Here is a 72,089-nt window from a genome sequence, read left to right on the forward strand (position 1 = left end):
ATCATTTGTTGTGAGGAGCAATAACATTTTATCCAGGGGATTCTAAAGAATATTAAGCGACTCTCTGCAAAACTTAAATACGTCTCTTGTAAGAGACAGACCCGAGCGGGAGAAAGTTCTAAATATTTCATATCAGCCTTGTTCTGCGGGGGCATCTTAACCCATTTATGATCCAGGAAATAAAGTTGACCATGCTATCCCTTATAGGAGTGCCTGCCACGGGATTACAGACCTTTGGTGCTAGCTAGACGAGCATTTCCTAAAATTGAGATGAGATGAGATATTTTTCATTTTATCCACTGATCCCCACCCAGTACACCCCACCCTTCTGCCCTCCCCCCACCCGGTGACCCCTTTCCCCATGAGGAACCCTCCCTTCCATTAGGCTAAGCCTATTCGATCTCCACTCCCTCGGGCATTATAAGAATGCAGATGAATCTAGGGACTTGCTGCCTGAGTACCCCCTTAACTTCAACGCTCTCCATGTCTACATATAAGGGCATCCACCTCTTCAGTCGTGGGGAACTGGTACATATGATTGTCCCACATTACGCGTAATAGCACAGGGAACCTCGACTGAGCCTTGGTTCCCAAGCTATTTAAATCCTCGAGCCTCTTCCCCAACTGCCACGGTCTTGTTGCAGTGATATGAGAAATATCAGATCTTATAGAAAAGGAGAAGGGGTTTTGACCAGTGGATGTTATGATGCCTTCCTTGAGAGCAGAGGATAAAATTAACTCCTTGACAGAGTATGACAAAAAGTTGACCAAAATCTTCCTGGGTTTTTGCTTAGCAAGATTCCTCTTGAAAGGATTGCGGTGCACCCTTTGAATCTCGTGCAAAAGGTCTATGCTGGGCGAGAACTTTAATACTGTTCCCTTTAATAAGGAAAGCACAAACCCCTTTATGTCCGACCCCTCAAGGGCTTCAGTAATATTAAGGAGCCTCAAGTTATTCTTTCTAGAATGGTTTTCCAGACGTTCAAGATCACATTTTAGTTCTTTATTCTGGGCCGCTAACTTTGGCAAATCAGCTGAAGTGAAATGCATAGCTTCCTTAAGTTTGGGAATCTCCAACTCTATTGCATCTGTTCTTATGGTGACCTCTTCCAATTTCCGAGCCAACACTTAACAGGATGCTTGAATGGCAGCCTGGTGCTCCTCTGAAGTGGAGAACCTACTGGCCATCTCGGCCTGGTTTGTCGCTGGCACAGTGAACCTACTTGACATCTCGTCCTTCAAGGCAAGTAATATATCTGCCAGCGAGCATGTCGCAGAATCCGATGCAACACAATCATTTGTGACTGTGTCATTTGTGACTTTAGTCATATTCTGATGAGCTTCCTGAGTGTCTTGTATTGCCAGGACAGAATATCTGTTAGAGAGGCTCACTGCAGGGTGGATAGCAGATGGAGCTGCTAATGAACCATTAAGACTCTCAACTGGAACCTTCAGAGGGACCGGTAGATTTGGCCCCTTCAAATTGCTCTGTGAGGTGGTGTGAGTAGCTTCTGATGCTGCACCTATTCCATCTGGAGGCTTACTTATGCCGACAGCTGGACTCTGTAGATTATGCACCCCCCTCAAGGGGCTATCCTGGAAAGCATACTTTATGGACTCACAAGCAGTTGAAGCTGAAGTAGACATGACTTTATAATATGTTTTCAATGAAGGGGTTATTTTCACTTTTAGGCATGATGGCTTCTTGCCCCTACTTCTTCCCTTGCCCTAACCAGCCTCTCTCCCCTTAATGATGGTTATAGGAGGGGAGACTCAGGGGGACAGAATAGGCTGAGTAATATCAATGTTGAGGAAGAGTGGGCCACTCTAGCTCGCAGACCATATCCGCTGATTTTTGGTGGTGAGGTACCCACTTTCATTGCGTCGCTTGTCTCCATAGAGTAAGATAGTACCTCTCCCCCCACAGGTGGCCTGGTGATTACAAAAACCTCTTAATGTGAGACAAAAGAACGCTGCCAGTAGAGCTGCCTGAGAATAATATATGACCCCTCTTACCTATGCTGGGGTCTCTCTTACCTTAACAGTGCTGAGGTCAAACTCCCTACCTGAGGGCCAGACTGGGGGCCGGACTCTGCTGTGCATTCAACTTTGGTCCCAGAGGTCGCGTAGACGCCATCACATGTGCTGACCCTACCTCGAGTGATGCGGAGTTGGAAGCGGGTGATGTTGTGGTGCGCCTCTTTCTCCTACCGCCAGTCTCCTGGCACGGTCGGTTCACTAAGAGGATCCGGGGCCATATGCCCGCCGAAGCCAGAAAATGAAAACTCGCTGCGCATAACAACCCCTAAGGAAGGAGTGGAGGATGGGGGAATATTAACTTAGGCAAGGGGATATCGGGGCTCCAGCACCAAGCCCCATTGAAGAACGCGAGGGAGCGGGACCGCAGCCGTTTAGCTAGCGCCCGCCATGTTCCCGCTTTTATCTGTATTTTAGACTTTTTTATTTGAAGCCACTGTCTCTCATTCAATACTCCTGCAGCACCTCAAAGCCAAAGGGGTCTGCAGTTTTGCTTTGTCATGGCTTTATTTCTTTTTGACAAACAAGTATCAGCTTCCTTACGGGCAGAACCGTTTAGGTCTTTTCGTCTCTTGCGAATTCTAAATTTTTAAAATCCCCCTATGGTGTACCACAGGGCTCGAACTTGAGCCCTATGTTGTTCAATCTTTATGTAAGCCCTTTGGCCACCATTGCAGAAGAAGCTGGGTTGTCTATCTTTTCATATGTGGATGACACCTAGCTTCTCTTCTCTCTATCTGCTAATGATGCTTCTAAACCATCATCCTTACAGACTGGATTGAATAAAATAGCCAGTTGGATGCATACCGACTGGCTACAATGAAATGGTGAAAAAACAGAGGTTTTAATCTTGGGTAAACATAAAAATCTCTGGGGCCTACTTTATTGGCCTCGAGAAATGGGTACACTTCCCCAGCCAGTCCAATCAGATCGAAACTTGGGGATAGTGATCGATGATCAACTGCTCATGTAACTAAGACAGCTTCGATCTGCTTTATCATTCTGCGGTGGCTCCGGAAGATACTATAGATGTTGCCAGGTCCTACTCAAAGAACTGTAACCCAGGTCCTGATCATATCTAGATTGGATTACGGCAACATCCTGTATCTCAGAGGTAACAAGGATGTGATACGCAGACTACAAGTAGTGCAGAATTCAGCTCCAAGATTGTTATGTCACGTACCCAAAACATCTTCTATTTCAGGATTTTTGCGGGACTTACACTGGCTAAGAATCGAGAACCGGACTAAATTTAAGGCCTTATTCTACATGCATAAAATTAAATCAGGTACTGCTCCCCGTTACTTATGTTCTTTGGTCCAGACATATCATCCAACTCGTTTGCTTAGATCCTCTTCCCAAGCCAAATTTTCAGTCCGAAGATTTAAATTAGCACGCACAGGAGGACGCTCTTTTTCTTATCTGGCCCCAGTGCTATGGAATTCACTTCCATGTCCACTTCGGCATGAAACCAACCACAAAAGCTTTCGTAAAAACCGTTAGACCTGGTTGTTTAATCAGTAAATCTTGTCTTTCTGTTGCATTTGCCCTTGGCGCTGGGAAACCTCCGGGTAGCTGCGCGCCCTATACATTTAATTTAATAATAATAATAATAATAAACAGTCAGTCTGGATGGTCCCATTTGCCTCTGATCCTAAACCATTGGATTATGGGATCCCAAAGGGGTCTGCACTAAACAGTACATTTTTTTCAATGTATATATGACCCCCTTTGGCACCCCTACTCGAATCCTTTGGAGTACAGACAATATCTTATGCAGATGATATGCAACTGCTCCTCACCCGTAACAGAAATTGACCTAATGCACAGCGTAACTTCCTGACCTGCTTGTCATCTGTGTTTTAGTGGATGCGCAATAGTAGCCTCCAATGTAGTAGTAACAAGACAGAAATTCTGCTCTTTGGGTCCCCCTGCACAGCTGGGACAGATGTCCACCTGCTATATCCCCCCTACCATGCTATAGCGCAATCTTGGAGTAAAATTAGAAACTACTGCTTCTTTTCCACCCCCCAGGTAGGTGGGGGGGGGGGTGTGCACCTAGTTTTGTTTGCTAAAAACATTAAAGTTCCTCTAACACCCCCCCTCCCACTCAGCAGAAAACCATGATCAAGGCCTTGATAACCTCAAGGCTGGATTATGTCTGTACTGGGACCTACTTGCCTATCTCCTGAAGAGATTAAAGCTGGTGCAGAATGTTGCTGTCAGCCTTCTGCTACGCCTTCCCAAGGGAGCCAACATTTAGTCAGTCCTAAAGGAACTGCACTCGTTGACTATAAAAAAAGTGTGAGGTTCAAAGGTTTCGTTCTGGCACACAGAGCTTTTCACCACAAAGTCCCTTAGTATTTGTAAACAGATTAACACCTTACCAACAAGGTGTGTCTCTTCGGTCATGCAACTGCTAACTGGTAGTAATTCCTCATTTTAGATTAAAAAAGAGGAGCAGCAGCTCCTTCTACTATCTGGCCACCAGAGCCAGGAAGTAAAATGCCCTCCCAGTTCAGCTCCCTGCATCCTGGGACATTCTGACCTTTGAGAGACTTCTTAAGACCTGGCTCTTTGGGTTTGCCTTTTACTACCTCTGTTATTGAGGGATCAGACTTGACACTTAGTGCTGGTAGGCTCTATTGAGTAGCAGTTGCACTTCACAAATCTTTAAATAATAATGAGCAATTGCTTCAGCATAAGGTTAGGATTGAAAAAACATTTTGTCCTTGGAGAAGAACAGGATGAATTATTATCTTTGTGGATTTAGAATGAAGAAGTTCTTTAAATGTTGTAAATGTTTACAAGTGCATAACAAGTATGTCCAGTGGTAAAGATATGTTATGGTAGATTAGGGTGTCATCTAGGTATTGTTGGACGGAGACATCTCTTTCTACCAGTTACATAACACAACCATGGGCCCTAAAGCAAACATGTAAAATGAGACCCCACTCCACCAGATACCTTACCCAAATCCCCAGTGCACTTTGCTACTCTTTAAATAATCTCTCCTCAGAATTTTCCATACAAGTCTGTCACAGGAGGTAACAGCAGTGACATACCTTTACTTAAGATTAAATAGTAGAGATGTCACTGCTATCATATCACAATGTCTTTGCAATTGGTGTTCCTGATGGCTCATGTTAGCACAAAACTCAAATAAATACAATCCCCATTATTAAAACATCATTTTACATTCTGAACACAGTCAGAACAGAGTTTCCATTGACACTTCTGGGAGTTTCCCTTTCTCGTTGCTGTTTGAGTCTGAAAATGCTCTGTTTAATGAAAGGAAAATACAAGGATTTCACTACAGTCCGTGTGAGGGTGAAACTTGTTATTCTAATTCTGGTTTCCCTTCCACCTCCACTCAAATTAATGTGATCCTTGAAACATTGTTTAATCTAATTTAGCTTCAGGCACTGCTAAACTATTAGAAAGTGGCTACTAAAATGTACATGTAAAGTATCTTTTAGCCCTACCTTACTTACTGTTGGATGGTGTCATTGTCACCTTTTTTTCTTCCTTTTTAGTGATGAGCGCATCTCTACGCATGCCTACTTCACTATATCTCCATGTTTTTGTTTTCTTTCCTGCAGCATGGCGCAAGTACTGTTTCTCAATGACTTCTTATACCTGCTTCACCTACCAACAATTTTCTTCTACTTCAAAGCTGATCAAAAGGCAAATACAATTATTTTGCTTCCTATGCTGGATCTCCCTCTTCACACTTCCCAAAAGCTCCAGGTTTATATATATATATATATATATATATGTGATATTTACTTATCGTAAACTTGATGTACATTATTTGTAGCACAAGACACAATCATCCGCTTAAGTGCAGAACACACAATTCTACAAAGGGGTGTTTAAATACCATGCCTGGGTGGAGCTCGTGGAGTTCTGCTATGCAGAACTCTGCAAAGTGCAAAAAAAAACTCTGCTGTGCTAAGCGGACCTCTGCAAGCGGCGGAGTGCTTTGGATAAATGCTGTTAGCGGTGATTTTCAGTGCCAGGTGCTTCTCTGCAACATGCAATCATCGCGAACGGCACCATGCACAGCGCAAGCGGGTGTAGCTTCCTTTCTGTCTCTCGAGTAGGTGTTTACTTGAGCGGCAGCTTTCTCAACGCGAGCGATGGCAAGCAACTTGCAATGAGAAATCTGACCAGTAAGCATTGAGGAATCTTGCCGGGAGATTGATTTTCCACACTCGCCAACTTTATGTTGATGATCGGGAACAAGGAAAAATCTTGCCAGGAGGTGGATTTTCCTCACTTGCGCTCGCAAACTTGATGTTGACCAACACGAGAAAGGAAAAAGCTCGGCGCGCTCCGTGTAATGAGGAGTTTGGAAATCTCCACGATCGGAGCGTAGTTCACCCTCCTATACTTATTAAATACATGAAGCCCTAAAGTACTGCAAGCCACAAATGACAAGTTATTCAGTTATTGTATCTATAATGCACTTTTCCATAAAATATGGGTAATAGTGTTTCACAATAACATAGTGAATCAGTAACCCCTCCATGGCTCAATATTTTCCCTTCTACCAGATCAAGGGCACCTTCACTCAAGCTTCTCCCGGCAATGAAGACATGCATCTCTAAATTCTGTAACCTTTGGACAAATATTATCCTCAAGGAGACCAGTCACCAATAATCCCCCCGTCACATCTCAACATTGCCAATGTTATCACACAAAGGGTGTGTTTTTCCTCTGAGATTCTTAACATAAAAGCATATATACCAATCAAGCATATGCTTTGAGAAAATTATGTCCGTATCAGAGCTACCAAACCCGGGCACTCCTTTTCTTGGTAACAATAACTTTTCCCCAAAGATTACCTCACTGGTAATAAGCAACTCTCCAAATCTCACTTTAAAATAAATCATCATAGTCTTAAGCAAGACCTCCATGAATTCAATCATTGTTTCAATTAAATGCTCAATATGTTGGCTTCAATAATCCTAGCACAAGACATATTTGCTAGTTTTGAATATTTTACAGTTTTTGTGAGCCCATATACCAATGTTTTTGTGGTTTAGTGCATCCAGGTGTTACTGAGTTATTACATTCCACCCACTGTATTAATTTCCAAGCTTCACAAATAAACACCATGTTACTGGTGTTCATCACCAACACCTCGTATCTGAGCTTTGCCCACAGACCTCATTCTACATATCTCAATATACCTATCTTCTGTGAGCATCTCATATTTCTCGCTCAACGGGCTATTTTTACATTGAGAAGTATCGCTCTTCCACACAAACACTATACATTTAATTTTTGTCAGCATCCTGCACAATGCTAAATCTTATTGCAAATTGATCTTATAGGGCTTTTATATTTTTGTGCAAGATAATGTTACTTTGAGTACACTCTCACTACTATCATCCATTTGGAATAATGATTCTCATAAATTAGACAACAATAGTTTCTGTATTGTGTTAATTTGTGATGCATTAGTGTTTCTCCACCCTCCAGCCAACCGAATGCAGACAATAGACTTCCAGTGTTTGAGAAACTATTCTCACACTCCTTCTTGTGCCCTGGTAAACCAGGTGCTTCCAAAAGGGATCTGACTGACTTCAATACTCCAACAACACACACAGAATCCTCTACCATACTGTTAGACCGCCAGCCTTCGGGTCGTCTTCCACCAAACTTTTTGCCTACTTACCCCCTCTTTTTACTGATTCTTTTTGTTGGCCTTAGTGCTCTGAGTATTTTCCCAGTGCCGAACAGTGCTAAAGTACATGTGCTTCTCCCCAAAACATGATAACATTGATGTATACACAATTTAAATATCTAGTTTACTTGTAACTTCAATGTACAGTGGTATAGCATATTAAATGTTACTACTGTGCCTGCAGCACTGATTATGCTACTCACACAAGTTGCCCATTAAACATATCTCAGGCCTGTCCCTGCAGAGCCTGCGTGTGCAATTTTACTGAAATGCCAACTTGGCATTAAAAACCCCTTGCCAAGCCTTAAATTTCCCTTTTATTACAAATAACTAGCCCCTAAAGTAGGCACTAGGTAGCCCGTAGGACACGGTGCTATGTAATTAAAAGGTAAACCATGTACTTTTAAGTTTAGCATGTCCTCATATTGAAAAATACCCACATTATTTTTCACTACTTTCAGGCTTGCTCCTCTCATAGATTAACTAGATTAACATTAGGAATTCCTTAATACGGGCAATTAGGTCAGAAGGACCTATGTCTGACCGACGATGCCAACAGGATGTCCCACCCTCCCTCCCCCTGATAATCGTATACCATAAATTTCTCGCATGGTGCTCCCCCCTATGATGCTAATGGACCTCATCACGTCTACCCCCAGTGTCACCTAAACCAGTCAGCACACCCCAATACACACCAGTTAATACCAATACCAATGCACTCCAATATACACCAATACCCCAATATATACCCACCCCTATCCCTAGTCCATCAGTAAAGAAAAAGGGAAATACATCAAGATTTTAGCTTGCAAGGCAAAAAAGAAAAAAAAAGTAAATGTTTCAGAATAAATAAACAAGTAACCAAACGATGAACACTGCTGTTGCCTAGTGTAATATTGTCTCTTCCCTTTCTACTTCTTCCGAGGAGTGTCTCTGATAGCCACCACTTGGGGATCATGCTCTACAGGCTCTTTACCCTGTGCCTTATGTTTGCTTCTAGTCTCGCGCAAGAAGCTTAGGTACTCTTGCGCCATAATTTCAGAGTGAAAGACCCTAAAATTTCCATTTAATCCAACCTTCAATCGTGCTGGAAACAGAAGGTAAGCCTCGCAACCAATGTTCTGAAAGGGAGTAATCATTTGCCTCATCCGCCATCGCCTTTCCACTGTGGTGTGGCAAAAATCAGGGCGGGCAAAAAAAACAACATCCTTATAGGTACGCTTAGCCTGTGGTTTTGCCTTAGCGATAATCTCTTCATGCAATAGAAAGTTCCCTACATAGATCAATATTGCGCGAGGCTTGCCCTGTGACTCTTTCCGCGTCATCGGGAACCGGTGTGCCCGTTGTACCTCATGTTCCCAGTCCCATGAGGCCATCTCCGGAAAGGCACCCTTTAGTAACTCGACCACAAATCCTCGTACGTCCCCCCCCTCCTTTCCTTCCTGTACACCAAGTAACCTGACATTATTACGCCTCTGTCTGTTTTCAGATTCCTCCAATTTCCAAAGTATATCAGTAGTGGTCTTGTCCTGGTCTCTCTTAATGTCCTGTAGTTTCACCACATCGTCCTCCAATTTGCCCGTTCTGACCTCCACCTCGGATACTCTCCCGACCACTTCATCGTACATTTTATTTATCTTATGGAGTGAGGATTGAATTTTTTTATTAGCATGTCTGGCTCTTCTACTTGCCCTTTGGCTCTCAACTCGAGCCTCATCCTGTATTTGTTTTAGGGTAGATAACAGAACTTCAAAGTTAGAGGCATTTCCCTCAGGGCCCTGAGGATTAACATCTTTCGTACCCCTATTCATGTTGACGGGCTCCGCCGTAGATGGTGTGTGGCTTTCCAGTGTATTGTACTCAAGTTTCTTTGCGACTGATTTCTCCGGAATCCCATGAGTTGCTCTGACCGGGTGCTTTTGCCTAGAGATATTTCTTTTAGTTTTACTCCTGCGCTTGGTTCTGCTCTTCAGTACTGGTCTAATCGTCTCCCTGAGAGCGGATTTTTGAGTCACCTTAGGACCCTTTTGAACCTAATTGCCCGTAGGGGGGTGGGTATCTGTGGGAGGGCAGTCATGGGTGGGGGAGGGGGGGAAAAGGGGCAGGGCACATGAGTATTGGAGAAGAAGAACTTGATATAGACTGGATTTATGAGTATATGTCTTGGATTGAAAGGCACAAGAGTGTCAAGATAGCTTCTGAAATTGAAGTAGGGAAGAACAAATTTGTTAAGTTAGCTACTAGTAGTGGGCAGTCATCTGATAGCTTTTTTAAATCTAGATATGTCACTTAGATTTGTAACATGGAATGTTTGTGGGTTAAATGACGTCCAAAAAAGACAGAAGATAGCAGTTCGATTGCGTCAGATGAATGTAGACTATATATTCTAACAAGAAACCCACGTAATGAGCACCCAGGAGTTCTGTCTTAATCAGCTGGGGTTTCATTTAATAGCAAGATCTAAGCTGGGGGCGAAAAATAGAGGGGTAGCTATTCTCTCAAGAAGTAAAAATGTGGTAATTGGAAAAAAACTAGAGGATCAATGGGGTAGATGGGCAATGGTCAAGGTTTTAATAGATGGTGTATGGACAACTTTGGTTGCAGTATATGGCTCGACCCAGGATGACCCAGAAATTCTGCAGTTTCTGGATGCAGAGTTAGCAGGATGGCCATCTCAGGTTATTATAGGAGGGGATTTAAACATCAATGGGGCAGACGGGTTGGGGGTAGGGTCGACTAGAACCTATAAAGGTAGAAAGAAAAGAGTATATAAGGCACTGGTCAAACTTTTAGAGAACAATATCCTGCAAGACGTCTGGGACAGCATTAGATCGGACCAAACAGGATTTACATATTACTCTGCACCACATCATATTTGTGTTCGACTAGATTACTTCTTGATATCTAATGATCTATTGACTAGAGTAGAAATCGATAGGCTCCCACGAATTTTTAGCGATCATAATCCTTTAGTTTTAACAATGAAGTTAGAAGGGAGAACTAGATTAAGTAGGACCTGGACTTTTGAAAGAGGGCTCCTTTTGGACAATAATTATATACAACATATGTCCAAATGGATCAGTGAGTTCTTTGAGAACAATAGAGGGAGTGCTCCAGTCGGAGTTGTATGGGACGCCTTCAAGGCTGGTGCCCGTGGAGAGACATGTAGTTTTAGCGCATACAAACGGAAAGTAGCACAACTTAGGGACAGTAATCTAGAGAGGGCCGTATTCGAGGTGGAGGAGCAGCTCCATAAATGCGTAATAAGGGGTGAACCGATTGAACAAGCAATTGTAGAATTGATGAAGGTAAAAAGCGAAGCTGAGGAGGATTTGGCGAATAAGGCAGCACAGTACTATACTATTAAAAGGGAGAGATGCTACGAGTATAGCGAAAAAGTTGGACATGTACTCGCCATGCGGACTAGACAGATAGCAGCAACTGGGACCGTTAGGGAGATTAGGGATGAATATGGAAGGTTACATTCAGATTCAGAGGAAATAAGGGAAGTTTTCAGGAAATTCTATCAGAAATTATATGATCAACAATATTCCAGCAATGCGGAAGAGATAAGGGAATATCTTCAGAATATCCTGGTTGAAAGGGTTTCTATTGAAGATGCAGAAGGGCTGGAGAAACTGTTGGACCAAACTGAAGTTCAAGAAGCCATGGGCAATCTCCCCTCTGGAAAGGCTGCCGGCCCGGATCAACTGCCTCTAGAGTTCTATAAAACTTTTTGGGGGAGTTTAGGGCAGGATCTAATTAGAACGATCCAAACTGCACAAACCGGGGAGTCTATCCCCAAATCTTGGGGTGGCGCAGATATCGTTTTAATATTAAAAAAGGGGAAAATGGCGACTGAGCCAGGGTCTTATAGACCAATCACGTTGATAAACAACGATACTAAAATATATTCGAAAGCACTCGAAACGAGATTTGCAGGAATAATTGGTGCCTTGGTTAGCAGTAACCAGCATGGTTTCATTCCCGGTAGAGGGACGACACCCAACACCCGGAAAGTTATAACCATGTTTGATGCCGCCGAGGTCACAGGAGACCCGATGGCTGTAATGTTGTTAGACGCTGAGAAGGCGTTCGATTGGGTCTCCTGGGATTATCTGTGGCACATCCTAATAAGAGCTGGCATAAAGGGGGGTTTTGTGAAAGCCCTACAGACCTTGTATAGGGAACCGGTTGCAGCTTTAAGAGTCAACGGGGGGATTACGGGTCAATTTCAGATCAAGAGAGGCACACGGCAGGGGTGCCCTTGCTCGCCGCTTTTATTTGCCATGTATATGGACCCACTAATCCGCAGGATAGAGCTATGCCCAGATATCACCCCACTAAATACACTACTGGGTCCCTGTAAGATATTCGCTTACGCTGATGACGTGGCGGTGATAACACCAAACCCCACGGAGGCGATAGGTCTGTTAGAGGCAGAGGCTCTTAAATTTGGGTATGTTTCGGGCTATGCCCTGAAGACCTCAAAGACACAGATTATCAAAAATTCCATAACTATCTGTGATGATAACCGAGTGGTTCAGGAAGGGTTTTATTTAGGTATTAATATTTCAGCTGACCTTGATAATCTGGTGGAAAAAAACATCGCTCCAATAATAGATAAAGTAAAGAAAGATCTTGACCGATATGAGAATCTCCATTTATCTTTAGTAGGACGAGTCAACATTATTAAAATGCTGGTTTTGCCAAAATTTTTGTACGTCTTTAGAGCAATTCCACTGTCAGTCGACAATAAGTGGTTTAAAATTTGTGAACAAATGGTCAATCGTTTTGTTTGGGCAAAAGGCAAGACGCGGAGGACATTGAGATTTATGTCGCTGCTGCGGGAAAGAGGAGGTTCGTCACTGCCAGATTTAAAGCTTTACTATTGGGCAGCAGCATTGCAATATATGGTAGGTTTGATTGGAGGTGCCGAAGTGGAGGGTTGGGATAAGTTTGGGTCGCTCGCTATTTATGGCCTGGTTCTTGGCATGAACGCTGAAAATGTATTCTTAAGATTTACGGAGGGTAGCTACTTCAAAAGAACACGTTTTAAGACAGTAATGGCTGCATATAATATATGGAAAGGGATCTCAAAGAAGGTGGGAATTGGGAAGTTTAATTTATACACCAGATTAAAAGATAACCCTTCCTTACCTAGCGAGGTTTTCTCTGGAACTGTTTTTAAAGAGTGGGATAGTCGGGGGATAAGAAAAGTTGGAGATATGATGGGCCTTCACGGTATGCTACAATTCACGGAATTGCAAAACAGCTTCACTTTGGATACAAAACACTTTTTTAAATATCTCCAAATAAGAAGCTGTCTCTCGAAAAAACAAGGGGGTGCACTGGGCTTTGAAAGAAGTATATTGTTGGACCTTATAGAAAGTGGTTCCGATTGTACCATTAAAAGGTTTTATTTAGAAATGACAAATCTAAAGAAAGATGATCTAGAGAAATGGGTAGATAGATGGTCTTCAGATCTAGAAATGGGTAGGGACATCTTCACTGACTCATTGGAAATGGGGAGAAAAATGTTGTGTTCGTCGTCCTTTCAGGCCCAACATTATAAGATATTATACCATCTATACTATACGCCTGCGAAGATTTCTCAGTGGGGCGGTACATCAGGCACTACCTGTTTTAGATGCGGAAGCACAGATGCTGGCCTGATACACATTTTTGCAATTTGTCCCCACCTAGATAAACTGAAACAGGATATTGTGAACTTCTTTCAGGTTGCAATGTCAACAATATTAGAGTTAACACCAGCCATCATGTTATTGGGGATAAGCGCTGGTGAGCAGTCGAACTGTAAAAAATTTATATTTGTGGCAATGGCGATTTTGAGATTGTTAGTGGCCTCTACTTGGTTAGACCCTAACACCCCATCATATCACCAATGGTTAGGAAAAGTAATGTCAATACAAAAATTGGAAACAGCCATATATGCTAGAAAGGGAAAAAAGGGTAAGCAGTTGGGTATGCAAATCTGGGAACCTTTCATCCAATGGAAGTCTGGAATAGATCCTTAAAAGACCAAAAACTTGTCTAGATTTTTGTTTGAATTTGTATGTATAATTAAATGTCTCAATGTATTGTAATCATTGTGCCCTGCTCATGTTATAAAGAAAATGGGGGAAAAATTTTCATTAAAAAAAAAAAAAGGAATTCCTTAATACACTCTTTTAGGCTGCAATTCCTGGTTAGACAGAAGTTTCTGATTCATGTTTTATATCTTTGGAATGGTAATAATAAATCATCTTTACTGGTTAGGTTTGAATTCACAATCCTATCTTACATATGCCACTTTTAGAAAGTGGACATTTCTCTGCTCTTTCTGCGTGTCTGCAGCCAGTCTCCAATACACTCCAATATTAGTTCATTCGCATTTTGGGGTTTACGCATGTCCCGATTAGCATTCAGTTTATTCTTCCTTTTTTTAGTCCCACCTTTGTTTGCTTGGTGCATGAAGATGTAAGATTAAAAAACATGTTTTTTCACATTTGGTCTAATTACTTTGTGAATGTAAAGAAGAATTAAAGTATACTTGCAACCTGTGACTACATGCCTGCCTTTATCAATGTTTCACTACAAAACTATGTGATGGTATTAGTTTAACGGAGCGAACACCTCTCCGACAGTGGGCGATTTGTATAGGGGCAGTGGAAAATCCAAAAGGTTGTCCTTGTCCCCATCAGAAATTAAGTGTCTCCTATGCCCCTGGATTTAAGGGCAGTGTGTCTGAATTCACAACTGCCTGGTACTCTGTAATAAGCTTTGCCTCCCAACGGTGATTTGCATCCCCTTGCTTTCACATTCGAAATATGTCAGCTGAATAGAAAATGAATGGATCCAAAAAAGTACAAGGTAGCAACAAAGCTAAGCCACAACTTTGTTATTTCAGATTTAAGTGTGAGGAGTGGGATAGGAATTAGTTCTTCTCTTAGACATAGTTGATTGTGTTACCCATGCCCTAACAATTGTTGATGTTAGGGTCTCATGAATTGCAGTAAACGTCCGCTTCTCTGCTCTTTGTCCTTAAAATAAAGAGCTATGTTTGTGTCCTGGTTCTGGGCTATCTGGCAGTGCCACAGATTATGATGGATGAGCACCAAGTGGGTGGCAGTAATAGAATTGAGGAATACCGAAAGTCTTAAAATTAGGATTTTTCTCAGTTTAGTAGCAGTAAAGTTAGGACTCCTAACTTTAGGACTCCTAAATGCCTTCTGTGCATAAGGATTGTCTTAAAATTAGGATTTTTCTAAATTTAGTAGTAGTAAAGTTAGGACTCCTAACTTTAGGACTTCTAAATGCCTTCTGTGAATACCGAAAGTCTTAAAATTAGGATTTTTCTCAGTTTAGTAGTAGTAAAGTTAGGACTCCTAACTTTAGGACTCCTAAATGCCTTCTGTGAATACGGATTGTCTTAAAATTAGGATTTTTCTCAATTTAGTAGTAGTAAAGTTAGGACTCCTAACTTTAGGACTTCTAAAGGCCTTCTGTGAATACCGAAAGTCTTAAAATTAGGATTTTTCTCAGTTTAGTAGTAGTAAAGTTGAGAAAAATCCTAATTTTAAGACTTTCGGTATTCACAGAAGGCATTTAGGAGCCCTAAAGTTAGGAGTCCTAACTTTACTACTACTAAATTGAGAAAAATCCTAATTTTAAGACTTTCGGTATTCACAGAAGGCATTTAGGAGTCCTAAAGTTAGGAGTCCTAACTTCTGTGGATACCGAAATGAGTAAGTGCCTTCTGTGAATACCAAAATGGTAGTAAGTTTAGGATTTTGTCTTAAGTTAGTTCTGTGAATCGGGCCCACTGTGTTGTACTCACTGCTAACCAAGCAGGTATCTGTGCTGGTTAACCCCTTCCATGCTGATGACGAGCTCAGCTCGTCATCAGCGTTACCTACCGTGTGCTGAAGACGAGCTGAGCTCGTCATGTAACGCGGTAAATTTAAAAATGCCGCATACCGCGGGAAAAACGGCCGCACGCATGCGGTTAAGAGCAGTGTTCATTGAAAGAATAGTGCGTAGGTTCCAGTAGGGAAATAAGATGTGATGCTGCTGTTCACAATTGAGGTGCATTAAAATAGCTCAATGTGGGTCCTGACATTTAGAATAGTAGAAGATGCAAGCAGCAAAGAAGAGCGTGAGGTTGCAAAGGATGTGGTTTATTGGCAAAACTTTTGTGTTTTCCCTCATGCCAGGGGCTGCTGTAGGTTAGGTTTGGGTTCCTTGGACAAGCTGCTTATGGGTCCCAGCGATGGATCTGCAGAAATGATGCAGGTTGTTTCAAGTACATTGGGGAAACTAAATACATTGCTGGGTGTTGTCCCTAGGTCCCATAATGATTTGTGTGGGGTGCCATGTATTAGTTTTATGGGGCTTCCATGTAGTATTACGTGGGTCTTTGTGCTTAATTTGTAAAAACATAAGAGGCGCCACTTCATGCCTCTTTCTTCTACCACCCTATATTTCTTCTCTCTAAATCTCACTCTTGCAGGGGTTTGGGTCTATAATATTGCAAGCACAAATGTAATCTGACAATTGAAAAATGAGAGTCCTAAATGGTGTTTACAAACCTAGTCCCCCATTAAAGTTAATATGTAGGACACCCTGTTTCTGTCTGATGATATTCTGGCATGCACCTCTTGCATTTTCTTTTTAATCTTTCTCTTTTGGTTGCTATTTTCTTATCTTTCAGAGCCGCCTTCTTTTTCCCTTTTGTGCCTTTCGCTCTCTTCTTTTGAGTAAAAGTCTGATCATGAAAATTAAGTCCTGATCCCTAACAAATCAATGCAGGTGACTACCACCTGCAACTGCTGGCACCAGCTGACACCAATTAAGTGCTGATTACCGGGAAGCATGGTGTGTTTCAAGGCAACTTTTGGGAGCAATGGCTGAAGGGTACAATGCTTTCAATATAGGCACATGATGAGGTTCTACAGTCACTTGTAGAGCTGTGTGTTGTTTTCTCTGTGGAAAAAATCTGTCAAGAACAAGGGAGGGGGAGATGTATGGCATGTTGGAATAGTACTGAATTTAAAACACATTGTCTCTTAAGAAATAGCTGCAGGCCGAGATTGAAGAAACTTCAAAAAAGACATTGTATAATTAAATGATTTTAAAACCAGACAGATAGATGAAGAAATGCCTTAGGGGTTAAAAGCAGGCATGGAGTAAGTGAGACGTGTGAATGTATCACTCACAAAGATGGTGAACTGAGCTTGATAATTGAAATGAAGTTGGAAGCACAATGATGGTGAATGGACTCTATGTAGGCCATCTTCAATTATAATGTCTTTCACTAACTGTTCTGGAGCGTGTTAATGCACAGCTACAAGACCAAGAAATCCAGAGTGTAGTTGGCTAGAACTAGCTGTAGAGGACCATCTTGATGCATGGATAAGCTGAAATTATGCGCATCTGAGATGAGGCTTGGGGTATAGCTGATTATGCCTCCTGCTATAGTCTGGGTATGTGTCTAGGGTCCTTAAAGGGATAGGTGGACAAGAGAAGGCCATCTTTTAAGTGAAGCAAGGGGAAGATGCATGGAGGAGGGTTGTAGGTGCCACGAGATCCTGTCTTTTGTGGCTCCTTCCACCACGCCTGCCTTTTTCTCCCTCAGCACTCTGTATGCTGGGATTTAGAATCCAAGACCCATGCTGAAGAAAGGGAAACCACAAGTCCTAGAATGTAATGAACAGGTATCAGTCTTTCCACCAAAAACACTTGCTTTGAGAAATCTCACAGACATATACGTGCAGCATGTGTCGACTGATTCATGTGTATGAGTTAACGAAGAATACAATCATTTGTTCACCCTTTCAAAGGAAGAACATTGATTTTGATTGTATATTAGGACTATTTAGGCCTTGAATTTCACAGTGTGATTTTTAGCACATGGTTCTGCAATCTAAATACATTAGCAATGCCAGGAGTGACAGAAAAACTTCTAATCTACATCACTATCACGACACCACCGATGTCCTATGGAACTGGCGACAGCTGTGCTACAAAAATAGCCAACTTTACATTCACATATGATGTTATGTGTTATGTTTGACTATCTTTGCATCTGCACATAACACCATGAAAGGTACATTAAAACAAACAGTTTCGAAATGCATCTTCTTTTATACCAATTGTATTAGATATATTGGACATCGCTAATTCATAACATTAATTGTAAGAGGAAAGCAGAAAAAGTTACGTATACCATCTTCCAATAATTATAATCTTACACCACTCCCAGGGCTTTCAATCACAAATGCACCTCAGAAATAAGTACTATGAGCTGTTTATTGACGGCCTAGAAAGAGACCGCAGCCCTTTACGTATGAAGCAGTCAAGAAAGAGACCGCAGCCCTTCATGTATGATAGGGCAAGAAAGAGACAGCAGCCTTTCATGTATGATGCGACCTAGAAAGAGACCGCAGCCTTTCATGTATGATGCGGCCTAGAGAGAGACCGCAGTCCTTCATGTATGATGCGGCCTAGAAAGAGACCACATCCCTTCATGTATGATGCGGCCTAGAAAGAGACCACATCCCTTCATGTATGATGCGACCTAGAAAGAGACCGCAGCCCTTCATGTATGACACAGCCAAGAAAGAGACAGCAGCCTTTCATGTATGATGCGACCTAGAAAGAGACCGCAGCCTTTCATGTATGATGCGGCCTAGAGAGAGACCGCAGTCCTTCATGTATGATGCAGCCTAGAAAGAGACCACATCCCTTTATGTATGATGCGGCCTAGAAAGAGACCACATCCCTTCATGTATGATGCGACCTAGAAAGAGACCGCAGCCCTTCATGTATGACACAGCCAAGAAAGAGACAGCAGCCTTTCATGTATGATGCGACCTAGAAAGAGACCGCAGCATTTCATGTATGACACAGCCAAGAAAGAGACAGCAGCCTTTCATGTATGATGCGACCTAGAAAGAGACCGCAGCCCTTCATGTATGATGCGGCCTAGAAAGAGACCACATCCCTTCATGTATGATGCGACCTAGAAAGAGACCGCAGCCCTTCATGTATGACACAGCCAAGAAACAGACAGCAGCCTTTCATGTATGATGCGACCTAGAAAGAGACCGCAGCCCTTCATGTATGACACAGCCAAGAAAGAGACCGCAGCCCTTCATGTATGATGCGACCTAGAAAGAGACCGCAGCCCTTCATGTATGATGCGGCCTAGAGAGAGACCGCAGTCGTTCATGTATGATGCGGCCAAGAAAGAGACAGCAACCTTTAGATGCGGCCTAGAAAGAGACCACATCCCTTCATGCATGATGCGGCCTAGAAAGAGACCACATCCCTTCATGTATGACACAGCCAAGAAAGAGACAGCAGCCTTTCATGTATGATGCGACCTAGAAAGAGACCGCAGCCCTTCATGTATGATGCGGCCTAGAAAGAGACCACATCCCTTCATGTATGATGCGACCTAGAAAGAGACCGCAGCCCTTCATGTATGACACAGCCAAGAAAGAGACAGCAGCCTTTCATGTATGATGCAACCTAGAAAGAGACCGCAGCCCTTCATGTATGATGCGGCCAAGAAAGAGACCGCAGCCCTTGATGTATGATGCGACCTAGAAAGAGACCGCAGCCCTTCATGTATGATGCGGCCTAGAGAGAGACTGCAGTCGTTCATGTATGATGCGGCTAAGAAAGAGACAGCAACCTTTAGATGCGGCCTAGAAAGAGACCACATCCCTTCATGTATGATGCGGCCTAGAAAGAGACCACATCCCTTCATGTATGACACAGCCAAGAAAGAGACAGCAGCCTTTCATGTATGATGCGACCTAGAAAGAGACCGCAGCCCTTCATGTATGACACAGCCAAGAAAGAGACCGCAGCCCTTCATGTATGATGCGACCTAGAAAGAGACCGCAGCCTTTCATGTATGATGCGGCCTAGAGAGAGACCGCAGTCGTTTATGTATGATGCGGCCAAGAAAGAGACAGCAACCTTTAGATGCTGCCTAGAAAGAGACCACATCCCGTCATGTATGATGCGGCCTAGAAAGAGACCGCAGCCCTTCATGTATGACACAGCCAAGAAAGAGACAGCAGCCTTTCATGTATGATGCGACCTAGAAAGAGACCGCAGCCTTTCATATATGATGCGGCCTAGAGAGAGACCGCAGTCGTTCATGTATGATGCGGCCAAGAAAGAGACAGCAACCTTTAGATGCGGCCTAGAAAGAGACCGCAGCCCTTCATGTATGATAGGGCAAGAAAGAGACCTCAGCCCTTCATGTATGATGCGGCCTAGTAAGAGACCGCAGCCCTTCATGTATGTTGCGGCCTAGAAAGAGACCGCAGCCCTTCATGTATGACACAGCCAAGAAAGAGACCACAGCCCTTCATGTATGATGCAGCCAAGAAAGAGACCGTAGCCCTTCATGTATGACACAGCCAAGAAAGAGACCACATCCCTTCATGTATGATGCGACCTAGAAAGAGACCGCAGCCCTTCATGTATGACACAGCCAAGAAAGAGACCGCAGCCCTTCATGTATGATGCGACCTAGAAAGAGACCGCAGCCCTTCATGTATGACACAGCCAAGAAAGAGACCGCAGCCCTTCATGTATGACACAGCCAAGAAAGAGACCACATCCCTTCATGTATGATGCGACCTAGAAAGAGACCACATCCCTTCATGTATGATGCGACCTAGAAAGAGACCGCAGCCCTTCATGTATGACACAGCCAAGAAAGAGACCGCAGCCCTTCATGTATGATGCGACCTAGAAAGAGACCGCAGCCTTTCATGTATGATGCGGCCTAGAGAGAGACCGCAGTCGTTCATGTATGATGCGGCCAAGAAAGAGACAGCAACCTTTAGATGCGGCCTAGAAAGAGACCACATCCCTTCATGTATGATGCGGCCTAGAAAGAGACCACATCCCTTCATGTATGATGCGGCCTAGAAAGAGACCGCAGCCCTTCATGTATGACACAGCCAAGAAAGAGACAGCAGCCTTTCATGTATGATGCGACCTAGAAAGAGACCGCAGCCTTTCATGTATGATGCGGCCTAGAGAGAGACCGCAGTCGTTCATGTATGATGCGGCCAAGAAAGAGACAGCAACCTTTAGATGCGGCCTAGAAAGAGGCCGCAGCCCTTCATGTATGATAGGGCAAGAAAGAGACCTCAGCCCATCATGTATGATGCGGCCTAGTAAGAGACCGCAGCCCTTCATGTATGTTGCGGCCTAGAAAGAGACCGCAGCCCTTCATGTATGATGCGACCTAGAAAGAGACCGCAGCCCTTCATGTATGACACAGCCAAGAAAGAGACAGCAGCCTTTCATGTATGACACAGCCAAGAAAGAGACCACATCCCTTCATGCATGACACAGCCAAGAAAGAGACAGCAGCCTTTCATGTATGACACAGCCAAGAAAGAGACCACATCCCTTCATGTATGATGCGAGCCCATCAGAATGCAACAGATCTCGAATGTCCCAGAGATGAAGTGGTGGAAGATTCCAGACAGTGTTCCAGCCATGTTTAGGTCCAAGAGGGGAGTCCCGCGTGCCTTCCTGTGTCGCAGTCGGGGTCTTCCCAGCAGCTCTCCGGGTGGCTCTGCAGAGGTGAATGTTCAGTCTGCTCTCAGGTGTCACCGACAATGCACATTTCATGTGTCTATCCTTGAGCCTCGTGCAGTGGACATTTCCGGTGACTGTACGTGTCTCCGACTGTGACGCTGCAGGTGTCTCGAGCAATGAGTGTTTAATGTGACTTGAAGTGTCTAAGACAGTAAGTATTTCATGTGAATCTACAGGTGTCTCAAAAAAGGGACACTTCATTTTTTTCTCTCCAGGAGCCTTATGCAGCGATCATTTCACGTGATTCAGACAGTGGCAATGTCATGTGTGTCTGCAAGTGTCTCACTCAAACAAAGGGCATGTTATGTGACTCTCACATCTAGCTCAGATGATGAGGGATCATTTTCGGCAGAGATGGTGGGGGGTTTAAATAGAAATATGGATTGGAAGTTTCGCGGGAATACGGTTTTGTTGAAGGAAAGTATTCATTGATCAGGATTTTGAGTGAATTTCTAGTGAGAAGATGTTCCCTGAGACAGTGTTTTCTAGTCGAAGCCATTTGTTTTTTGCTGGCTGAGATTTTAGCAGTGCGGGTAAAAAAATGTTTATTAACATGGATTGTCTAGGTAGTTTTTTTGTTTTCAAAAGATATCTTTGGCAGATATTTCAGGAGTATATTGTTAAAGGATGATGACTTTTTGTGAGTATTACAGTATCAGATCTATTTGTTAAAAGGGCTCGTGGATTTTCTGGCAGAAAAAAAAAATTGAATTGTTTGAAAGACGTTTTTTGATAGGGTCTGTACTGGGGGTGCTTCTTAATGGAAGATGTTTTTGAACTGGATTATTTGGTATATTTTTGCTGAAGGAACAACATTGCTGGTGGTTGTTGTGGTTCTATTGTTTTTGATGATGGAAGTAACTTTGTGGCAGGCACTATCGTGGTGTTTCTTCTTGATGGAACGTGTTTGTTGCAAGGGAACGTGCAGGACGAGGGGGTTTCATGCAGCAGAATTACTTTTTACTTGGAACGTACTTTAACAGGTTTGTTTTCAGGGGCGGCTCCTCCACTAAGAAGGAGGAGCGTCCCCCCACTGCTTTAAAGCAGTACAAAGTAAAAAAAAAAAGATAATTAAAGAACGTCTGTTATTATATTATTTTTACTGTTAGAGTTGCACTATATTGGGTTGACGAGTTAATTCTAATGTCTGTTTTTAATCAATGTCGAGATTTTCAGAAAAATGTGTATGATTTAATTAACTAAACAATAAAGATCATTATCATTAGCACCGCAGTGCAGCCCCATTGATAGGGCGTGGCCCCATTGACGTCAATGCCAGAGGAGGAGTGGTGGCTGCGCCTATAGTGTGCATTACTCTTTGGCCGGCCAGCTGGGGTCAGCCAAACCATCATGCGCTCTTTGCATATCCTCCACTGGCTGTATTATACAGCCTCAGTGGGGAATAGGCCTAGCCTCCAAGCCCCTGTCTGAGTGCCAAACCACTGCGCTTAGACCAATCACAACGCTGCTTAAGGTAGCATTGTGATTGGTCAGGGGAGGCTGGGTGCTTTCGGCTGGAGGAGAAGCGGCGGCTCAACAGCAAGGGCAACCTCCAGTTAAGTTTGCTCTTTTTTTTTACTACCCCCTCACCTTCCCCTGCTTACCCACCACTGTTCCCCACCACCCACCACTGTTTGTTTTTTATGGAATCAGTTTCTCACTGGGTTTTGCAGAGAGTCAGAGACGTATTAAGGCATGGGCAAAGTGGGCTCTGGCCCAGAGCCCCAGCCTTTCAGCGGGCAGCCTAAAAGAGCTGGCTCTGTTCTACTGAGAGACTTGCCTTGTTGACAGATTGGTTTAACCCCTTCACTGCAGGGGCTGTTTCCCCCGCTGTGCTGGGGGGTAAGGGGGGGCGCACAACGCCACCGGTGCTCATGACGAGCACAGCTCATCATGAGTCACCACGCTCCGGTGCTCATGACGAGCTGAGCTCGTCATGGCCACACCCGTTCCCATGGAACATTCAGCACAGCAGGGGAATCAGCCCAGCGTGCGAGCGTTCCATTTAACGGGCGCGGTCATGAGCACCGGAGCGCCGTGGCTCATGACGAGCTGAGCTCGTCATGAGCACAGGAGGGGTTAAATACCGTTTTCCTTTAATTTGTTTTAATTTGGATGATGTGTGAGCCTATTCCAGACATTTTGCAGAGAAATATATATGTTTCATACAACACTCATAAAAAGTTTTTTTAATGACAGTAGGACTTCACATATGAAAAAATTGGCGGTGTCACAGAGATTATTTGCAGTAACATTAGTGAGCTGCTGCTGTGTTACAATATTGTGAACACGTCACTATCCCTGATTGTTAGATGGTAATACATTCAGAATTTGAATTAGTGTGCCTGTACACTGTTAGTGGGCTGGCCAAAGAGTGCATGAAAGAGCTGAAATTGAATTATTAATATAAAACTGTTCCGAAAAGGGTCCCCCCAAAATACATTTGGTCCAGGGCCCCCAACATCTTTAAGATATCCCTGCAGAGGGGGGTTTATTGGCCCTTTCTTGTTAATGGGATGCATGGGTGGTGGCTACTATGAGGGGACGCTTGTCACAGGAATGTTGGATATGTGTTTATCTTAAGTTTACTTCCTGTGTATTAGGTATAGATAGTCTGACTTCGTAAATAGTGATTGATATTGTAAATATGGGTCAAGGGGCCATGGGCATTAACATAGGCCTTCCAAACCTATAAATATTGAATTCAAATGTATTTTTCACATATATTTCACACATTCTTTGCTCTCCCCTGTGTTCCTAGGTTTCAAGTTATATGGCTACCTTTGATTACTGGCTGGTATTGGCAATAATGAGTACAAACATATTTCCAGTGGGCACAAGCATGATCCCTAACGTGGTTTATGGAATTATCAGACATGAAGGTGCTTTGTGAATTATCAATATACTTGATGTAACATAAAATGGTACAAAACGTCTTGCAGTACAGCGGTACTTGATTCAGCAGTCATACGACTGAATTTGGTTGAGGTGTCTTAAGTGTCAGGCCAGAGGGCATTACTTCATCATGGGCCAGATGTAGGTAAATGTCATTTATCGAATCGTAAATACCGAATTTTACCGATTCGGTATTTAAAAATCGGTAAATGCTATGTAGGTATATTTACCGAATTTTTTACCGAATCTGTAACATTCGGTAATTACCGAATCGGTATTTACCAATTCGGTAATTGCCATTGATTCCTATGGGCCTTGAGGCCCATAGGAATCAATGGCAATTACCGAATTGGTAAATACCGATTCGGTAAAATTACCGAATTTGTAAGGGGGACAGGGTGTCACTTTGACACCCTGTTGCACCCCTGATTCTGGCTTGTGTGCCATGTGGCACACACACATGCCCTTAGGGAATAACGAATTCGTAAGGGCCTGTGGCACTGTTTCCAGTGCCACCTACATATAGATTTACCGATTCGGTAAATTTAGAGAATCGGTATTTTACAGAATCGGTAAATTTACCGATTCTGTAAAATAAATGCCCCCTATATCTCAATCACCAAATACCGGTCGGTAACGGCCGAAATCGTCCGTTACCGACCGGTATTTGGTGACCGACATCTGGCCCCATATGTTTTATTGCAAGGGGGCCAAGTGCACATCAGCTGGCTGGAGTGGCTATCGCTTGTGTATTTTGTTTTGGCTCTTTAGGAACGGGGTAAAAGCTTGGATTGCCTGATGTAGTGTTACACATTGTTCTAGCAAATGGAAGTAAATGTATGCTCACAATTTAACTGAAAAATCACTCCACTGGATAGGGGTCTGTTGTTGTGGACTCGGCGTTGAGAGACTCCACTAGAGCTGTCAATTGTTTAGTGACTGTGGTATCCTCTCCTGGAGCTGTGGTGTTCTCTGTAGGTGTAATTTATCAGATTAGCTCTTGGATAAATGGGAAAGGAAGCACGCCCCATTCCTCAATGTTATCATTTAGTGTGTCGTGCGATGACTGTGCGTGCTCTGATGAATTTTGGGTGTCCACAGTCACAGATGTGCCTATCTTTATGATTGTGGTGAAACATGACCTGGAGCTGATAGTCGCTGTTTTTGTGACCTGCCTGGTCTTTATTGTTACCGTGGTGGTATTTTAGTGGTCTCCTGCGTGGTGATTATAGTGATCAACTTCCCTCTACCATTTTTGGTTTCAGTAGTTGTTATGCCTTTAGTTTCGGTTTCAGTTTGGAGTTTTATAACAGTGGGTCCTGGTATCGTTATGATACTTGCGTCTGTGCCTAGTGTTGTTGATTCAAATGTGTGTGTGTTTGTTCGGTGATATAGATTGTAGAAGCTCAAAAGTACTTTGCACAAGATTTGGAGGCTCAAGTGTTTGAGGATTGGATGTGGGAGGCTCGGGTGTGGGAAGTGTGTGTGTGGAAGGCATGGGATGTGGGAGGCTCGGGTGTTGGTGGCTCAGGAGGTGAAGGCTTGGAGTGGGAGTCTCAGGAGTGGAAGGCTCTGGTGTTGGTGGTACTGGTGTGGAGGGCTTGGGTGTTTGAGACTCAGGAGTGGAAGGCTCAGGTGTGGGAGGTGCAGGCTTGGGAAGCGTGGGGGTAGAAGGCTCAGGTGTTGGAGCCTCAGGTGTAGAGGGCTTGGTTATTAGAAGCTCAGGAGTGGAAGGCTCAGGATTGGGAGGCTCAGGTGTGGGAGTCTCAGCTGTGAGAGGCTTAGCTTAGGGAGGCTAGGGTGTGGGAGGCTGGTGTGTGGGAGGCTGGGTGTGGGAGGCTCAGTTGTGTGAGGCTTGATTGTGTGGGAGGTGCAGGTGTGGGAGGCGTGTGTGTGGGACAGGTGGCTGTGGGAGGTACAGGTGTGAGAGGCATGTGTTTTGGAGACACAGGGATTGGAGGCATAGGGGTTGGCTGCTTGGTTGTTGAAAGCTCTGGAGAGAGAGTCTCAGGAGTAGGAGGCTAACGAGTGGGAGGCTCAGGATTGGAAAACTCACAGTGTTTGAGGGTCAGGAGTCATAGGCTCAAGTGTGGGATTTGCTAGTGTGGGAGTATCGGGTGTTAGAGTCTTAAGTGTAGGAGTCTAGGGTGTTAGAGTCTCAGATGTGGGAGTCTCAGGTGTGGGAGTCTCAGGTGTGGTAGTGTCAGGCGTGGGAGTCTCAGGTGTAGGAGTCTCAGGAGTAGGAGTCCCGGGTGTTGGTGGAGTCTCAGGTGTAGAAGTCTCAGGTGTGGTAGTCTCTGGAGTGGGAGTTTTGTCTGTTGGAGTCTCAGGTGTAGGACTCTCAGGTGTGGTCATTGTTGTTGATGTTGTTGGTGTGGTAGTTGTTGGAGTAAATATTGGAGTTTGTGGAGTTATATCTGGATCTAAAAGGAAAACAGAAAATGAATCAAAAACTAATCATCACTGTCAAGCATTTCATATAATAAACAAAGTTCATTTCTCTGCATTACTCATCCAAATATGTCTCACAATCAATCTCAAATTTTGCAATTTTTTCATATATCAACAACACTTTGTCATATGTCCCATGCAGGTCCATTGTCGATTTTACTATGTTAGCATGAGCATGCTGCAGTTTTTACTCTGCTTCGCACACGTTACTATGCATGCATATTTTGCTTTGTGCCATGCTGTACTTTCACACAGAATCTACTGTTGTTTTTGCATTCTGTTCTTTCCTGGGATTTAGTCTGAACACTGTAACGGTAAAAAACCAATGCTCCTTGTTATTCTGTTTTGGTCAGGCTATAGCACCTACATAAAACACATAAATGCAGCTATTGTTTGAAAACACATAATCTTTGTCATATAGATATGCAGAGACATGCAACTACATTCTTGGAGAGAGATTTTACACAGACGAAATCGTGACTGCACCTGGGATGAAGAACTTTCATCTGTGCATGCCAAGGTATGCGGTCCACTAAAAACACACAAAGAACTTTTGTTATATAATCATTGTGCTTCTTTAGAAGGGGAGGGGGTTAATTTACCCTGTCTTATACCATGACAGCTCTTTTTTTGATTTATGGATTACTTACTATGCTGACTACGCTTGTGTTAGGCATCTTTCTACTTCTTGTGGTGTGCATACTGCATACTACAGCACAATAGTTAAAATATATATTAAAAATTTTCCTTGCATCTCTGTCAGATCTTATTGTAGACAAGTGTGAGAGCGAAAGGGTGGGTTCTGTCATCTGGGGTATCCGATCACTTGCTCCTCTGTGAGTGAATAGGAGCACAAGTGAGACAGTATAGCTAGCTGGTCGGTCCCGGGCTCATGGGTACTAAGGTGGTACGATGACTCAGTCCCTGTCTACTAAGGGTCTATGGTCCCTAACATAGTTCTGTGATTTCACAGAATCCCAGAAATATGGCGCTGCCAACATTTGGTCTGGTACTTATTTGCGGTCCCTCTTTGTGCTTGTAAACAATACCCTTGCACCATTTCCCAGAGATGTCCATGGTTTGGGGGCTTTACCTCCTCAGTCTGTAGGGACTTCCTCTTGCTGTAGGTTTTTCAAGCTTGAATTTATAAAGGTTTATACCAACTTTTGTGCTACTGTTCGAACCCCTTACATCTACATATGGCTCAACTAGTTGCGCTTCCGGCTCATTACTCAACACTACTTACAGCATGGAATACCCAATACTAGGTCTCCCATTATTTTTGTGTTCGAAGCAGATCCTGCACACCGCTTTGAAGTTTTTTACTCCTGGGTTATGTTCCTCACTGTTGATGCGAATGATAAAACTTTTCATTCTGAAATTGTAGCTAATGTTCATGCGGTTTATCACCCTCATGCTGTCATTGAGCTTCCTCTTATGGCCTGGGAGCACCAAATTTGGTTTAATGGTGCCCTTCCCCATCCTCTTGCTTCTGTTTGCGCTGTATTCTAAATAATTGACGGGGCCACGTGACCTGTCTTGGCCAGTTTTACTCTATATCCACATTATCCCACCACTACTGTGGCGGATGTACGTTAGTTGCACGCACAAGTAGACATCTATATAGACGCTTGATTACGTTTGTTGCCCAGGGTGAGATTGATATGCATACGGCCATTTCTAAACTGGGGTGGCGGAGTGAGCTAAAGAATGATGATGGATTAAACCCAGATCAGGTGACTGGGGGTGAGTGCTTGCAATGTTCAACACTCCGTCCATCATCCCCCTTGGTTTTGCTTTGTTCGCCCTAAGTTGGAATGGTATGCCCCGACGTGGGTCCCTTGCTCACTTTGCCACTGGATTCAGCCTGGCTGATGACGGCTGTTTAGCCAGAAACCGGTTCCAGGATGCTTGCTCTGGTCCAGAGAAGACATGACTTGGCAGTTCAGGCTGGACTGTTCCCATGAGGCACAGGGTCAGACTGATTTGCATATGGCCATGTTGGAACTGGGGTGACGGAGTGAGCTAAAGAATGATGATGGATTAAACCCAGATCAGTTGACTGGGGGTGAGCGCTTGCAATGTTCAACACTCCATCCATCATCCCCTTTAGTTTTGCTTTGTTTGCCCCTGCATTTCTGGCAGCTTTACCTAGGGCTGCGCCTCCAGTGCAGGTTCAGCAAGATGGAGGGCTTCACATTAGCCCTGTCATTATTAACTCTGTTATGGGCAAACGTCCCCTTAACCCTGATCAGCTTGATGCTGTTTTCCCCTTACTGGTCATTTGGAAAAGAATATTATCCTTACTATGTTTTTACCTTGTGGCCTGGTCCTCCCCTTGGCCGACTGCAACACCTGGGGGAAGGTGTTTGTTACAGTTTATACTTTTTGTTATGGCATCTCCTTGATGAGCGTTTTTCCGAACATTCTCAAACATGTGGAGAATGAACATGGGGCAGGTCCTGCCCTAGATTTGGAGATGAAACTAGGGAGTAATTTTCTCATAGTCTTCAAATGATTCTTTCTAATGCTAAAGGTGAAGCAGAGTCCTTTATTATACGGCTGTGACTTTCTGCAGTAGCAGCTGTCGACTGCATGCGCGAGTTGCCAATTATTTCTGATGATTACAGATCTTTGGGTCATATTACTTTGGGGACCAGACCATCTGCACAAGCTCTAGGCAAACCTCCTCCTAAAAAGAATAGTCGTCCAGTTTTTTCTAAGAAATCTTGGGATGAATCTAGGCAACAACAACAGAAGCACAGGTCTTGTGGTGAGTCACCGCCACCGGACGCTTCTGAGTAAAGATTTGATTTACGTGATCTCAAAAAAAATTGAGATTCTTGAGAGTTTTCAGGTTCCTGATTCTCGTTCTCTTTCAGGAATCATCTGACCAACAGTATGACAGAGGCGGGCATCAAGATCACAGACAAGGCGAGTTCATGCAGCCCAAGCAGGATACAAAATGCTCTTTTTGCGCAGAGGTCAAGAGGGAGGAATCTCCTACGTATAGAGCTCCCTTCTAAAATAAGAACATTGCAGCTATAACAGTACAATATTCCCCAGATAGTAAGACCCTGCTCCAGGACAGGAGTTAGGCAGTGACCCTCCTCAAAAGTGTGGATGAAGTCACCGTAGAGCGCCAGACACTCCGCTAGTTTCTCGTGGCAAGAGCAACTGAAGCAGTTGTTATGGTTGAGACTGCGGACACCCACGTTGCATCCCCTGATTTGCCTTCTTCTCTCCAATCAGATGCAATTGTTCGGATTCCTGTGACAGGGTGGCTTCCTAAAGTTGGTGATCTGGTTTGTGAAAAGGTGGCGATCAAGAAGACATTTAGTCCCTCCTACCGTACTCCTGTTCCAGTGCTTGGTCATTGGGGTACCCAGACAGTAATGTTGCTTCACTTTCTGGATACAAAGAAAACCGCTTAATTTCGATTGAACATCTCAAGCTAAACCATATGACCAATTCTAAATAGTATACCTCAAGGTGTCCCTACTCAAAATTTTGCTTTACAGCCCTGGAGCACCATCCCAGCTGATTCTCCCTGGCTGCAGGAGGGGGATGTTGAGACTTCAGTTGACCTGGTACCTGTTACTAGTGGTGGGCGTAGCTCACGGAGTTTTATTATGCTGAATTCCGCGGAGTTAACTAAAAACTCCGCAAGATTCCACGGAGTTCCGCACACCATATGCTTCCACGCACACTTGTAAGGTACATGCTTTACAAAAGGGCAGAGCCTCGTGTCAAGCGGACCCAGTGTGAATAAATGGAGTCCTGGAATGTTGTGAACTGATGCCTGTAGTTTGCAATCTAGAAATATGACATGCAATCAGCCCTGCAATCCAAGGGCTTTAAATGCCTGTGATTTGGTGGCTCTAAAGTAACTTGCAACCTCCGCAGAGAGCGCCCCTGTGATGGATGAGCCTAGGCCTCCCCGCTACTCTCCTCTGCTTGTGACGAGGTGAGAAGGTGCGAAGGAAGGAGAATGTATGAGCTTCTGCCGCATCTTGTTGTTGAGCACGTCACTGGAGCCCGCCTGAGAAGTGGCAGCACATGCTAAGCATAGGTGTTTGTTTTGTTGTCCTAGTTAACACTAACAGAGGCAAGGAGGCGCTGGCATACAGAGATCTCTGGAACTTATCTGACAGACTAGTGCTTCGGTAAAAAACAGATAGAAATGGGGAGGTAGGTTGGAAAAATATGTGTTGTCGATCCAACATTTCGTTACTATAAAAAAAGTCTACTTTATTCCAATTCAATGTATTTGTGCTTTTTGGAATTGGTGACAATCATATTTACATCTATTAACATATTACAGGCCATGCCATTGGGTGGCAGCAGCTTGCCATTTTTCTCATAGTTTTAATGCACAGTGCAACAGACGGCTTAGGAAAGAAGTTCTGAACAGTTACATTAAAAAAAATATATATTTTTGATAGAAGTGGCTCTCAGTCCAGAATGGGAGGAGCCCTTTTTGCCATTATTATATTTAATAAATTAAACTTGAGTGAGCAACACCGTATGTTCTGAGCACACAAAGCACCCAACAATGCATGAGTGCAACACAAAATGCTTTATGCAAGATGTATTCAATAAATTAATAAGAACTGTCCCTCCCCCCTCACTAAATATGCCACACACATTTAGTGTGTACAGTAATTAGAGCTCTAATGCGTTGAAGGCAGATGCCTCTGTCTGTAATGTTAACACTTACTAAACATGCTAAAATAAGTGGTGATTGATTGAACAAAGAAAAAAGGCAAAGAGCTTAAAGTGATTCCTAAGCAAACGGCTAGTGTCTGGCTTCCCTGGATTCTTCTGCCACTGCGCAGTTATGGGAAATTAGGGATTTTAAGTGTCTTGTTCAAAAAGGCAATGCAACAAAATGTGCGAGAACAATTCTAACTCTCCTTGCTCCTTGGCATGCACGCTCTCTTGCTCACCTGAAGCCTCATTAAGTTCATAATTACCAAAAAGACACTCACTTTCTAGATTGTCTTTCCGGAACTAAGCAGCTGCTTGCACCAAAACATCAACCACTTGGTGATCACGTAGTACGTTCCCACAGGTCCTTCGGCTGTGCTTCTCCTGGTGTGGCTTGGATTTATTATTGTTTGCCTGAGCAGCAGCACATGGGTGAGAGAGTAGATCTGTCCGGCTCTCCTCAGCACATGGGAGGGGCAGTTCTCCTTCACCTCTTGACGAATCTCGATGGAATCAATTCTCCTTGGGGTATCATTGGGAAGGCAATCTGGCCAATCTCTACCACTCTAGTCTAGTCTTCTTTTCTTTTGCTGGCGCTTTCTAGTGAAAGTGGCAGCTCCTAATTTAACGCCAGTGGGAGAGCTTCAAGACTGCTACTGGCAGCCAGGCTGGGCCCGGTGCAACTACCCGCCTTTTAGCGCTTCACAAAATTAGACAACTAAGGCCCCTTGAGGCCGTGTGGGTGGTAAAACTCCATTACGCAGCGGAAGGTGGAGTTTCTGCCTAACTCCGCACTCTGAGCGAAGTGCGGTGAAGCAAAAACTCCGCCGGCGGAGCGGAGTTTGCTGCCCACTCTTACCTGTTACACCTTCTACACATTCAGTAATGAACATTGTTTTTTCTGATCCTCCAGTTGATCCTAATTCTGCGGCACAAGAACCAAGTATCCAGCCAGAATCACAGCCATCTCTATTCAAGTGAGTTATTCTGGTTACTATATCAATTAAGATAACTCTTCTTTGGCCAGTTGTTTGTTGTCTTCTGTTTTGCCTTCTTCACCAGTGCAGATTTGTGTTTTCATATCCTGGTTAAGACGCACTTGTCTGATTCCATCGTGGATATATATCTGGATTGTGTTATCTTTGCTATTTTTGTTCATGTGGATTGGATTTGTGACTGTTTTTTTTCCTTTTGTTCAACGGCCATTACCTCCCAGAATGTTCTGCTGCAGAACTGGTCAATGGGCTATTGGCCCCACATTCTTCATCACTTAAAATGAAAAGATACCAGTCCCTTGTTAATATTTCAAGAGTCCCAGTCACTGAAAGAATTGAATGGGATAAAGTACCACTCGATGTATACGGTCCTACAGAGAACCTGCCAATACCATATGTGTTCCGTGTTTGCATGGTTGATGTCATAAAACCTGGGATGCATTCAGATGATTGGGATGTTGATACTGAATTCGATGTTTTCTGAACTGCAATATTATTCTGTCCTAAACTATGAGGATTTGTATTTTAATTCTGCTAACTATGCCGGGTTACTCTGTTTTCAACATTATGAATATAACTTTTTGCATAGAATTTGTTGCCAGCATTCCCAATATAATTATACTAAATGGGAGCATTGCCCAATTACATATCAGGGTAGCTCAAGAGTACAAAACATTTTATTCACCTATTTTATTGGTTATAATGGGAGACCAGAAATCATACTTTTTAAAATGTGTTCCTGCTCTCCACAGAAATCTAAGCTTACTCTAACCAAGCTAAACTATACCCAATCCTTCATTGATGAACTAACCCTTTAGGGCTATTATTATTGGAAGGACAATATAGACTTGAAGTTAGTTTGGGGATCTAAGTCCTGGCAAACCTAAGGTATAGAATCTCTCTTTCATGCATTTCTCATACCTATTTTTTTTAAGTAACACAATCCAACTAACTACTTGTCTGGGACCAGCTAAAAATCAATGAATTGAATACTCCAACCATTCAATTCCTTTCCCCTTTTGATAGTTGGCAAACTTATACAAATTTTACTGAAGATCACTTGAATAGTATGATAAAAAATGGTACATTTAATTCTTCAGTTATGGCTCAGAGTGGGTGAATACTATGGTCAACAGACATCAATGTTTGTCATACTCATTTTTTATATTCGACATCCGGGTTCAAACTTAATAGACCTGATCCCCAATTTTCACATCCGGCCACCATAACACTGTTACTACTTACTACGTAAATTAAGCCAACAATGGTTGGAACATTCAACGTTGTCTGCAGTGAAACAACATCTTTCTATCCTGTCAGATATAAATCTGTCTGACTTCCTTTGGGGTCAAAAATTCTACCCGTTCAATACGCTGCTTATAATTACATTTGGGAATTGTCGCACATGCAAGCTGCAGTGCAAATTGATCAGGATAATTTCGATAAAGTGCTGGCTGTAGTAGATAACAGTATTAATACATTGTCATCTTGCATTTAAAGCCTAGATAATATTGTATCATCTGTCACTGATATTGTGCACAAATTATATGACTACATAATATCAGAATCAACTCAGAATCAACTCAGAACATGCATGCAATTTAGATGGAATCTCCAAACACTTAAGAATGGGCGCGTTCCTTGGCATTATCTAAATTCCACCCCTTCGTTCTTAGCATTTAATTTAACAAAAAAACAGCAATCAATGGCAATGAAAGATGGTAGTTATACCATGTTAGACACAGAGAAACTTGAACAGCTTCTCTTCACTGTAGAAGAAACACCATCTGCAGTCCGGTTAATACATGGGGTTATCTCATTACCTATCACTACATTTCAGTTCACTGCTTGCATGAAACACTTCCCGGTAGGTAGATACGAACCTCTTGGGAGTATTTATATACACGAGTTGTAGTCCTTGCCATGTACGTATCGCTATCAACAGGCTGAGAGAAAGGTTTTTCCGATAGGAGAAGAATGTGATTCCACTGTCATTTCCATGTTTGTCAACACGTAAAGATTCCCTGCGCTAGTAATGTGTCTGCCCCTAATTTGGCTTGTTTTTTCAGCAGAAACTCCTGTTCCTGCAATTATTCCCACTCTTACATTACTTTCAAATGGAAGCTATCTTGTCCTTAATAATCAGGACTGTTGCGGTCTGCAGGCAGGAATCCTGTATGTGGTGTTCATTTCTCAGTTAGTCACTTGCTGCAACAACGTCCTGTTTCCCCCTCCACACGGGAGTATTGATAGTTGATTGTGGCCTTCCATTTCAATTTTGAAAACAGATTTCAATAAGCTGAGCAGGCTCAAAGCTATATTGTTTCAACAAGAAGTGGCTCTCACTTCAGCTCGCAAAATCTTTGAATTGCAGGTGGCAAGACCTTCCACTTAAATACAGCAATTGTTAAACACAAATCTGATACATCAAATATCGAATGCATCTCATACCACGGCCTGGCCCACTTTTTGAAACATGTGGGCTCCGGCCTCACATCATTTCAAACTAATTTTGGAGTAATACCAGCTTTTATCCATTCTATTTTTTCTGGCTTGTGTTCTGGATTTACACTGCTGCTTGTCTTGATTTTGAAATTTCTAGTGTTGTTCCTGCTGTTCCGCAATGAATGCTCCATTTGTAGTACTCCCAGGGCAGGCATCGCTGCATCTATACCGTAAAGGCATGCTATTGCTCTTTGGAGTCGTGGCCCTGGACACTCTGGATGCTGAGTTTTCCTTAACCTTCCGCAATGCTTATTTCACCTTTGTGCAACCTGTGTTTCATTGCATCCACTGCCCTTTTCAGTTGGCTCTTGACATCTGCCTGGATATGCCATCACAAGCTGCCCTCGATTTCGAACAGTTGATGAGTCTCTTAGTGGCCTATTACCAGGACTATTCCTTGGGTATGCGACTCGTTCATAACCCAGCGTTATGGCCAGTGGCCGGAAATGGTTTCTGGGCAATGGCACAGCTTCTTCTGGATCCCAGTTTCATTGAAATGAACACAGGTTTATGTATATGTTTATAGGATTTGTAGAGCGCATGAATACCCTTGGGCATCTCAGCGCTATTGAGGCAGTTAGCGGGAGTGGGTACTGCAAAATGGTTGCCCCATTATGGTCTTATCAACATCTGGCAGTAAGGAGCATGTTTGGTCCTTTAACCTACTCAATTGGATTGCTGATATTTGAATCTCGGAAGGATTTCATAATGGAATCATTGACCTCTCAGTTGGCACGTACGTTTTGGGTCCCAACGACATGCTTTAATATATTACAATGCTACAACAATTTTTTCTTTTTTTGGGCATTTGAATTGCTTGACCATTTAGTCTGTGATACAGTGACTGCACTGACATTTCAATGCTTTGGGACTGCTTATCACCTAAATGTTGTCAACTCTATTGGTGCTTTCATCCTGACCAAGGGGAGGGTGTCATACATCCCAAGCAGGCCCATTGTTGTTTTCCCTATGTTAGCATGAGCATGATACAGTCTTTACTCTGCTTTACACACGTTACTATGAACATGTATTTTTGGTGCCATGCTGTACTTTTGTTTTTGCGTTCTGTTCTTTCCCAGGATTTAGTCTGAACACCGTAGACAAGGTAAAAAAACATGCCCCTTGTTATTCTGTTTTGGGCAGGCTCTAGCACCTAGACAAAACAAACAAATGCATCTGTTGTTTGAGAACACATATCCTTTGTCAAATTGGTATGCCCCGACATGCAAATACACTCTTGGAGAGAGATTTTTCACAGACGAGGTCGCAACTGCACCTGAGATGTAGAACTTTCATCTGTGCATGCTAAGCTATGGGGTCCGCTACAAACACCCAGCGATCTTTTTTATGTAATCATTTTGCTTCTGCAGAAAGGGAGGGCCGTTAGTTTACTGTCTTGTGCCATGACAGCTTGTTTTATGATTTGTGGATTACTTACTATGCTGACCGTGTTTGTTTATTATCCGAATAAAACAAGACCAAAGCAAGAGAAATCGAACATACAGAAGTCAAAATATCACTTTTAAAAATGTAAGCAAGTTCAGTCCATAGAAATCAATGGATATGGCATTTTTAGCACAAAGTACCTGAGATGCATACAAAAACCAAAGACGAAAACAGGAGCAGTGGAGGTGGGGTGCCAGAAAACACACAGTGTGGCAATTTGTTATTGACAGGGGAGGTAGGGCGTCGGCTCCTTGCTGCTGTGCAGAGGAGGTGATTCGTCAGTTTCTTACTGGCAATTGAGGTGATGTGTTGAATTCCAGACATGCAGCCTCGGTTCCTTACCACGGTGCAGTGTCGAGGAAGATCTGGCACCAAAGAACGGCGTGTCAGAAATCCAGGTGCACTTTGTCGATTTGGCAGCAGCGAACTAGACACTGCATCGATTCCACAGCAGCTAGAAAGGCACTGTGTCGAATTTCCAGCCGCAAAGCAGGCGCTGCATTGGAGTCGGAGCAGGGCATCACAGACGTCAGTAGCACAGAGCTCAAACTCCTGCTGTGGCAATTCTTCTGACATGACGTGATGTGATAGCATGCTGTGGCCTGCGGTGAAAGCCATGGTCGATGCATTCAGCTGGTACCATGCTTCTGTGCAGGCAGCGGCTTTGCGTCAGTATTTTGCAATGGAGCCTCGAATAAACAGCGGCTGGAAGTCGATGCAAGGATCTTCTTCCTTAAGTTAACCAGCTCATACTTCCAGAGGCCCAGATACTCAATTGGGCTCCACTTGGCAAGTCAGGACTCTCAGCAGGAAAGCCCAGGCACTGGTAGATGAAGTCTTTGATGGCCCTAAAACTTATTAACAGGAGACAAGCTTGCATAAGTCCTTTGAGAACCTTGGAAGCAGGACATAGAAAGCAGAATCCAGTCCATTCACTCCCAGGACAGAATCAGCAAGCATCAGGCCACTGCACCAAAGCAACAGGCAGAGTGCCAGTCCCTCCTACAGAATCTAGCTCTTCTTCCTGAGAGATTGTCCGCAGTCCAGAAGTGTACAGATTTTGGGGTGTCAGAGGCCCAATACTTATACCCCTACAGCCTTTGAAGTAGGCAAACTTCAGAGGAAAGCCTTTGTAGTGCACAAGGCCCTGCCTCTCCAGATACACTGCAGGGAGATTGAGAGAGCTTTGTGTGACTTTAGACACAGCCCTATTCAGGTGTCAGTGACAGGTACTCTCACCACTCTAGCTCAGGAAGACCCATCAGCCGGGTGATGGACCATCAGGATATGTAGGGCACACTTCAGCTCCCTTTGTGTGAATGTCTAGAGTGAATGGACAAGAGCCCAACTGCCAGCCCACCTAGACTTGCATTCCACAGGCAGGTAGAGGCACAGAATTGCTAAGCAAGAAAATGCCCATTTTCTACAAGTGACCTTTTTAAACACGCAATTTAAAAACCAACTTCACCAAAAGATGTATTTTTAAATTGTGAGTTCAGAGACAACAAACTCCAAATTTCTAACTGTTCCCAATGGGAAATTACACTTAAAAATATTTTAGGGCAATCCCCATGTTACCCTATGGGAGAGACAGTGCTTGAAATAGTGAAAACATAAATTGGCAGTATTTCACAATAGGACATGTACTATACACCAGCACATGCCCTACCTTTTATATACATTGCACCCTGTCCCTGGGGTTACCTCCAACATACCCTAGGCGTGCCTTACATGTAGTAAAGGGAATGTTTGGGCCAGGCAAGTGGGTGCACTTACCAGGCTGACATGGCAGTTCAAAACTGCAGAAGACACTGCAAAGGTAGGTCTGAGACATGTTAAGAGGGCTACTCATATGGGATCACAATCATCAACCTTGGTTCACTAGTATGAATTAAAGAGAAAAAAAGAACCCCTCATACCATGGATACTTCAATATATTTTAGTAAGTTACATTATAGTTTTGAACTTTTCAAAACCAAAATTTGGTAAGAAAATATTACTTTATATTTTACTTATGCAAAAAAGCTTCCAGTATTGTACCTCACTTTATTTCTAGGAATTCTTCATTCTCTGTAAGTTACTGCATCATCAAACATTGTATTTATACATACATTCATAATAGGACTTTACCTGCAATATAAATAATAAAAACTCAGGAACAACAACAAAAATAAAAAAAATACATTACATTACCCCAAGTGGCCTAACTCATAAACAATTGAAGTTTGTTTTTTCAATACACAACAGTTACATAATATGTACAACATCTATAAGTGTCCAACATACATGTTACACTCTTAGCTGATTTGTGTGTTGCTCTGTTGTCTTAAGACAAAGATAGCACAAAGGTAAAAATACAAGGTATCCCATATAAAAAAGTACATTGGCTTCCTAGTTTAATGCGAAACTTCTATTTTATTTATATTTTTCAACCACACTTCTGTGTTCCTGCCTTTGCTAGTGAGCCCTCTCGGATTTGAGGCATACACCATTTGTATAAGGAACCCTGGAGTCAATGACCGATCTAGCTATTCTTAAGAATCATGTTTTACATGTGTTCCTTATGAACAAATCATTTGTGCCCTCAAAATCGCAAATATATGCCGACACGTTTCGAACTTCTGGATGGGCCTGTCACTTCTATGAAGGTTTTCAATAGGGCTTGAAGTAGAAAGGGATACTTTCAAAGGAAGTGGATACTGTGAGTGTAGAATGAAGAAAAGAAGAAAGGGGAAGATAAATTTAAAGTGACCAGAGTATATGTCATAATTATTCAGGATTCATGTTGTCCACGTATGAGCCCATACCTTCACCTTTCTTGCATAATACAATACTTCCGGAGTATTCACATTTATAGAGCCGTGCTAAACTCAGCATTTGATTACAATTTAAAACAGAGAGAAAAAGAATATTTTAGTGTTCCATATTAGCTTATTTCTACAGCTACCTATTTACTTTTTATATTTTTATAGTGAACAAGGCTACCTGATGTTTTTCATCCACTTCTGTCCTCCTTAAAGGGCATCCCAAGGTTGATGTTGCCTACCGTGGTTCATTGGTTATCTCTCTACAAATGAGAGATAAAGCAATCTATTAAACCCTGAGCTTGTTGTATATTTTCATGCCGACAGTATGTTTTTGTAATTTAAAAAAATCATAGAGTCAAGGTGCAAATAGTCTTATCTTGCATACTGTTTTTGTTTTTGTGGTTGCTGTTTTCAGGCAAAGTGTTAATCTCATTTCGAAGAGTACATCAGTCTCAAAGGAATCCCGGGACAACATTCTAAAATGCAGGGACAAAATGTTCAGATTGACCGAGGTTAGTTAAGGGAAGAAAAATTGTGGCCGCTTGTCCTTACAACTCGAATACAGCTTTGCTCTGACCTGTATTATGGATTGTGCCTGGACTGCATCTTTTTAGGAGCGTGTTTAGGAGGGAAGAGGTGTGGCGCCGCGGCCAGGGCGACTGACGCTGGAATCTGGGGACCACGGTTCGATCCCCGGCTCCGGCGGCAGGTTAGCCCAGCACCATGTGACTCTGGGCAATAGCTCGCTTAATCTTTCCGACGGCCCCCCAGCGCCTAGAGACCCTTACGGGTGATTGTGCGCTTTACAAATGTGGACTTTACTTTGTCTGCTTCTCTTGTCAGCCCGTTTCCACACCCACTGGTCTATTTCTTCCACTGCTGCTGGAAGTCTTAACAAGGGCATCATGGGACTTATGGTTCCCGAATATGCTTGCAGAGTTTCTCATTCTCCTATCAACCCATTTCTGCATTCCCTGGTCTTTGTCATCTAATGCGCTACCGGAAGACTTGACAAGTGCATCATGGGGATTGTGGTTCCTGGGCTCTTTTCAACGATCAAATAGCAAACTTTATAGTGCATATTATTGTGTTCGAACCCCGCAATCCTTTACTCAACCTATTGGTATCACATGTTTGTGTTGACCCAACAGCTGTCGGGTATTTACATTTATTATGCAAAAACATTCCCTATTTCAGAAGGTTAATTTAAACCATTTTCTGTTGTGTGTAATTTAAGTATCATTTGGGCCTCCAATTTGAGTAGGATGAATTCTGAAATTGTAGCTTTAATTTGTATCAACATTGTCTATTTTAAATCAGACCAGGTATGATTCTTCTGGACACAATGTTGTACCATGTGAGCATTTGGGGTTTTGCATTTGATGCAAGATTTATGTTGGATTAAATGTTTACGGATTTCTTGGTTACTTTTCCCTATATATGCTTTCTCACATGGACGAAATATACAATATACTACATTCTTGGAGTTGCAATTCGTAAATTCCATGTGTTTAACCGTAATTTGTCTATTTGTCTATATGTGAACTCCTCTCCCTCAATGGTATTCTTACAGTTAAAACAATTACCGCATTCGTGGTGTCCCTTTATTGGGGGTAAATTCAACATAGTGGTCAATAAAGGTGTCTTGGTTAATATTGTAGTATTTGCACTGATAACACTATCCCTAATGTTTTTATTTCTTTTAAGTTCAAACATGGACAGTTCCTTAAAATTGGTTTATTTCTTTCACAATTCTCCAGTTTTTCATAATTATGGCTTTCAGCTAGTTTGTAACCCCAGAGAAAGTACTGACACAATCCAATGTATTGCCAGTGGATCTGTTTCCTGGTTGGAGTAAACGATCCCTTGGTGTGTACCAAGCTCTCTTCGTGACTCACTTCAACATTTTCTTTGAATAGCCTCACTGTATTAATTTAGAGAGTAAATTCCCAGCATTCTAAAAATTGACATTTTTTTTAGCAGTACTTTCTTATCCCCATGAACTGGCTGTAGGGAATACTGTCCCTCAAGTTTCTCTGATGAAAATATGAGTAGTGTAGGAAGGTGTTCCTATCTCTCTCTTTTGTTTAAAGTGTGGTATAGATTTGATTATTCTCATGTTTCAGCGTTATGTGGAGGAAATTGATCACTTTTTTGCTAGTGGCCATGAAGAACTGGATATCTTTGCTTCTGGAGTTTAGCCAGTTCATAAACTCTATGATTTTTTCATCGGGACCTCTCCATACCATCAATACATCATCTATACATCTTTTCCATATGCATACATAATCTTTAAACGGGTTATTATTATGGATCCATTTCTCCTCGTATAAGGCCAGGAACATAATGGATACCTCTAAGGAAAAGGGTAATCCCGTCGCAGTCTCTTTTGTGTGGATATAGAATTGCTTATTGAATTTGAGGCAAATTGGGTTAATTCCAAAATGTATTCTGTGGGGACGTTATGAGGATGTTCTCTTTTTTTGAGAAAATGTCCCATGGCTTCAAAACCTCCTTCTTGAGGTATATTCGTGTATAAACTTATGACACCAGGGTTACCGAGGTGTCTGATGTGTCAAAGAATTCCTGATTTCCCAAGATATTTATTAAATCCATGGTATCCCACAAAAAACTTGGTATATACGAAATCATAGGTTTCAAACAAGTATCAACAGATTGAGTTGATGCCTGATATATCAGTGGATCTTATGGACCTTCGAAAGAATGAATATTAATGGTACTCTATGATACTTATTGTATAGCTACTTCTCTTCTTTTTTGGAAATCCTCTTTCAGAAGCACCTCGATTTTACTCATGATCATGGATGTTGGATATTCTTGGATGTTTTGTAGTGGGCCTCATTTTCCAGTTGCCTCATTATTTCATGTTCATATTAGATTTGGTCCATGATGACTATTGCACCTCCCTTACCTGCCACTTTTATTATTATCTCTTGACTTGTTTTTAACTGCAAACGGGCTGTATTTTCCTCTTTAGTCATATCGAATTTCATAAATTTATTTCTGTTTTCCATGTAATCAATTTCCTTCAGAACTGTTCTCTCAAACGTTGATGTTGCCTACCATGGTTTATTGGTTCTCGCTCTACAAATGAGAGGTAAAGCAATCTATTAAAACCTTGGCTCATTGTATATTTTCATGCTAACAGTATGTTTTTGTAATTTAAAAAATCATACAGTGAAGGTGCAAATAGTCTTATCTTTCGTACCGTATTTGTTTTTGTGGACGATGTTTTCGGGCTCGTGTTAAGCTCATTTCAAAGAGTACATCAGTCCCAAAGGAATCCCGGGCCAGTCATTTCTAAAATGTAGGGATGAAATGTTTAGATTGACTGAGCTTGTTTGAGGGAAGAGTTAACATGTCCACTTTTCCTTACAACTCTTGTACGGCTTTGCTCTGAACTGTATTTTGGATTGTGTTTCGACTGCGTCTTCGCTAGTGTCTGCTTCTCTTGTCAGCCCATTTCCACACCCACTGGTCTATTTAGTGAGCTAAGCTGCTGGATTTCTTAACAAGGGAATCATGGGGATTGTAATTTCTGACTTCACTTGCTGCTTTTCTGATTCTCCTATCAGTCCATTTCCGCATTCTCTGCATTACCTGCACCACTTTGCACAAAGGTGGTGTCTGGAGGGCTGCCTGAAGACACTTAAAAGAAGCCAACCCAAAACCTGTTCTGACGCTTCAGAGAGCAGATCCACATACCCAATCTAGAAAATGTCCATAAAAGTGGGATCCAAATAACCCTATTTGGTTTGAGTTCCCTTTTGTCATGACCACAGAAGGGAGTGCTCCACAAAGTACTAGAGGAATGCTGAGTAACCAGGGCTGGTGTCTACCCAGCAGCTAATCTTCCAAATGTGAGGTGACATCACCTGAAGTTTGCACTTTCTGCTGCAGGAGCAGAGAGTCTGCCTAGTGCTTGGAAGCTGCCTGCCATTTGAAAGTAGAAAAGAATATGCCTGACTTACAGGAGTAACATTTTGTAGTAGAGGTCAATCATGTTTTTGGCCTGAGGAACGCCCAGAGAAAGCAGACTGCCCAAAAGAGTGAAAGCTGCAGTGAACCATGCTACAGAGGGGCTTCCAGTCTCTCTCTGCAATTCCTGATGAAATTGGTTTAAGGTAGGCTGCATCTGCCTTGCCATGTGTATTGGCGCAGATGTGGGTTGCAATTACCATGTGTATTTGCTCGGGGTGGACCTCAACTCTTTGGCATGCATCAGCATTGGTGGGGCAACAAATGCGTTACCATATGTCTGTGTGAGCCTGCAAGTAGGCTATGACTGCCGAGGACACCCGCTTGTCGTGTAGTTCCTATGTATCCTATACAGGATCTACGCGTTTGGATAACATAAACTGCGGGACTGGTGGCAGACTGATTCTATGCACCCCCACCGAATACCTTAGCATGTCTGTATCAGCTAGCTCACAGTGCCACTAGAATCTCCTCTTATCGGGGAGAGAATCGTTTTTCGCAACCTCAGAACATGACAACCCTGATCCCCCAGGATCGTGTAAACCATATACTACTTTTTGCTTAGTCACTCATGCTCACTTAGTTTGTCTCAGAGATACACAGAATGAACATACTTGGCATTTGTCAATAAGGATTTATTGAACAGTTGTTATTCTAGTGTAGAATAGATGAGCTGCAATAACCATTAGACAGTAGCAGAGATATATGGTTAGCAATACTATAAAAGTTAAGGGATGGTATAGTTCTACCATCTTGCAGAAATCATGAATATATACATGTACATAAAACACATGTTAGAAAAGGGCATACTCCTACGATAACTCCCTAACTAGATGTACCTAAATGTACCTAGCATAGGTGTTATGCCACGGATTCCTCTAGGATCTAGTCAACCCCATCACCTGAGAATGTGAGAGTATGGGATCCTGTCCTGGTCTCCAGTTGGACACCCCGCGAGGGATGTTAGACCACTGCTAGCTGGATCGTCTACATGCAGGAACCTCAGCATCTCTGGTTAATGTGTCGGCCGTGAAGTCACCGTCTCCTCTGTCTTTCTAAGCAAAACATGCTGTATATATACCCATAGGTCTCCTCAGGCGTCCAACCTTGCTGTGTTACCGTGTCGGCCTAAAGGATGACGCCGGGCTTGAACTTTATAAAGAGATATTATACAGGAGATGTCAGTCCTGCTGTGCTTACAAGAAGCCGTATGCATAATGTATGAGATTCAAACTAGGGAAAACCCACTTTCTTAATGCAGTTTCGTATCTAGTCCCTATGAATCGTTATGTATGTAATATAGGGAAGGATATAGGTGAGAGGTTGTGATGTTACCTGTGCCTGCATATGGTACCTATATGGAATATAACACACTCAGGAGTACCAGAGGGCTCCGAGCAACATCGGACAGTCCAGTATTACTGCACTGGGTGAAGAAGCAAGCAAGCTGTATGTGATTACAGAAGGCTCCCGCCTACGGTCAAGTTGAGTCACTTAAAATGCGCTTTAGTGAGCATCAGGTCAAAAGACAGTTTTTCTGCCCAGCATGGGAGCAGTCAATCAATCAATCAATCAGGAGTTTGTTAAAGCGCGACTACTCACCCGTAAGGGTCTCAAGGCGCTAGGGGTGGGGGGGGGGGGTGCAGGTTCCATTCCATCAAGGAGGGGGTCTGTCGAAGAGCCAGGTTTTGAGGTTTCTTGCGAAGATGGGGAGCGATGTTGTCTGTCTGAGGTGGAGCGGAAGGGCGTTCCATGCTTTGGCCGCGAGGAAGGAGAAGGAGCGGCCTCCCGATCTGGTCTTTCTGGTGCGGGGGACCACAGCGTAGGAAAGCTGGGCTAATCGTAGGGTCCTTTGGGGTGCGTGGAATTTGAGTCGGCTGTTCAGGTATGCTGGTCCGGTGCCGTGGAGGGCCTTGTGTGCGTGGATGAGCATCTTAAAGGTGATTCTCGCCTCGACGGGGAGCCAGTGGAGTGTGCGCAGGTGCTGGGAGATGTGGCAGTGTTTTGGCAGGTTGAGGACCAGTCTTGCGGCGGTGTTCTGGATGTTCTGTAGCTTGCGGATGAGGTTTTTGTTTATTCCGGCATAGAGTGCGTTGCCGTAGTCGAGTCTGCTGGTGACCAGGGCGTGAGTGACTGTCTTTCGGTGTTCGAGGGGGATCCATTTGAAGGTCTTACGAAGGAGGCGGAGGGTGTGGAAGCAGGAAGATGAGACAGAGTTGATCTGGCGGTCCATTTTGAGCTCGGAGTCCAGGATGATTCCCAGGTTGCGTGCGTGGTCTGTGGGGGTTGGCGGGTTTCCGAGGGCGGTGGGCCACCAGGTGTCACTCCAAGCATCGGGGTTTGGGCCCATGATGAGTACTTCTGTCTTGTTGGTGTTTAGTTGTAGGCAGCTGTTTTTCATCCATTTGGCGACAGCTTCCATGCCTTCTCGAAAGTTGCGTCTGGCGGTGTTGGGCTCGTTGGATAGGGAGAGGATGAGCTGGGTGTCATCTGCATATGACACAATGTTGAGTCCGTAGGTTCTGACGATGGGGGCAAGTGGAGCCATGTAGACGTTGAAGAGCGTCGGGCTGAGGGAGGAGCCCTGGGGGACTCCGCAGGTGATAGGTGTGGGGTCCGAGAGGAAAGGGGGGAGTCTGACCCGCTGCGTCCTGCTGGAGAGGAAGGAGCAGATCCAGTCGAGGGCCTTGTCCTGGATTCCTGCGTCGTAGAGTCTGCGTATTAGGGTGCGGTGGGAGACTGTGTCGAACGCCGCTGATAGGTCGAGGAGGATGAGGGCTACTGTTTCTCCTTTGTCCAGTAAGGTGCGGATGTCGTCTGTTGCGGCGAGGAGGGCAGTTTCCGTACTGTGGTTTTTTCTGAAGCCGGATTGGGAGGAGTCGAGGATGTTGTGTTCTTCAATGAATGTGGCGAGTTGGCTGTTGATGGCTTTCTCAATGACTTTCGCTGGGAACGGGAGCAGGGAGATGGGTCTGTAGTTTTTGAGGTCAGTGGGGTCCGCTGAGGGTTTCTTTAGGAGGGGGTTGACCTCGGCGTGTTTCCAGTCGTCGGGGAATGAGGCGGTCGCCAGGGAGCGGTTGATGGTTTGGCGGAGCATGGGTGCGATGGTGTTGGCGGCTCTGTTGAAGATGTGGTGGGGGCAGGGGTCCGTGGGGGCCCCTGAGTGGATTGACTTCATTGTCTTCAGTGTGTCTTTGGTGGTGAGGGCTGTCCAGTCATCAATCGTTGGTTTCCGGGTGTCGGGGGTGGTTGGTGAGGGTTCAGTGTGTTGGTTGTCTTCGTCGAAGTTGTCGTAGATGCTCTTGATTTTGTGGTGGAAAAAGATGCTGAGTTTGTCGCAGAGGTCTTGTGAGGGAGGGATGTCTGTAGACTCGCTGGTGGGTTGGGCGAACTCCTTGATGATGCTGAAGAGTTCCTTGCTGTTGTGTGCGTGGGTGGAGATTCTGTCTTCAATCGCTTTTTTCCTCGTTTCTCTGATGAGTTGATGGTGGGCGTTGGTGGCGGCTCTGAAGTTGTTGTGGGCTTCTGTGGATTTGGTGTTTCTCCAGGCCTTTTCGAGGCGGCGGCATGTGCGCCTGGACTCTCGAAGTTCAGTGGAAAACCATCTGGCTTTCTTGGCACGGGTATTGTTGTTTTTCTTGAGGGGGGCTATGGTGTTGGTGCTGTCCGAGATCCATCTATGCAGGGTTCGGGCTGCGGTGTTGGGGTCGTCGTTTTCCGCGATGGTTGGGGTGGAGTTGTTGAGTGAGGAGGTGAGCTGGTCATCGGTGATTTTGGTCCAGTTTCTTTGTGGAAGCAGGTGCTGGTGTCTGTGGATGGTGGGTGTTCTGAAGGTGAAGTGGACGCAACGATGGTCGGTCCATGGGAGTTCGGTGGTGTGGCTGAAGGTGATGGAGTTTCCTGTAGTGATTGGGGATCGAGGGTGTGTCCTGCTGAGTGCGTGGGCTCAGTCACGATCTGGCGGAGTCCAATGTTGTGGAGGTTGTCCAGGAGGGATGTGGTGTTGGGGTCCAGTTGATTGTCGAGGTGGAAGTTGAGGTCTCCCAGCAGGGTGTAGTTGGTGGATGCGATGGCCTGCAGGGAGATAATGTCCGTGATGGAGTTGGCGAAGGGTCCGCGGGGTCCGGGGGGTCGGTAGATGAGGATTCCTCGGAGGGCGGCGGTGGGGCTGGCCAGTATCTTGAAGTGAAGGTGTTCCATCAGTTCTGTGGACTCGTCAGGGAGTGTGCTCAGGCGGAGGCTGGATTTGTGGACAATGGCGATTCCTCCTCCTGGGTGGATGGGGCGGTCCTTCCTGGAGATCTTGTATCCTTGGGGGATGGCGATGGCGATGTCCGGTCCCGAGGTGGTGTTGGTCCAGGTCTCGGTGAAGAATGCTACATCTGGGGTTGTGCTGTCGAGGAGGTCCCAGATTTCTGTGGCGTGTTTGTGGAGGGATCCGACATTGAGGAGGATGCATTGCAGGGTCTTCGGTTCGGTTGTGTTCTTGTGGGCGGGTTGTGCTGGATCCGTGTTCTTGGCGGTGCTGCAGGTGTGCCGGCAGCGGTGACAGCTGAAGGGTCCATGGGTGTCGGCTGGTGATGCTAGCTTGCAGTTGTTGTTGCAGCCTGGGTTGAGTGCGTGGAGTGCTGCTGGGTCGTAGCGTTGGCGGGCGGAGGTCCAGGGTTCTTGGTGCTGGTCGCGGACGGGTCGCAGACGGGCGCAGACGTGCTTGCCTTTGACGCGCCTTCGGTGCACCAGCGGCGCGCCCGCAGCCCGCGGCCGCGCAGCGGCCGCGCAGTGGCCGCCATTAAGTAGGGGTCGGGGAGGGCTGGACAGCTGGGAGGCGGGAGCGGGGAGGGGAGCTGGATTGGGCCGGTCGTGCTGGGGGGGGAGGGGCTGCGGGGGCAGCAGCGGCGGGGAAAGGTAAAGGGAGGAAAGAAGGGATAAAGAAAAAAGGGAAAATAAGCAGAAATAAGGCACAAAAGAGCAGAGATGCAGAAAAGAGCAGAAATGTGAAAGATAGAAAGGGGAAAAAAAACGAGTGAAAACGAGTGAAGGAGCAGAGGGAGAGAAAGGGAAATGGGCAGAAATAAGGCGCAAAAGAGCAGAGGTGCAGAAAGGTGAAAGATAGAGAGGGGAAAAAAAACGAGTGAAAACGAGTGAAGGAGCAGAGGGAGAGAAAGGGAAATGGGCAGAAATACGGCGCAAAAGAGCAGAGGTGTAGAAAGGTGAAAGATAGAAAGGGGAGAAAAACGAGTGAAGGAGCAGAAAGAAAGAAAGGAGACAGAGGTCCACTGGACCACCAGGGATGAGGCGCAGGGAAACCTGCGGGTGGAGGAGGGCCTCGATCACCAACACTCAAGAGTGCAGGGGCAGGGGCACCTCACTTAATGACGGAGCTGCGAGGGTGGGAGAGCAATTTCACTGACAATGAGTCAGTGGTCTTGCTCGCCTGTCCCCGCAGTGGCCGCCATTAAGTAGGGGTCGGGGAGGGCTGGACAGCTGGGAGGCGGGAGCGGGGAGGGGTGATTAGCACAAGAATAAACAGTAAAATGACTGCACATTTGACTTGTGGAGTGCCTGAGTCTTATTTATTCATTTCAAGGGGACAATCTTTAACAGGGTCACCTGGATGGCATAATAGAAGGGAACGTGTTTTCTTTTGTCCTCATTTACCTAAGGTTTCTCTATTTGAGATCTCTTCCCTGTGTGCCCTTTTCTCCGATATCAAAGGGGTAGAGACTCCCCACCCGGGTAGTATCTTGCTGACTCTTTGGTACACCACACCCTCTTTGGCCCCGTATTGTAGTGTTGAAACAGAAAAAGGGTGTACTAATACCACAGAAAGACATTAACTCCAGTGCTCCTGGATTCTTATCCTTCCGGCCACCCTTCCTTTCTAATCATTTAACCAATGGGAGCCAAAACGTATATCTTCTATTCTCCAGAACTACTGATTCCATTTGTAAGTTATACATGTGTTGAGATTGATAAATACGATAGCAATGTATACACTGATGTATGTGCACAAAGCAACAGCGGTACCAATAAATACAATATCGGTGTACGCTGTAATCTATGCATGCCCAGTGATGTGAATAAAAGTAAATGCAGTGCCAATGTACGCTGCAACCTATGCATGCACAGTGATGTCAAAACCAGTAAATCCAAGTTCAATGTACACTGTAACTTATGCCTGCATAATAAAGTCAATCTCAGTGAATCCAATGTCGATGTATGATATAACAACTGTACGAGTAATGATAAGAACATCTGTAAAAATAATATCAATGACTGCCATGTATATGCTCACACTCACAAGCTTGTATCATTGCTGTCGGATTTATCTGAGATGACCTCTACATCAACCCCAAGTCAAACAGGCCCTGCGACCCAAACACAAGCATACAAATTGACAAGTCACAGAAGGGGCCACATGGACAGTGATGTCACTGACCATGTCATGAATGATGTAATATGTGACATCATCAGCAGTGGATTGCGGGCGCGCGAGTTATACTTAGTACAACTAACTATAATGGAGGAATTTCAATGGTTTTGTACGAGTGAAATGTCCAGCTAACTATAACACCCCTAAAACCTATGTTTTTTTCAGTGAATTTCTAAGGTTTTTTAAATGCTAATTCCTAACTATAACACGTCTGAAACCTATGTTTTTTTCAGTGAATTTAAAAGGATTTGTAAATGACAATTTTTAAATGTATTGTTATATTTATTTATTTTTTATACTGATTTACTACATTTTTTACACTATTTATTTTTAGATATTTTATTTTTTAAATTACATTATAATTACATTATACATTACAAAATATACTTTCTCAGAATGAATTACTTTAGTTTAAACACTTTGCAAATAGGCAATAGACTTTTAAGTGTAGTAGTTAGAGTTGTTGCAATGGGCAACACAATTTCAAACACAATGCAACATTGAGCTGAATGGGATTTGTTTGTTAAATGCAATTAGTTACTTTATGGATTACTTTTCTAACCACAGGACTGGATCCTGGATTCAGTCCTGGAACATGTCCTGTAAACAGTTGAGTAAAAGCGTTTGGTTACAGTAGTGATTTTTAATTAATATTATTGTATTTTAAAAGTTTACACTTAGAAACTTTTTCACATAGAATCACCAATGTTATCCTATAGGAGGAAATTCACTTAGCAAGTAAGTACTGTTATTGTTACTTTTTCTTACTCAGTGGTGGATCTTGGATCCAGCACTGGTGCATCTCCTGTAAACAGTTGAAAGAATGCGTTTAAGTCATACAGGCCATTTTTAAGGAATATTTGTAGTTTGTGAAAATGGACACTTAGAAACTTTTCTGGTGAAAACCAGACAATGGATTCCTATGGAAGAAAATACACATTACTTGTAATTATGGTTAGAATTACTTTTCAGGGTCAGTGCTGGGCTAAAAGATGCAGCATTGGGTTCTCTCCTGATAACAGGTGAGTAAATCGGAATTTGTTGTTCGGATGATTTTAGGTGAATATTTTAAAGTTCCAAAACTCCACACTTAGAAGAATTTCCAAGTGAAACCAGTCAATGTTAGCCTATGGAAGGAAATTCAAGTTACTGGTAACTATCATTAGAATTACTTTTCAGGATCAGTTCTGGGCTCAAAGATGCAGCACTGATGTCTCTCTTGATAACAGGTGAGTAAATTGGAATTCGTAGTTCGGCTGATTTTAGAGGAATATTTGTTCGTTTCAAAAATCAAAACTTTTTTTCCTACACCATCCCCTCCCTTCACCACTGACAAAACACGCCTGTGTCCGTTTTAATTTGGGAGATTAGGTCCCCTTGAATCTTGACGTCCCTAGGGTCCAACTAGCCCACCAGTAAACCTCCAGTATGCGCCAGGGGGCTGCGTTGCAGAGAGGTGTTCTGAGGTCACGCCCCTTTTTACACCTCTCTGCAACGCAGCTCCGTGGCGCTTACTGGAGGTATCTGGTGGGCTAGTTGGCCCCCAGGGGACCTCAAGATTGAAGAGGAATTAATTCCTCAACTTAAAACGCATCACAGGGCAAGTTCGCACAATGGTAAAGGAAGGGAGCGTGGCCTGAGGTGACATGTGTGCAAACACGCCCTGTGGCGCGTTTTAAAATAGGGAATTAATTCCTCTTCAATCCTGAGGTCCCCTGGGGGCCAACTATCCCAGCAGGTACCTCCAGTATGCGCCAGGTAGCTGCGTTGCAGACAGGTGTTCAGAGGCCACGCCTTTTTATACCTCTCTGCTACGCACCTCAGGCCCCGCCCCCTACCTTCACCACTATGCAAACGCGCCCCGTGGCGCGTTTTAAGTTGGGGGATTAAGTCCCTTTGAATACTGAGGGTCCCTGAGGTCCAACTAGCGCACCAGGTACCTCCAGTACGCGCCACAAGGCTGCATTGCAGAGAAGTGTAAAAAGGGGCGTGGCCTGGAGCACCTCTCTGCAACGCAGCCCTGTGGCACTTACTGGAGGTACCTGGTGGTCTAGTTGGCCCCCAGTGAAGAAATCAAGAAAGGTTCCTAGTGGTCCCACTGATACTTGGTCCTTTTAAACCAACAAAGAAAAAATTGGCACAGAAGCTGAAATATAAAAGTTACATCTTTATTAACCTCAAATGAGTCAGACTACGTCACACAGAAGCCTTAACAACTGAATGAGGCAGTCTAAGGAGTACATAAAACTGGGGCCTTATATATGCTCAGGGTTACATAGTCATCATCAGACCAAGGGGCAGTCCTGGCTCATGTAAGCATGCAAAAATGACTAAGATGGGCATACAAGATCTGCTTGCTCAACATAGTGGGAGGAGAGTTACTTCTCCATACAGCAGCAAAAATAGCCTGACAGTTATACTAGAGAAGCAGGTGCATTCTACTATCTAGGCCCTTCTGGGCATGTGCGAAGGTGGAAGATGCTAAATTTAGTTAGTTTCCAGGCAGATTACAAGAGTAGTCAACACTGAGGGAGGACAGAACACATGACGAGCATGTGACAGCACATGGCAAACTAAAAAAACTGAAATACAAAATGGCTTTCAACAAACGGATAAGATAACTTCTAAATACAGGATGGTTTCTGCTCATGCTAACCCATTGCTGTCAATTTACAACACAGGGACCCCCAGTATTGAAGGGGAATTAGTTTCCCAATTTAAAACGTGCCACAGGTCGCGTTTGCAGAGTGTGTTTGCGAGTGGGCGGGGCCTAGGGTTGTGTGGCCCCCCTTCCTTTCACTTTTTTGGGGCCCTGGGGACCCCATCTCCCAGGGCCTGACCCCAAAATATAAATGTTCATTTTTTTTTACGGGAAGGGCGCTGCGTGGCCCCCCTCCCATGGCCAATTCCGGAGCCCGGGGACCCCATCCCCCAGGGCATGGTCAATTAATTTAATATTTAAACAAGCCACTTCAAGGCCCCGGGGACACCATCCCCGGCGCCGGCCATTGTTTGTTTTTTTTGTTAATAGGGGAGGGGGGAAACGCGGCCTGAGAGCCCCCCCACCCAATTCAAAGAAGCCCCAGGGGGTGGCAGGCCCTCGGGGCTGCGGGGTCTCATGAGTCCTCCCGCCTATAATATGTTGAAGCCCCGGTGGTGGTGGTCCCCAGGGCCGGGGGGGCCTCAGAGACCCCCAAACCTTATTTTAAGTAGCCCCGGGGTGTGGAGGTCCCGGGGGCTGGAGGGGCTGAGTGTCCCCCCACCCAATTCAAAGAGGTCCCAGGGGGTGGCAGTCCCCAGGGCTGTGGGGGCTGTGAGTCCCCCGCCTTTATTATGTTGAAGCCCCGGGGGGTGGCGGTCCTCGGGGCAGTGTGGGGGGGGATTCGGACCCCTCCATACTTTTTCATGATGATGCCCCTAGGATTTGGCCCCCCCGCGGGGCAAGTTAGTATATTTAGCGTTGTAGAGCGCGCTTCAATTTTTTTTATCGCAGGATGCGCGCATCCCGAGCGCATCCTCCTGTTGAAAAAACAAATACTTTTTGGGGCCTTTGGGGTCCCTGTGGGACCCCCTGAGCAGGCCTAGGGGGTCAGGGTGTTTCTACCCTGCCCCCTTTTTGCGATGTTTTTTTAATAGGTTTCTTGTGCCTCGGTTCTACCGAGGCACCAGATGGCTGCCAACACTTCCTGATTTGGAGTGTTGACAGTCAATTAAAATACAGCTCGTGCACGGCAGGGTGCGCTTAGGCTGTGCTTAGGGTACGCGGACCCTCCGAGAAAAAAGGGGGGTCCCAAAATGTGTTTTCCCCATGCAATTTTCCATAGGAACCAGACTTGTGCCTTTTGCCTAAATGGTGTAAATCCGTTCAGTAGTTCCTGAGAAAATCACAAAACATATATATCTATGGCCGCATCCTGAGCGCACCCTAAGCGCACCGACCCGATCACGCGCTGAATACTAATTGGCTGTCAAGTGATTGTCAACATTCGAAACCAGGAAGTGTTGGCAGCCATTTTGTACCTTGGTAGTAGCAAGGATCTGGAAATTAGTGGAACAAGTGTCAAAACGTCTAAAGGGGGTAGGTTAGAAATATCTTGACCCTCTAGACCTGCTTAGGGGGTCCCACAAGGACACCTAGGGACCCACAAAATGTTTTTTTTTCTTAACAGAGAAATGTGCGCTCGGTGCATGGATCCGCCGTAAAAAAATTAAAAACGAAGAGCGGGCTCTAGTGCTTGTTTAAAAATTAGCTACCTGGGAGTGCTAAATCTCTGGATCTAAAATATTACATTTGATGGGGGTTCAGAGGGGCCCTGTAGCCCGATGACCGGCATTCCTCGGTGCTACAAAATAAATGGGTGAGGGAGCTCAAAGGTCCATCTAAGCCCCGGGGATTACCACCCTCCGGGTTTTTTTATATTTTGGGAGGGGGGCTGCGTGATCCCTATTCTGGAGCAGTCGAAAGCCTTTGGGAACACCACCCCCAAGGATCGATTCCTGTTGTGTCTTGGGGTGCCTACCCCGGGACACTGCTGTTTGCTATGGCAGGGCGGGAGTCGAGGTTCCCGCTCTGTCATAGCAAACTTGAGGGCATATTAACAAGTGCCATTTCGCAGCAACTTTTTTAAAATAGCCAAAAATGTGGTGAAAATGATATCGCCCTATTTACTAGGCGACAGCTAAGATGTATTAATGCATGTTAGCAGCCGGTTTACCAAGGGCTTGCCTCGTATTTCCAATGAGTTGCAATGTAGGCGTTCCCAGAGGCAAGGTAGGTGTTCCTATGACAATATAACATGGAAGAGGGAGGTATGACAACAGCGTTGTATTTACAAGGCGGCCCTGGATTTGAGGACCGATAGCAAAACTCTTGCTATTTGCGGTTTATGTCGGATCCTAACATCTGTTCTGAAGTAGACTTAAGCATGTTTAATATGCGAGGTGGATTGATATGTTAAGTCCACAGTCTTATATTAACAAGCTTTTCACTTGCGAACATGAATTATCGATGAATTTCTTGCGATATTGGGGGTATATTTACAAGGACATCGTTAAAATTATCGTCGCTTTAGGGTTAGGAAAGTGCCTTTAAAGCGGCCATAATGGGCTTAATAATAGGCTTTTGAGAATTCGTGAGAATTCCAATAGAAGCCCAGGTTTACACCAGAACATTTTAACGCTGTCCTTGTAAATATGCCCATTACAGACTCCTAACTTTAACGTAAAAAAAAATATCACCTACTACTAATTTTTATTCTTCCTCGGGATCCCATCCCATGGGCGTATATACAACGTTGGGGAATGTGGGTGGAGGCCCGATGTCCCTACAGTCCCAGTCAGCTCCCTGCCTCCTTCGGAAGCCACCATTACTTTTCCACACAGAGACCTGCTATCATGCAGCTTCCCGTGGGGAAAAGCATTCTGCGTTGCATTTTAGAAGAGAGAGAAGGTTGTCATGTTCTCTCTTTCAAAATGCAAACCAAGTTTGCTATGACAGGGCGGGAGCCTCGGCTTTCACACTGCCGTAGCAAACAGCAGTGTAGAAAAAATCTTCCGGTAAGACAACAAAGGATTTTGAAGTCCATTATCGACGTTTTAGCTGCAGTGTGCTGCCGCTAAAGCTGTGATAGTTTTAACGCCGTCGTTGTAAATATGCCTCTAAGTTTTGGAATGTCGTCAATCCCATCTCCAATTTAAATAGGCATGAAGTATTTAGTGAAGTGCACACTGTGAATCATGAAGCAGCAGTGTCTGATTGTGATCCATAAAGAATTGCCCATTGTTGAGTACAGAGGAGGCAAATTATACATAGCGTTTTGTAACGTCAGTGGCTATTCCTCGAGCCCTCTCTTGAGGTTAATTCAAAGAGTTGTGTACTTCTTCTGCTCCTAATGTACATAGTGTTCTGTCGTCTCAGTTTGCTTTCCCCTCTGTCATGTAGAGGATCCTGGGTAAATATAACGGCTTCTGTACAGCCAGTACCTTTCAATCCTACCCCCAAACTGCTTACTGCCTGTTACCATAGTAACAGTTCATGGAACACTTAACTGAGCACACAGGTCACAAGTTCACCACACAATGTTGCAAATCCAAACAGCAAGTGTGCTGGACTTTACATTTGTTTCCATATGAACTGTCAATCACAGCTACAGACTCTTGTAAAGAGCTGTTAAGAGTTAGCCTCCGGATTATACTTCTAGTTATAAACATCATTTCTACTTTTGATTTTAAAATCTTTTCTAAGCAGATGGTTATCACACTAAATAATAGTGAAATGTTGTCAGAAAAAGAAGACGTTCATACTCAGTTTTTTTTAAAAACTTTTATTAAAACAGAAATAAATAAATAGAAACGTAACTTTAACATAACAGTATGATAAATACAATGTGAGATGGACTCCAGTAGTAGCAGTGTAGGTATCCTGCAAAACAAAAATGAAACATAAGTCCTTAAAATTAGATTGATGTGATTGAATGAGGCGAGAGATTACATCATTACGAAAGCCAAAATCATTTTTACTCGCATGCACACTCAGGGTAGTGCACCCCACCCATCCCACAGAATCACCCTCAACAGGAGTCTGTAGGGCAGCGCTGCTTGTAGGCTTAGGCCTATCTTATGGTATAGCTGCCCTACAGTTAACTCAGTTAGTAATTAATCCAACCCACCTAAAAGGTCACCTCCTCGACCCTATCTTTAGTAATTGCCCGGAACTAGTTGTCCATACCCCCTCCCCAGTCCCATGGTCGGATCATTATCTGATCCCCTTCACTTGGACGGTCTCTAAATCTCCTCCATCCATACAAGCCCATTCCTCCAAGCGTAGGAATTGGACTAAACTGCCGTTGGATGACTGGCGGTCGACCCTGGTGAACACCAGACCTCCTGACAACTTAGACCCTACCTCAGCTAATGAGGATTTCAACCACTGGATCTCCAACTCCTTAGACTTGGTACTTCCCCTGAGTGCTGTGGTTCCTAAGCGGAGTGCCAAGACGGCCCCCTGGTATTCCCTCGCACTACGGGAACTAAAAACCAAGTGCAAACGTCTTGAAAGGAAATGGAGATTAGACTTCTCCCTTGTTAGCAAAAGCAATTATAGACTCATGCTTAGAGCATATAAAAAGGAGATTAAAACGGCCCAATCATTTTTTTTCGCAGAAAATCTACAGGATTGCAAAAACCCTGCTAAAGCGCCCAGAGCAGCCTTTAGACCTGGGCAATGCACAAGTCTGCTGTAATGATTTAGCAGAGTTCTTTTCGGAAATAATTCAAATCATCTATTCTGCGTTCCCCACCCCCACCGTTCGATCCCCAACTACCTTGACCTCTGACACTTACCATACGGTCACTTTACAAGTTTTCCCGCTACTCAACCCCAGCCTATTAAACTCCATATTACCTCAGGTCAAATCAGGCTCTCCTAATGACCCAGCTACCCCACGCTCACTGTACATGGTCAAAGACATCATTCTCCCCACAGTGCTCAACCTACTGAATTCCTCTTTAGGCTCAGGTGTGGTTCCATCACCCTGGAAACGTGCGATGGTTAGGGCCCTTTTAAAAAAAACAAATCTCGACTTACAGGCCCATTTCTTTGCTCCCTTGGATGAGCAAAGTACTGGAAAATGCCACTTTGTTAGATTTCATCGAATCCAACCATCTACTCGATGTTTTCCAAACTGGCTTCCGTCCCAGGCATGGAACAGAAACTGCGCTATTGGCAGTGACGGAGGAGGCACAAAAGATCCTGGACCAGGGAGGATCAGCGGCCATAATCCTCCTGGACCTCAGTGCCGCTTTCGACACTGTCAATCATAGCACACTTCTTTCACGGCTTTCTGACATCGGGATTTCGGGCACGGCCATCTTTAGGCTTGAATCGTTCCTCACTGACCGTACCTTTCAGATGTTCGAGGGTTCTTCCATCTCTCCAAGCAAATCTCTTCCTTGCGGTGTCCCTCAGGGCTCATCCTTGAGCCCCACATTGTTTAATGTCTACATGGGTCCACTAGCTGAGGTAGTTCGCCCATTTGGTATTAAAATCATAACATACGCGGACGATACCCAGCTGGTGGTCTCCCTCAACCAACTTGACATAAACCCGGACAATCTTAGGACCTGCTTGGAAGAGGTTTCAAACTGGATGACCCAATCATACCTGAAATTTGTGGAAAAGTGAATTTTGCCCTGTCATGTGTCCCTACGTGTTCCCCATTATATGTTATATGTGCATGATCGATATGCATATATTTACCCCCTTGACCGAATAAAGACACCATTTACAGTTGTGTCCAACGTTAGTAGGTCAAGTTATCCAGTCCCCCTGAAAGCAACAAGTATTAGGCCTATGTTGCCAACGTCTTTACATTGTACACATTAATTTGTCGAGTTGTCCCCGTTTCTAGGCCTCAAAGGGCCCGGACACCAGATTCAAGCCTCAAGTTTCCTGAACTGCTCTGAGGAGCGATGCAGCCCCTCCCGCATCCCTGACCCTTCGCTTACTTTCTGCCAAGCAGCGCGGTGCCCGGCCTGGCCTGCCTGCCTGTCTGCCTGTCTGCCAAGAATATGTTAGGCCTCTAGTTATCAGTTCAGCTCCCCGTCTTCACATTCCTAGCTAACGAACTGCATAAACATCTTTATCTATAGTCTAGCCTTTCTGTCTCCATGCAAGAGAATTACTGAATTAATATCCATAGAAGATTCATAGCACACGCAATACATTAAGAAATATATGCATGCACCAGCCTTAGTGACAAGTAGCCTTTACCCTGATGACTTTTAGATTCTATCAACATGTTCTCCAAACACGAGATATCAGATATGCTATAGGTACATGTCGTCCTGACATCCCAGACTTTAGTCTCCTCTTCTAGTGCAAGAGTCAGAGCCCCAGCTCTCCCCGGTTACACGTCATGGCCCGTTTTCGCGCACCACTAGGTTAAAGGTTCCAGCTGCCCAGGTAGCCCCCTCCATGTATCCACCCACTTATGACACTCCTGTGACGTCTACATCACATGTCTCCGTGCACGCCCTGTGCACGCCTTCTTTTCACGCCCATATGTTCTTATCTTTCGTTTGTCATTTGTTACGCCTACTGTATTCAATGCAATTGTACTGTTTTACTATATATACTATGTAATGTTGATGAGACGTAGCAGCTGCCATTCCATTCCAGTCCATGTCATCCTTTTCCTGAGGCTCGAGCCATCTGATTAAAGCCCGTTTGACTCAGACACCTCGGATTCTGCCTCTTATTTATTGAGCTATCCTTTTTATTTAATGCATAGAAAAATAGTACCGGTAATTATTTATTTATTTACCACATAAATGGCGCCCGTATAGGGACTTACCTCTTCCCCACGCGCCGGCGATGTAACGCAGGCCCCCTGACCCTTCTACAGCCATGAGGGACCCCTACCGTGCACGTGCAGATATTTCTGCTTCAAGTCTCCCTCAGGCCCACGGAGGAGACGGAGACTGCGGTCCGGCATCCAGACGAGGCGGTGAGGAAGGCGGTTCGTCCCGACCAGAGCCCAAGCCGAGAGTGCAAGGTCCGAGGTATCCGGAGGCCCACCTGTAACCGAAGCCCGAAGCCCGAAGCGCATGCGTAGTATGTAGCAGTAACCAGACGTCGTAGCAGTCCAGTCCAGTCCGAGGCCTTCAGTTTGCTTCCCGGTGAGTACCGTTGCTGGGGGAGTATCTAGACGGGGTCATTAGTTTGTCTCCGGTCCGATGGGTTTGGGTACGCAGATCCAGTCCGACGTGTCCATCTAGGTGGATACGGTATGACGTGTCTCTTTGGGAGACCGGTATGTTCTGTACTGTATTAGCAGTGCATCCAGTTTCTGTACTGTTTTAGCAGTGCATCCAGTATTTCTAGTAAGTCTGTTCTCGAGAAGTTCAAGTATTATGTTTTCAATGTCTGTTTCGAACTGTTATCGTGGTATGAGTGATTGTTTTGCTATTCATTACTGTGTTTATTGTGTATTTTGTTCAAGTTCAAGTACGGTTTAAATATGCCGCTGTTTTCTAAGTTACGTCAGATCAAAACCAGAAAAGGGTTACTCGAAGAATCAGTTCCTGTCCCTCCCAGGGACAGTCCTGGACATTTCATGTATCATAAGCATGGCTTAGATGCCATACTGTATTTAGATTTATGGGTGGATTACACCAAACATCTCGAAGAGAAATATAGATGGCCTGTTTCAGGAACTTGGGATGCCGAATGCATCATGAGAGTAGAAGAAGCATTATGGAAAAAGAAAGCCAGACAATCCCAGAAAGATGCCATAGAATTGTGGCGTAAAGAATCCCATAAGAGAACTGAAAAGGAATTCAGAAAAGCAGAATTAGGTAGGGAATCCGCAGAAAAAGCCCAAGAAAGGGAATTACTAGAAGAAGGTGAACGAGTTAGAGCAGAACAATCAGACAGACAGAGAAATGCCCTTATTAAAGGTATGTATCCTATTCTCGCCGAGGGATTGCCTAAAGCGACCCCGGAAGCACCCTGTAATTTACCGCCACCGTTGGTCCCGATTAAGCTACGTCATAACCGCAGCTGAAATTTTCCTTTCTTCCTATTTGGATGACACAGTCCCAGAATATGCAAACCCGACTCCAGCCGTGGGTCCCGGGAATCCTGTCCATGTGCCAGTACCCCCGGACCAACCCACATTACGTACTCCTACTCTACCAGTCACGTTACCAGCAGCCGCACATTCAGTATTAACTGACGCTTCCAGTCCCGGAGGAGCAGGGGGAGGAGGTACTCCTATCACCCCGCCTCAAACAAAGCGCCTGACACTGAGAGACGCAGCATTACAGCGTACGCCAAAAGTGGCCTCATACGAAGCCCTCAAGAAGTACCTCACTGATTGTAGATATGATCCAGTGCCAGGCGAAGATTACATGATATTGCATTCCGTGCGTTTACGACGAGTTGCAGATTTCTTGACTACCATGTCAGATATGAAAGAACACTTAGACAGAATATATCATTTTATCCGTACAGGGGAGAAACCAGAAAGTATTCACGAAGCCATGGCACATAGGAAAGTCGAGACTCAAGGCATGATTTTGCAATTTCTGATAAATTGTTTAATAAGAGAACAGGATCGTCCTGATAAAAATCCAGAAGAGATGAAAGTCCTGACAAGATGGAGTGACAATATAGCAGATGGAAAACACAAGACGCAGAATAGTATAGAAACGATGTACAGAAAGATTCGTAAAGAAATTATAAGCATACACGAGAGGGAGAAAGCAAGAAGAGTAGCAGAGAAAGAGAATGAATCTTCAGACGAAGAGACAGATAACGAGAATCCAAGCAGAATAGCGTATGTAGGTAAGACAAGGTTTTCTGACAGACACACACGCCTAGATTACAAGAAAGCTTTTCCTCCTCCCGTGCCAGAACAGTGTTCTCTGGACCAAATATTCCAGGCTACAGATAAAGTTCTGAAACTACGAATAGGTTACAGTGAACTTAGTACCATGCATGAACAGGAACTAGCCCGATCAGCAGTCCGATGGACTAGTGATTCCGCCACATTTCCAGACGAAATGGTGGCTCAAATGTTTCTGAAGCTGCCCCCAGCCGAGCAGCGACTGGTGGGTATGTACATGATCCAGCACCTTATTACACAGTACGAGAGTCAGCATTCTGATCCAGGTCCGTTATATAATGTATTGAACGAGTTACTCCTAAACCGATGGAAAGGTCTAGGTACTGATTTAATTAGTATCATTTTAGAACAGCGCCACAAATACAGAACGTTCCTAACTCCGCATTTTGTTCCTGTTTCATCCCCATTCTACATAGACAGACAGAATCCGTTACGAGAAGTGCATCCTGTTAAGGGAGCGGGGGGTGACCTCGAACGAGTATTTGTTTACACCCCTATCACGAAAATAGAACTACTAGAAATGAAAAAGTTAGTACCCTGTCACGATAAAGATCCAGCAGGGTTCCACCGAGAATTAAAAGACATGCTCCGTATGGGAGAATACACGTATCCTGATATCATTAAAATGTTAAAGGTCCTGTTGCCTGCGGGCATATATGAAAAACTCAAAGAAAAAGAATGGGAGGTGGGAGAGAAAAAGATTGATTGGACCGCGTTAGAGAACGAAGATAACACACGAGTCCCAGGTACTGGTCTTGGGGCTAAAGCCAAAGAATTGCCCGAACTGTTAATACAAGTCTTGCCAAGATTACTAGCCACGAAAAAGGAAGACTGGGATGCCATCTCAGCCTGTAAACAGAAACAAGACGAAGACACTAGTGATTTTTATTCCAGATTTGAGAAATGTTTCATTATAAATAGTGGTCTGAAAACAAGTAGTGAGTCGTATCCGCATCTTTTTGTTACTAAACTAGTTGAGAATTCTTTACCGCAAGTTAAAAATCGAGTATTGAAAGTCGAGAGTACATGGCAAGCAAATACCCCATCCCAAATGCTCCAGATGCTACAATATCACCAGAACCGAATCAGGGAAGAGCAAGAACACGAAAGGAGACGTATGAAAGACACGAAAATGAAAGTACTAGTTGCACAATCTGTTCCAGCAGATAGTCAGAAGAGGGGTACGAATCAAACTAGTCATTCTGCAGCTCCTGTCAAAGGGACATGCAATTACTGTAAACAGCCAGGTCATTATATAAACGAATGTGCAGTTCTGAAACACAACATAGCCACAGGTAAGACGAAAGAGAGACCGCGTGCTCCAAGGCAAGAACATGTTCCGCAGAATTCCCAACCACCGCAGAACACACAACAGACAGTTACAGTACCGCAGCCTATAGCTGCCACACAACACGTTACACAGCAAATGTACCAGTACGCACAGTCAGATTATCCAGAATATCAGCAATATTCATGAAACAGCCTAGAGAGGGAGGTTGGCTTGCCTCTCATCGAGGTTCCTGTAGATCAAGAGGGTCCCTATGTACACAGTCAAGTATTAGGGAAAGACAGAAAGTTTCTGATTGATACAGGGGCAAGTAGGACTACCATCAGTCATGACGAGGTTCCAGGGGCTCCGCTCTCAGGCTCAAGAAATGTTTCCCTGGGATTTTCAGGAAAGCCTATTGTTAATGAAATATCGAAACCAGTTTCCCTAGAAGTTGGTCCATTGTCCCGAACTACAGACTTGTTACTCACGAAATCATGTCCAGAAAATTTATTAGGTATTAGAACACTGAAAGAATTAGGAGCAGTTATATGCTGCTCTCCGGAAGGAGTGAGATTGTTTTTACGTGATTTTAAAGGACACTATGTGTTACGTGATTTTGATCCAAGATTATTGAATGTACCACAGCATTTATGGGCGCAAGGTCCAACTGATGTAGGTTGTATGCACATTACACCATATCGTGTCACTCTGAAACCAGGTGTTGTTTTGCCACGAATCCGACAATATAAATTGCCACCTGAGGCTGTAGCAGCCTTATCGAAAATTATTGACGAGCTTATTGTTCAAGGAGTGGTTGTAGAAACTGACTCCAATGTATGTAATTCTCCTATCATTCCGATTCTTAAACGTACTGACCCAAATGCACCTCCAGTTTATCGATTAGTGATTGACCTTCGAGAACTTAATAAATGTATCATACCCCAGTACCCAGTGGTTCCAGATATCTCTTCCCTATTGACTGCCATTGATTCCGAAGCAGAGTTCTTTACTGTTATCGATCTCAAGAACGCATTTTTCAGTGTCCCCATTCATCCAGACAGCCAGTTCCTTTTCGGATTCTGTTTAAATGGAAGAAGCTATAAATTCACACGAGCTCCTCAAGGTTTCACAGAAAGTCCCAGTATTTACAGTCAAGCACTTAAGAGACAACTAGACAGTATTCACATGCCAACTGACACTGCCCTGATCCAGTATGTCGATGATCTATTGATCACAGCCCGTACTGAACGTGACTGCGAACGTGCGTCACTGACAGTCTTGTATTTCCTGGCAGAAATGGGGCACAAGGTGTCCCCTTCCAAACTGCAATTTTGTGTCCAGCAAGTGGTATACCTTGGACACTTACTGTCCAAGAGGGGTAGGCAGTTGACACCTGACCGTATCCAGTTAATAGTACATCTCCCACAGCCCAAGACACAGAAGGAGGTACGAGCTTTTATCGGCCTCACTTCTTACTGCAGACAATGGATCCCTCAGTACGCATATCTAGCCAAACCACTGATACAGTTAACAACACAGGAGGCAGCGTCATTGACTGTCCTCCCTTGGACCCAGGAACATACACTTGTTTTTAATGAATTAAAGAAAGCTTTATGTCAAGCTCCGGTGCTAGCGACACCAAACTATAGTAAGCCTTTTACACTTTTTGTTACTGAACGTGATGGTACAGCATTATCTGTTCTCACACAAGATCAAGCAGGACAACACAAGCCTTGTGCTTATTTTTCTAGCACATTAGATCCAGTAGCCCAGGCTCTGCCTGCGTGCCTCAAGTCAGTTGCAGCCACAGCTCTAGCTATCAGACAAAGTGATTCCATTGTGTTAGGACATTCCCTGACAGTACAAGTCCCACACTCCGTGGAAGTTCTTTTAAACCGAACACAGACTCAACACTTGACAATTGCACGTTTAACAGGATATGAACTGACACTGTTTTAGCCACCCATAGAAATCAGACGCTGCAACATTTTAAACCCTGCTACACTGTTACCCTCGACTACTTCAAACCATGCCACACATGATTGTGTGGAAGTTATTAATACCATGACAAAGCCAAGACAAGACTTGACGGATATTGCATTACCTGATCCAGACCTGACACTTTACGTGGATGGTTCATGTATGAGAACAAGTACAGGAGAGTTAGTAGCCGCATATGCAGTGACTACTGAAACTGAAGTTATAGAAACACATCGTATTGACACCCTGTCTGCTCAAGCAGCAGAGCTCATCGCTCTGACCCAAGCCTGCATACGAGCCAAGAACCTGAAAGTAAACATATATACAGATTCACGTTATGCATTCGGAGTCGTACACGACTTCGGAGTACTCTGGCAAGAAAGAGGTTTCATGACCTCTCATGGAGCCAAGATTCAGCATGGCCCCCTCATTCAAGCTCTGTTAGAAGCAATACATTTACCAAAAGCCATTGCCATTATGAAGTGCAAAGCGCATACGAAAGCCACTGACGTCGTTTCCCAAGGTAATGATCTAGCAGATCGAACAGCCAAGCTTACAGCTCAGACCCCAGACATTCCAGTTAACATGACAAAGACAGACGTTCCAGTCCCGACAACTTGTATGACAGTTAAGGACCCTACACAAGACGTACTAGACATCCAGTCACATGCTACCCCAGACGAAATCAAGAAATGGTCTGAACAAGGAGGGGTCCAGACAGATCAAGGATGGTTGACGAAGGGAAAAGCCACATGGTTTCTCCCCGACTCTATGGTTCAAGTCATTATTAATACAGCACATAGTCCAGCACATTTAGGAGAAAAAGCCATGTTAGACAGTATCCAGAACCTTTGGTTTAACAAGCATTTACGAGCAGCAGCCAAGCAGAAAGTGCGTACCTGCATGATCTGTTGTCAGTTTAATCCAGGTAAAGGTGTTCCGGTGGAACAAGGTGGATTCCATCCTCCTGACCACCCTTTTGAAGTCCTCCAGATGGATTATATCCAGATGGAGCGATGCCGAGGTTTCAAGTATGTCCTCGTAGTTGTATGCGCTTTGTCCAGATGGACAGAAGCATATCCAGTCCCAGATTACACTGCCGCGACCACTGCCAGGCAGTTGGTTCGTGAGTATTTCCCCCGCTATGGTTTGCCCAGGGTCGTTTATTCAGATAACGGCCAGCCATTCTCATCCGAACTCATGAAACAAGTATCCCTTCTGTTAGGGTACCAGTGGAAGTTCCACTGCGTACGACACCCCGAGGCAGCTGGCCTCGTCGAGAGACATAATCAGACTCTGAAAATCCGCATTGCCAAAGTTTGTGCCGAGAAAGGCGTAGATTGGTTGGTAGCTCTGCCAGTCGCCCTTTTTTACATGAGAATGGTCGCTCACTCCCGTTCAGGTCTGTCACCTTTCAAAGTCATTTTCGGTCGTCCCCCAAACATGTGGGGTACACCTATGCCCCGTAAGATTACAGATGTTGACAGTAATATGCTGACAGATTACCTAGCTTCCTTGATGTCTGCACTACTCTCTTGTCGTTCACAGGTCGCGGCTGCCTTTCCAGACAACACCCAGGTGAAACCGCACGAAGTAGTTCCCGGCAACCTGGTGTTGATAAGAAATTTTGATCGTTCAAGTCCGCTGGAGCCCCGCTGGAAGGAGCCAAAGCTTGTTCTGATGACCACGAAGACCGCCGTTAAAGTGGAGGGCCGCAAGGGATGGCTCCACTCCAGTCACGTTAAGCGTTTTCATGGACTTCGTCCAAAGACTTTTTTCAAAGACTGCCCAGTTCTCAAGGACTGCCCCGATACTGACTCTAAACTCCCCCTGTTAGAGAACACTCCGCAGCAGGAGTATAAATCAAAGCTAAGGTCTAGTAAGTCAGACAGTTTAATTGTTTAAGTCCCTCTCGGGTGAAGCGGTTAGACAGGTTCCTGACATGTATAAGATAGACCCACATAGTGAGAGAGATAGAATCTCCAAGAGAATCCGTTATTGTAAAGATATGCGAAGCCGATGTGTTATTACTCTATTGTTTATGCTATTTCTGAGTCTTACGATCACATGCATAAGTTATGTTTTACATGTATTCCTTCCTCCTCTTGATTCACATGTACATTTCTCCTCTAATGATACAGTAGAGCACACATTTAGTGATCTACCCCCTCACGAGTTATCCTACCGACTTGCCATGCGCAACAATTCTTTCATCCGTATGTTACACTATTCACACCAGACCAGCAATGCCACTAATTGTTGGGTGTGTGGTCGACTCCCCCCTTTCCAGACACCGAAGGGAGTTCTGCCACTCTTTCCCTATCCGTTTTCACACAATGGTTCGTGTGGAGCATGGTTTACGTTAACATCATCCTCAAACGATAAGTCCCTTTTGAATAGAACATGTTTCCCAGACAAGGAGGGTCTTTCCCATAGGACAGGGTTAGATCTCGAAAATGAAGTATATGATCTAGGTAATGTTTCCTCCAGTTTCATGGTTTTGAATGTTCAGTCCGAGACTACTCCAGATTTGCCTGCTATTACAGTTCTACCAGTGAAAGGTGAATTATGTGTCAGAAAGAATGGTTCAGTACACCTAGGACACAGTGATTGTACTACTATGGTCGAGTATAGTGACAGTGGGAAATCTAATTTCAAAGCCTCACGTCATTCATATTTTGTATGTGGTCAGACCGCATATGTACGTCTTCCCCTAGATTGGGATGGAACATGTTATATTGCCTTCCTACTGCCACCAGTTTTCCTAGCCCCATCCGATTATCATAGGAATTCACATCTAGTACACGTCAGACATAGAAGGGAGATCGAGTCCCCGATTGTCGATCAGACTGAAACTGCTCTAGAACAGTACACAGATTTCAATAAAGGTTTCTTCTTTTTCATAGGTCCTGTCCAGAATAGTAAGTTAATACGTAGGTTAACCAGAACCCTTGAAGCAGTAGTGAATGAGACTACTTCCGCTCTAGGTAACTTAACCGAAGAGCAATCTGCTATTAGATTTGTCGTGCTTCAGAACCGCCTTGTCCTTGACGTCATACTGGCCGATAGGGGCGGAGCTTGTAGAGTCATCGGATCTAGTTGTTGCATTTTCATTCCTAATAACGCACCGTCTGTGTATTCAGCTATAACCAGACTCCATAAAATAGCCCATCAGTTACACCAGAATCCAGGCACCTGGACATGGTCCGGCTGGCTCTGGAGTATAATATCTGCCTGGGGATGGAAAGTACTGTCATTCCTAGGAATAGTAGTAATGATCATATTCAGTTGTTGTCTCTGTTTACAATGTGGCCCAGCGATTTGCGGCTTGTGCGATACCTCTTGTATTCCTAGTCCGAAGTCCCGTCCCCAGAAGATAAGAGACGAGCAAATGATGCTATATGAACAGATAGATGGTATCATGAATATTGATGTTTCCTGAAGGAAACGTAGGGCACTAGGAGGGAATGTGGAAAAGTGAATTTTGCCCTGTCATGTGTCCCTACGTGTTCCCCATTATATGTTATATGTGCATGATCGATATGCATATATTTACCCCCTTGACCGAATAAAGACACCATTTACAGTTGTGTCCAACGTTAGTAGGTCAAGTTATCCAGTCCCCCTGAAAGCAACAAGTATTAGGCCTATGTTGCCAACGTCTTTACATTGTACACGTTAATTTGTCGAGTTGTCCCCGTTTCTAGGCCTCAAAGGGCCCGGACACCAGATTCAAGCCTCAAGTTTCCTGAACTGCTCTGAGGAGCGATGCAGCCCCTCCCGCATCCCTGACCCTTCGCTTACTTTCTGCCAAGCAGCGTGGTGCCCGGCCTGGCCTGCCTGCCTGTCTGCCAAGAATATGTTAGGCCTCTAGTTATCAGTTCAGCTCCCCGTCTTCACATTCCTAGCTAACGAACTGCATAAACATCTTCATCTATAGTCTAGCCTTTCTGTCTCCATGCAAGAGAATTACTGAATTAATATCCATAGAAGATTCATAGCACACGCAATACATTAAGAAATATATGCATGCACCAGCCTTAGTGATAAGTAGCCTTTACCCTGATGACTTTTAGATTCTATCAACATGTTCTCCAAACACGAGATATCAGATATGCTATAGGTACATGTCGTCCTGACATCCCAGACTTTAGTCTCCTCTTCTAGTGCAAGAGTCAGAGCCCCAGCTCTCCCCGGTTACACGTCATGGCCCGTTTTCGCGCACCACTAGGTTAAAGGTTCCAGCTGCCCAGGTAGCCCCCTCCATGTATCCACCCACTTATGACACTCCTGTGACGTCTACATCACATGTCTCCGTGCACGCCCTGTGCACGCCTTCTTTTCACGCCCATATGTTCTTATCTTTCGTTTGTCATTTGTTACGCCTACTGTATTCAATGCAATTGTACTGTTTTACTATATATACTATGTAATGTTGATGAGACGTAGCAGCTGCCATTCCATTCCAGTCCATGTCATCCTTTTCCTGAGGCTCGAGCCATCTGATTAAAGCCCGTTTGACTCAGACACCTCGGATTCTGCCTCTTATTTATTGAGCTATCCTTTTTATTTAATGCATAGAAAAATAGTACCGGTAATTATTTATTTATTTACCACAAATTGAACGGTGACAAACCGAGCTAATGTTTTTAGGCAATCCCTCTCCATTAGCTCTCAAATCACTCTGGCCCCCCTCTAAGGGTGCGCCTTCCTTACCCAGTGAAAAAATTAAGAGTCTGGGTATATGGCTCGATAAAACCCTCAGCTTTAATGCCCAAGCCACCAAACTCTCGGCAACCTGTTTTGGCCTTCTCAGGCTAATTCGGAAGATCCTTCCCTTGTTACCTTTCGAAGCAAGGAAAATAATGGTTCAGGGTCTAATTCTGTCCAGATTGGATTTTGGAAATGTTCTGTACCTAGGTGCCCCCCAACTCACTCTTAACATTCTTCAGGTGGTGCAGAACGCTGCGGCCCGGACTCTCCTTCAAATCCCCCGGCATCTCTCAATAAAGGCCGGTCTGAGGACCCTACACTGGCTACCAGTAAGGCGTAGAATTGAGTTTAAGACCCTCTGCATCTCCCACCAAACCTACTGGAAAACTGGTCCTCTCATAAATCATCCTCTGATTACCCCTCACAACCCTGTAAGACATCTCAGATCATCTTCTTCTTCACTGGTCACAGTCCCCAGGATCAAAAAATCCAGAAGTGGAGGCCGTTCTTTTTCTTACAATGCCTCCAAACTCTGGAATTCCCTCCCCCTCAATTTACGTTCAGAATCCAATCTACTCTGTTTACGCAAACAGTTACAATCTTTACTGTTCTCTCACCCTGATTAATCTTCTCTTTCCATCAGCTTGCATTTGTCTGTAGCGCTGGGACGCCTCAGGGTAACCACCGCGCTTTATACATTTTCTTTTCATTTCATTTCATTTCAGATGGTATTTAAAATAAGACAGAGATGCGACTGAATGAGGTCAAGGATCACAAATTTACATAACACTTGGCAATATTGCTTATTCGCACCTGTGCAGTGTGCCTGATACATCCCGCCCCTCTCACAGGCCTGCGCTGAAGAGGTGTCTGTAGGGAAGTGCCTGCTGGCTCAGATCTACAGTATGGTCTAGCAGGTCTTTAAAATGATTCAGAGATGAGACAGAAATAGGTGAGAGACCACATCATTATGCAGGACAATATTGTTTATTTGCAGCGCGTTTAACCCCTTCACTGCGGCGGCTATTCCGCCGCAGTGCTAATGGGGCGGGGCGGCCGCGCGGCACCCGCATGCTGGTGACGGAACCGCTCCGTCACCAGCAACGGTTGAGCTGGGCTCATGACGGAGCGGTTCCGTCACGGCCCGCCCCGCTCAATAGAACCCTCAGCGCAGGCGTGGAATTCGCGCCACGCATGAGCATTCTATCGAGCGGGGCGGGCCATGACGGAACCGCTCCGTCATCAGCACAGCGCACCCGCAGCTGATGACGGAGCGGTTCCGTCATCAGCATGCAAGGGGTTAATTGGAGGCATTGTGTATCTAGGTCGCTCTGCTTACCTTTTGCAAACACTGCTTTTAGCAGAGCTCACAACTTGAATTCTGCTTTGGTTCTATACTGCAGACAGTATTAAATTCAGCCTTGATTTATTTATCTGCAGAGTGGACAGCAGCGTTCATAACTTGAAAAGAGAAAGAGAAACAGTGTGAGAGAGAGGGAGAGAAAGAAAGAGAGAAAAAAAGACATTGAAAGTGTGTGAGACAGAAAGTAATAGATGGAGCAGGAGAGGTAGTGTTGATACTGGAGAAAATCTTCGCAGGCTCACCTTTTTGCCTCCGGTGTGTGTCCAACTATGTGATGGTTCATACTGCACCCTCAAGTTTAATGATCTGAAAGATAGTATAGAATTAGTAATTGCAGAGTATATACAACTGCACTCATATATTTCTGTTTTATGCCTTTGCACACTCAGGGTACTATTTTACAGCAACTCACATTACAAAGAGGTGCTGTGTGCTCTTTTTCACCCGGAGTACTATACCCAACACTCATACTGCATAGCGGTGAGTTTTCATTACTGCGTCCCCAGACTGTCGCACCCCATTGACTCCCAGTGTCCGAGGTGAGTGCCCTTTCCTGCGCACCCAGACTGTTGCAACCTATCCACTCCCACTGCCCGGAGGTGATTGTACATTTGTATGCAGTCAAGTCGCTGCACACTATCCACTCTGTATGCCCAAAGGTGACTTCGCGTTGCTTCAGAAACAAGCTTCTTTGCTCACCTTGTGCCATTAGCGTGATTCAAAGAGGGTCCACCACGTGTCGAAGCAATCTCCTTACGTATTGTTACGATGGCCACGCATCATCGCAGAATACTGAAACGTTGAGCTTTGGAGGTGTTGGGGGGACGCCAATTTGTGAAACACAACCTGTTAGATAAAAAGGAAGATAAGATTGTGCGTCATTTGTTTATTAAAGAGGAGAAGAAGTGAGAGAGTGACTGAAAAGAATATTCGCAGCTCACCTTTCTGTCACCGGTGTGTTTTCCACCACATGCCGGGACATAGTGCACCCTGAAGCTCCACATCTACAAGATAGTAAAACTAAGATGTTACGATTGGTAATTGCCACTATGTTAATGTGGAGTAGAATAACATTGCCCTTTCACACACCTTCCCTCCCGCATTAAAAATACATTTATTTGTACAGTTCCATCTTGTTTAATGGGCTTCGATTTATGAAGAATTAGTAGAGTAGTAATGTTTTCCATCCGGTTATAGAAAAGAAGTGGTACGCAGTGATACACGTGGTTTCAATCATAACGAGCGACGGACATTTGACCGACTATAAAAACTTACCTGCTATTGGAAAAAAATACAAATGTAATAAGATAAAGTATAAAGGACTGCGTATGCCTAAATCGATGCGTCGCCTTTTTGTATCCAGTCTGCTGCACCCCATCTACTCCCTATGCTGCGCACCCTGGCCTCTCTGCTCACCTTTTCGCGATCAGGATACGTTCTACATCATGCAGTCCCGCTCTGCCACCAAGAAGTCTCCCATTTGGTGCTGAGTCTTGATATTGCTATGGTAAAGGACATACTTGTGTACCTATAATCATCGCAGGTTCCTCACCCGCTCAGTCATTCCGGTACCACTAACTCAGTGACCAAAGAGGTCACACACGTAGTAGTGGGCCCACCTGTTTGGTAGTTCGGGCCTACATGAGGCGTCCGAACCACCAGGACAGGCCATCACAGCGCTTGCGATAGGAGCAACTCTAAAATGGCTTAGAGCATGTGCGCACTGTCTTTTTTATTGGTAGGG

This window comes from Lissotriton helveticus, chromosome 3_1, assembly GCF_964261635.1.
Source record: "Lissotriton helveticus chromosome 3_1, aLisHel1.1, whole genome shotgun sequence".
Lineage (NCBI taxonomy): Eukaryota > Metazoa > Chordata > Amphibia > Caudata > Salamandridae > Lissotriton > Lissotriton helveticus.